The following is a 72,089-nucleotide window of genomic DNA, read 5'->3' as shown; positions in this document are numbered from 1 at the left end:
TTTTTTTTTTTTCAGGGAGACTTTAGGAAAAAAAAATAATAGAATAAAATGATTTTTACAGGAAGAATTTAGAAACCAAATAAAAAAAAATGATTTTTTCAGGGAGAATTTAGAAAACAAATAAAACAAAAAAAGGCTTTCTATGGCCCACTGAGTGAGAGATGACGCACACAGGAGTCAGGAGTGGCACACAAGCCCAGAGGCCAATATTTATCTCCCACTGATTGATGTAGTGATTTTTTCAGGTAGATTTTGGAACCCAAATCAAGCTAAAAAAAATAATAGGCTTTCTATGGCCCACAATTGGAGAGAGAGAGAGAGATGGCACACCCAGGAGTCAAGACTGGCACACAAGCAGAAAGGGCAATATTAATCTCCCACTGATTTGTTTTTTTTTTTTTTCCAGGGAGACTTTAGGAAAAAAAAATATAGAATAAAATGATTTTTTCAGGAAGAATTTAGAAACTAAATAAAATAAAATGATTTTTTCAGGGAGAATTTAGAAAACAAATAAAACAAAAAAAGGCTTTCTATGGCCCACTGAGTGAGAGATGACGCACACAGGAGTCAGGAGTGGCACACAAGCCCAGAGGCCAATATTTATCTCCCACTGATTGATGTAGTGATTTTTTCAGGTAGATTTTGGAACCCAAATCAAGCTAAAAAAATAATAGGCTTTCTATGGCCCACAATTGGAGAGAGAGAGAGAGATGGCACACCCAGGAGTCAAGACTGGCACACAAGCAGAAAGGGCAATATTAATCTCCCACTGATTTGTTTTTTGTTTGTTTTTTCAGGGAAACTTTAGGAAAAAAAAATAATAGAATAAAATGATTTTTTCAGGAAGAATTTAGAAACCAAATAAAATAAAATGATTTTTTCAGGGAGAATTTAGAAAACAAATAAAACAAAAAAAGGCTTTCTATGGCCCACTGAGTGAGAGATGACGCACACAGGAGTCAGGAGTGGCACACAAGCCCAGAGGCCAATATTTATCTCCCACTGTTTTCTTTTTGTTCCAGGGAAAATTTATAAACCCAATAAAAAAAATAATAAATAGGCTTTCTATGGCCCACTATCTGAGAGAGAGAGAGAGATGGCACGCTTAGGACTGGCACACAAGCCCAAAGGCCAATATTAATCTCCCACTGATTGATTTATTGATTTTTTCAGGTAGAATTTAGAACCCAAATAAAGCAAAAAAAAAAAAAAATGGGCTTTCTATGGCCCACTGAGTGAGTGATGATGCACACAGGAGTCAGGAGTGGCACACAAGCCCTGAGGCCAATATTTTTCTCCCACTGATTGATGTAGTGATTTTTTCAGGTAGATTTTAGAACCCAAATCAAGCAAAAAAATAAATAGGCTTTCTATGGCCCACTGACTGAGAGATGGCACACACAGGAGTCAGGAGTGGCACACAAGCCCTGAGGCCAATATTTTTCTCCCACTGATTGATGTAGTGATTTTTTCAGGTAGATTTTAGAACCCAAATCAAGCAAAAAAATAAATAGGCTTTCTATGGCCCACTGACTGAGAGATGGCACACACAGGAGTCAAGAGTGGCACACAAGCCCTGAGGCCAATATTTTTCTCCCACTGATTGATGTAGTGATTTTTTCAGGTAGATTTTATAACCCAAATCAAGCAAAAAAATAAATAGGCTTTCTATGGCCCACTGAGTGAGAGATGGCACACACAGGGATGGCACTCTAGCAGAAATGTCAATCTTAATCTCCCACAAAAAAAAAAAAAAAAAAAAAAACAGGGAGTGTCCTTCAATTACTATCTCCCTGCAGTAATCTCAGCCAGGTATGGCAGACAGCAATAAGGAGTGGACTGATGCACAAATTAAATAAAAAGTGTGTACAAACAAAAAAGATAGCTGTGCAGAAAGGAAGGAACAAGAGGATTTGTGCTTTGAAAAAAGCAGTTGGTTTGCACAGCGGCGTACACACAGCAATGCAGCTATCAGGGAGCCTTCTAGGGCAGCCCAATGAGCTACAGCGCTGAGGGAAAAAAAAAAAAATGTAGCTTCCACTGTCCCTGCACACCGAAGGTGGTGTTGGGCAGTGGAAATCGCTACAGCACAAGCGGTTTGGTGGTAATGGACCCTGCCTAACGCTATCCCTGCTTCTGACGAAGCGGCAGCAACCTCTCCCTAAGCTCAGATCAGCAGCAGTAACATGGCGGTCGGCGGGAACGCCCCTTTATAGCCCCTGTGACGCCGCGGACAGCAAGCCAATCACTGCAATGCCCTTCTCTAAGATGGTGGGGACCAGGACCTATGTCATCACGCTGCCCACACTCTGCGTTTACCTTCATTGGCTGAGAAATGGCGCTTTTCGCGTCATTGAAACGCGACTTTGGCGCGAAAGTCGCGTACCGCATGGCCGAACCCGCACAGGGGTCGGATCGGGTTTTATGAAACCCGACTTCGCCAAAAGTCGGCGACTTTTGAAAATGAACGACCCGTTTCGCTCAACCCTACTTACAGGGTTACAGTCTGTTTAGAAAGGATCGTAAAAATCGGAGAGGAGGAGGGGTTTGTCTCTATGTAAAGTCTTGTCTAAAGTCCACTTTAAGGGAGGATATTAGCGAAGGAAATGAGGATGTCGAGTCCATATGGGTCGAAATTCATGGAGGGAAAAATGGTAACAAAATTCTCATTGGGGTCTGTTACAAACCCCCAAATATAACAGAAACCATGGAAAGTCTACTTCTAAAGCAGATAGATGAAGCTGCTACCCATAATGAGGTCCTGGTTATGGGGGACTTTAACTACCCGGATATTAACTGGGAAACAGAAACCTGTGAAACCCATAAAGGCAACAGGTTTCTGCTAATAACCAAGAAAAATTATCTTTCACAATTGGTGCAGAATCCAACCAGAGGAGGAGCACTTTTAGACCTAATACTATCTAATAGACCTGACAGAATAACAAATCTGCAGGTGGTTGGGCATCTAGGAAATAGCGACCACAATATTGTACAGTTTCACCTGTCTTTCACTAGGGGCACTTGTCAGGGAGTCACAAAAACACTGAACATTAGGAAGGCAAAGTTTGACCAGCTTAGAGATGCCCTTAATCTGGTAGACTGGGACAATATCCTCAGAAATAAGAATACAGATAATAAATGGGAAATGTTTAAGAACATCCTAAATAGGCAGTGTAAGCGGTTTATACCTTGTGGGAATAAAAGGACTAGAAATAGGAAAAACCCAATGTGGCTAAACAAAGAAGTAAGACAGGCAATTAACAGTAAAAAGAAAGCATTTGCACTACTAAAGCAGGATGGCACCATTGAAGCTCTAAAAAACTATAGGGAGAAAAATACTTTATCTAAAAAACTAATTAAAGCTGCCAAAAAGGAAACAGAGAAGCACATTGCTAAGGAGAGTAAAACTAATCCCAAACTGTTCTTCAACTATATCAATAGTAAAAGAATAAAAACTGAAAATGTAGGCCCCTTAAAAAATAGTGAGGAAAGAATGGTTGTAGATGACGAGGAAAAAGCTAACATATTAAACACCTTCTTCTCCACGGTATTCACGGTGGAAAATGAAATGCTAGGTGAAATCCCAAGAAACAATGAAAACCCTATATTAAGGGTCAAGAATCTTACCCAAGAAGAGGTGCGAAACCGGCTAAATAAGATTAAAATAGATAAATCTCTGGGTCCGGATGGCATACACCCACGAGTACTAAGAGAACTAAGTAATGTAATAGATAAACCATTATTTCTTATTTTTAGGGACTCTATAGCGACAGGGTCTGTTCCGCAGGACTGGCGCATAGCAAATGTGGTGCCAATATTCAAAAAGGGCTCTAAAAGTGAACATGGAAATTATAGGCCAGTAAGTCTAACCTCTATTGTTGGTAAAATATTTGAAGGGTTTCTGAGGGATGTTATTCTGGATTATCTCAATGAGAATAACTGTTTAACTCCATATCAGCATGGGTTTATGAGAAATCGCTCCTGTCAAACCAATCTAATCAGTTTTTATGAAGAGGTAAGCTATAGGCTGGACCACGGTGAGTCATTGGACGTGGTATATCTCGATTTTTCCAAAGCGTTTGATACCGTGCCGCACAAGAGGTTGGTACACAAAATGAGAATGCTTGGTCTGGGGGAAAATGTGTGTAAATGGGTTAGTAACTGGCTAAGTGATAGAAAGCAGAGGGTGGTTATAAATGGTATAGTCTCTAACTGGGTCGCTGTGACCAGTGGGGTACCGCAGGGGTCAGTATTGGGACCTGTTCTCTTCAACATATTCATTAATGATCTGGTAGAAGGTTTACACAGTAAAATATCGATATTTGCAGATGATACAAAACTATGTAAAGCAGTTAATACAAGAGAAGATAGTATTCTGCTACAAATGGATCTGGAAAAGTTGGAAACTTGGGCTGAAAGGTGGCAGATGAGGTTTAACAATGATAAATGTAAGGTTATACACATGGGAAGAAGGAATCAATATCACCATTACACACTGAATGGGAAACCACTGGGTAAATCTGACAGGGAGAAGGACTTGGGGATCCTAGTTAATGATAAACTTACCTGGAGCAGCCAGTGCCAGGCAGCAGCTGCCAAGGCAAACAGGATCATGGGGTGCATTAAAAGAGGTCTGGATACACATGATGAGAGCATTATACTGCCTCTGTACAAATCCCTAGTTAGACCGCACATGGAGTACTGTGTCCAGTTTTGGGCACCGGTGCTCAGGAAGGATATAATGGAACTAGAGAGAGTACAAAGGAGGGCAACAAAATTAATAAAGGGGATGGGAGAACTACAATACCCAGATAGATTAGCGAAATTAGGATTATTTAGTCTAGAAAAAAGACGACTGAGGGGCGATCTAATAATCATGTATAAGTATATAAGGGGACAATACAAATATCTCGCTGAGGATCTGTTTATACCAAGGAAGGTGACGGGCACAAGGGGGCATTCTTTGCGTCTGGAGGAGAGAAGGTTTTTCCACCAACATAGAAGAGGATTCTTTACTGTTAGGGCAGTGAGAATCTGGAATTGCTTGCCTGAGGAGGTGGTGATGGCGAACTCAGTAGAGGGGTTCAAGAGAGGCCTGGATGTCTTCCTGGAGCAGAACAATATTGTATCATACAATTATTAGGTTCTGTAGAAGGACGTAGATCTGGGGATTTATTATGATGGAATATAGGCTGAACTGGATGGACAAATGTCTTTTTTCGGCCTTACTAACTATGTTACTATGTTACTATGTTACATACATACAAAATGCATACTACATACATTCTACATACATACAACATACATACAACATACTACATACATACAACATACTACATACATACTACATACATACTACATGCGTACCACATACATGCAACATACTACATACATACAACGTACTAAATACATGCTACATACATGCTACATACATGCTACATACATACATACTACATACATACAACATACATACTATACTACATACATACTACATACATACTACATACAATACATTCATACATTACATGCAATACATACATACAGACGTATGTATAACATAGATTACATACTCACCATCACTTGTCATTTCGATCCCCGAAGCCAGTGTCATCTGTAAAAAAGATTAAAATAACAAACAACCAATATACTCCCTGATCTGCAGAAATCCACGAGTGTCCCACGACGTTCTCCTTTGGAGAACGGCAGCATCAGCTGATGCGACCGCTCTTTAGGGGCACCAGGAACACAATGACGGGAGGAAGGTATCCTTCCACACTGTATTCCTCAGCCGCTGTAAAAAAAATAGTCCCTAGTCTCACTTTTGGCATAAAGTGAGACTTTGAACTCTAGTAACCTCTCAGTGATGCACTGCAGGAGCCATTATCTCCTGTCAGTGTGTCACTGAAGGTCCTATAGAGCAGTGACATCACCTGATGTCACTGTTCTATAGGGGAGATCATGGTGGGACACTCGTTATTAATTGGACTACGGCGAACGGGTAGTATACGGTTTATTATTTTATGTTTTTTGCAGGCACTGAAGTATGGTAAGTATGGTTAAATGAAGAATATTAAAATACTTTTTTCCTAGTGTGTGTGTGTTTTATTAAACCTTTACTAGTATTGTATTAATAATGGATAGGTGTCTTATTGATGCCTCTCCATTATTAACCCGCCTTAATGTCACCTTACAATAGCAAGGTGGCATTAACCCCTTATTACCCCATAGCCCACCGCTACATGGGAGTGGGAAGAGAGGAACTAAGTTCCGGGATTGGCGCATCTTACAGATGCGCCATTTCTGGGGTGGCTGCAGACTGGTATTTGTAGCCGGGGGGGGGCAATATCCATGGTCCCTCTCTAGGTTATGAATATCAGCCCGCAGCTGTCTGCGTAGCCTTCCTGGCTATAAAATATAGGGGGACCCCATGTCATTTTTTTGGTGGGTCCCCCTATTTTAATAGCCAATAAAGGCTACGCAGACAGCTGCGGGCTGATATTCATAGCCCCCGGCCATCGGCTTTCCCCCTCTGGTGCGGAAAATGCATGGGAGCCCACACCATTTTTTTCCGTGTTTTTTTTCTTTTTTTAAATTAAACGCTCTTATTGACGCCTCTCCATTATTAACCCGGCTTAATGTCACCTTACAATAGCAAGGTGGCATTAACCCCTTACTACCACATATCCCACCGCTACCTAGGAGTGGGAAGAGAGGGGCTAAGTGCCGGAATTGGCGCATCTTATAGATGCGCCATTTCTGGGGCGGCTGCGGACTGGTATTTGTAGCCGGGGGGGGGGGCAATATCCATGGCTGGCTATTTATATAGGGGGACCCCCACATCATTTTTTGGGGTTCCCCCTATTTTAATAGCCAATAAAGGCTACGCAGACAGCTGTGGGCTGATATTCATAGCAGGCTACAAATATTGGCCCCCGGCCGTCGGCTTTCCCCCTCTGGCACAGAAAATTGCAGCAGAGCCCACGCCGTTTTTTTCCATTTTTTTTAAATTAAACGCTCATTAAGGCCTCTTTCACACTTGTGTCGGTACGGGTCCGTCGCTATGCGTCAGGCCGACGTACCGGCGCACGTTGTGAAATTTGTTCTCAATGTGGGCTGCGGATGCAGTTATTCAATGCATCCGCTGCCCATTCTGAAGTCCGGGGAGGAGGGGGGGGGAGTTTCGGCCACACATGCGCGGTAGAAAATGGCGGACGCGACAGACAAAAAAGTTCACTTGAATGTTTTTTCATGCCGATGGTCGGCCAAAACATGACGGATCCGTTGCATGATGGACGCGACGTGTGGCCATCCGTCGCGATCCGTCGTTAATACAAGTCTATGGGTAAAAAATGCATCCTGCGAGCACATTTGCAGGATCGTTTTTTTTTCCGCCAGATCCGTTTTTTTCTCATAGAGTTGTATTAGCCCCGGATTGCGCCTGATGGCCACATGTTTCATCCATTTTTTTGCCGGATGCGTCTCTGTGCGTTTTTTCGCCGGAGAGAAAAAACGTTCCTCTGTATGTGTTTTCCGTCTGGTGGAAACAGCTTTTTTGACGGTACTGGCAAAAACGGATGAAACGTGTGGCCATCAGGCGCAATCTGGCGCTAATACAACTCTATGAGAAAAAAACGGATCCAGCGGAAAAAACGGATCCTGCAAATGTGCTTGCAGGGTGTGTTTTTTACCCATAGACTTGTATTAGTGACGGGTCGCGACGGATGGCCACACATTTCATCTGTTTTTTGCCGGATCCATCAAAAAAGCTGTTTCCACCGGACGGAAAACACATACAGAGGAACGGTTTTCCTGTCCAGTGAAAAAACGCACAGCAACGGATCCGGCAAAAATGGATGAAACGTGTGGCCATCAGACGCAATCCGACGCTAGTACAACTCTATGAAAAGAACGGATCCAGGAGAAAAAAACGGATCCAGCGGAAAAAAACGGATCCGTTTTTTTCAAAACTCGCTGGATTGTGCCTGACGGCAAAAACCTGATGTGTGAAAGCAGCCAGATATATGGATAGATGCATCTATGTATCTATAGATATATCTATCTATAAATATATCTATAGATAGATATATCCATAGATATATAATAGAAAGGCCGATGTTTCTAAGGCTACTTTCACACTTGCGTTTTTAGCAATCCGTCGCAATCCATCATTTTGGGAACAAAAGGATCCTGCAAATGTACTCGCGGGATGCGTTTTTTACCCATAGACTTGTATTAGCGATGGATCGCGACGGATGGCCACACGTCGCGTCTGTCGTGCAACGGATCCATCGTGTTTTGGCGCACCGTCGGCACGAAAAAACGTTCAAGTGAACTTTTTTTTGTCCGTCGCGTCCGCCATTTTCTACCATGCATGCGTGGCCGAAACTCCACCCCCTCCTCCCCGGACTTCAGAATGGGCAGAGGATGCATTGAAAAACTGCATCCGCTGCCCACATTGTGCACAAATTTCACAAGGTGCGTTGGCACGACGCAAGTGTGAAAGAGGCCTTAAAGAGCGTTTAATTTAAAAAAAGAAAAAAAACATGGAAAAAAATGGTGTGGGCTCCCATGCAATTTTCCGCACCAGAGGGGGAAAGCCGATGGCCGGGGGCTATGAATATCAGCCCGCAGCTGTCTGCGTAGCCTTTATTGGCTATTAAAATAGGGGGACCCCCCAAAAAAATGACATGGGGTCCCCCTATATTTTATAGCCAGAAAGGCTACGCAGACAGCTGCAGGCTGATATTCATAACCTAGAGAGGGACCATGGATATTGCCCCCCCGGCTACAAATACCAGTCTGCAGCCACCCCAGAAATGGCGCATCTGTAAGATGTGCCAATCCCGGCACTTAGCCCCTCTCTTCCCACTCCCATGTAGCGGTGGGCTATGGGGTAATAAGGGGTTAATGCCACCTTGCTATTGTAAGGTGACATTAAGGCGGGTTAATAATGGAGAGGCATCAATAAGACACCTATCCATTATTAATACAATACTAGTAAAGGGTTAATAAAACGCACACACATTAGGAAAAAAGTATTTTAATAATCTTCATTTAACCATACTTAAGTGCCTGCAAAAAACGTAAAATAATAAACCGTATACTACCTGTCTGCCGTAGTCCAATTAATAACGAGTGTCCCACAACGATCTCCCCTATAGAACAGTGACATCGGATGATGTCACTGCTCTATAGGACCTTTAGTGACACACTGACAGGAGACAATGGCTCCTGCAGTGCATCACTGAGAGGTTACTAGAGTTCAAAATCTCACTTTATGGCAATTGCTGCGTGGGAAATTTTCTCACAGAGCAATGCCAAAAGTGAGACTAAGGACTATTTTTTTTTACAGCGGCCGAGGAATACCTTCCTCCCATCATTGTGTTCCTGGTGCCCCTAGAGAGCGGTCGCATCAGCTGATGCTGCCGTTCTCCACGGGAGATTGTCGTGGGACACTCGTGGATTTCTGCAGATCAGGGAGTATATTGGTTGTTTGTTATTTTAATCTTTTTTACAGATGACACTGGCTTCGGGAATCAAAATGACAAGTGATGGTGAGTATGTAATCTATGTTATATGTATTGTATGTCTGTATTGTATGTAATGTATGAATGTATTGTATGTAGTATGTATGTAGTATGTATGTAGTATGTATGTAGTATGTATTTATGTAGTATGTATGTAGTATGTATTTAGTATGTATGTATGTTGTATGTATGTTGGATGTATGTATGTTGGATGCATGTATGTTGGATGTATGTTATATGTATGTATGTAATATGTTGTATGTATGTATGTTGCATGTATGTAGTATGTACGTATGTTGTATGTATGTAGCATGTTGTATGTATGTAATATGTATGCTGTATGTATGTAGTATGTATGTTGTATGAATGTAGCATGTATATTGTATGTATGTAGTGTGTTGTATGTATGTTGTATGTAGTATGTAGTTTTTTTTTTACATTCAGCACATTAGCCGGATGATGGGACTACTACTGTCCCATCATTGGCTAATGTGTAAATCACTGCCATTGTAGCAGGCATAGCCCGATGGGACTTGTAGTCCCATTGGACGATGCCTGCACACTAACACAAAGACCCCCCGGCAGGCTGTACAGACCCCCGAGAGGCCCATAAACCCCCGGTAGGCCACACAGACCCCCGAGAGGCCCGTACAGACCCCTGGCAGGCCGCACAGAACCCCGGCAGCCCGCACAGACCCCCGAGAGGCCCGTACAGACCCCCAGCAGGCCGCACAGAACCCTGGTAGGTCGCACAGACCCCCGAGAGGCCCAAACAGACCTCCGGCAGGTCCGCACAGACCCCCCACGGTCCCACACAGACAGGCAGTCTCCGCCCACGCACCGCCCACACTCTTCCCCCCTCCAGAACAGGATGTACAAGGAAAGAAAGGGCTTATTTTCATTCCGATATTTGTGTCCCATTGACTTGCATTGGTATCGGGTATATCCAATATTTTTTGGATATCGGTCGATACAATCCGATCCCGATATTTCCGAATATCGGAAGGTATCGCTCAACACTGGTGATGAGCGAGGGTGCTTGTCACTTCTCGTTACTCGAGCATCAGTGTGCTCGGGATGTTCATTACTTGGCGAGTATTTTTTTTAAAAGTGGGAACTCGAGTACCCGCCCAGCATGTTTGACGCTCTTTAGACAGCCAATGAAAATGTGGGGATTGTCTGACAGTCACAGTAATGCCTTAGCCATTTTGGTTGTAGCATTAATGTGATTGCCTGTCCACATAGCATCAACTGGTCTATATAAGACTCGTGACTCCATGCTCGGCACACTGTATCCCAGACACATGCAGCATAGGCAGAGATGCTGGTGAAAGAGGAACAGAATTGTAGCTGTGTATTAGCAAGGGATTCAGCCACATTTATATTTCTGTGAATTACAGTGTATAGTCCTTCTTAGAGCTAATTATAATACATATTAATACTGCTGTCAGCAGCACTTAGGGAGAGATTGTGCTGAAGGGATCGTGTAAGACAGGATAGGGGGAATTGCAAGTCCTTTATGCTGCAGCCTGGAACTGATACCAAAACCTCTAATTAGGGCTAATAATATTCTTTTGGTTCAGTTGTGCATTCAAAGCATACAGCCAGACTCGGCTGGATCTCAACAGCATTGATATATTGATACTGCAGTATCATACATCCATCTCAATTGGGCTAATTTGCATGGCATTTTGGAGCAGTGAAATTTTATACGGCATTTAGCGTGCTACAGTTGTGTCTCAAAACACCCCCCCAAAAAAAAATTGTTAGTTACAAAAAATGAGTTGCTATATTTATACTGCAATCTCGTACGTATGTCTGAGATGTGCAAATTTGCCTGCCACTGTAATGCAGCCATTTTTTCGAGCTGTGAAATTGTACACGCCATTTAGCATGCTACAGTTGGGCCTCAAACCCCCCAAAAATTGATAAAAAAAAATTGTATTGCTATATTTATACTGCAGTCGCATATGTCTCTCTGATATGTGTAAGCCTGTTGTCGTCATGATTTATATAGGCAGCTAAGAGGTTAAACTGCTGCAATCACGGCAGCTGGATACCACAGCCGACACCCGAGCTGTAACTATAAGATTACACCTTTACAATAAAATGTGATTTATTTAGCGAATCATTTTACATATGCCATAGTCATTATTATAGTATTATGTGCTTATTGATTGAAATGTTGTTTTACTTTTGTAAATGTCATTGGGATTTTCTGCTTGATATTTAAGGTAATTGCACCTGACCTGTTTTGTTCTCAGTTAACCTGTAATCATTTTACATGTCCACTATTTTCAAGTCATCAAATGTCAGGTAGGATTATCGGAGGACTTTGGGTCACCAAGAACATGTTGACCTAGTTAATGCTTGCAACTATGAAGAGTGGTCTTAAGATATTGTGCTTCTCTAAGATCAATGTTGGCTTGAGGTTTGCAAGATTCATGTTTTATCAATGATAGATGTGCTGTGGAGAAGGACAGGGGGAATACAAGGAAAGCTATCATCAGAAAATGACTTATTGTTTAAATGAGGTTTTTGTGTTAAATGTATTTATATAAAATTGTTCCCATTATTTTCTTTTTCCATATCACAATCTTTATTAAAAATCAAAAATAGAAATCTTGCAATTTTCACACTGGCCACTGGGGTTATTTTACACTCAAAGGGAACCTGTCAGCAGGATTTTGCTGAGTAACCAACGGACAGTGTCAAGTCAGGGCTATTATACTGAGTAAAATGATATCTTTGTTGATGAAATCTGTCTTGTGGTTGTTGTGTAAACATAATTTTCAGCTTTCAGTTAATGATATGTTCATGCCCCGGGGCGGCCTGTGGGGGGGGGGGGTCTTCATGTGGTGCTCTGATTAAATATTCATTTGTATGGCTTCTGACAGGTCACTGATCCCTCAATGACCTGCCGCCTAGTTAATCTAATAAATATTATATATATATAGAAAAAAAATCCCCTTCTGCAGGCAGGTGCCAACAGCGGTGACTGTGCTGCAGCATGATTGCATAAATTATTATTATTATTTATTTATATATAGCACCATTGATTCCATGGTGCTGTACACGAGAAAGGGTTACATACAATTACAGATATCACTTACAGTAAGCAAACTAACAATTACAGACTGATACAGAGGGGCGAGGACACTGCCCTTGCGGGCTTACATTCTGTATAATGTGCATGCAATCCTTTTCTTTCATGGTATCCATAAATTCCTAAAAAAAAAAAAATAATCAGATTGCCGATAGCTGCTACTGTGCAAGCGTGGCCAGCGCCATTTTCATTTTATTTTACCATGAAAAAAAGGATTACATACACATTATATTTGCAATCATGTTGCAGTGCAGGTGCTACCGCTGGCCCCTACCTGCAGAAGGGTATTTTTTTTCAAGATATATGTATGTAATATTGATTATGTAAACTAGGGGTCAGGTCATTAAGGGATCAGTGACCTGTCAGAAGCCATACTGGTGAATGCCTAATCAGAGCACCACATGAAATCCCCCCACAGCCCCACCCCTGAGCACAAGCATATCATTAACTTAAAACTCTAAATAAAGATTAAACAAAAACCACAACATGGATTTCATCAACCAAGGTTTTATTTTAATCAGTATGACGGTGCTGACCTGACACTGTCTGTAGGTTCCTGTGCACAATCCTGCTGTCAGGTTCATTTTAAACTTCCTGTTGTTTCAGGAAACAATATATGAACATAGCCCCAAGGAAAAGAATCCAACCCTATATTTTGTATTGAAGCATCTAATAAGTGTGTGCAAAGAATATCGTGAAGGGAGGATCCTGTGCTATCAGTTGTGTATAGACGTGTTACCTATCATTGTAATCTTGCCTGTGATGAAAACTGGCAACTTCCCCAGTTGCCATTGTGAAAGTGCAAGACTGCTTTTTTTTATAATAAAGATCAATTATAAAAAAACATTTCCACCATTTACCCATATCCATCATTGGTAATCAACGGCCTGTTTAACAACATTTTAATAACACCATTGGCAGACTGTTCTTCCTCTAAAAAATGTAAAAATGGTGCAAAATCGAATTATCCCTATTTAGGGGCAGATTTCTGCCATGCCGGTGTTCATACACAAGAGGTGTATACTGAAGAAACCCTGACTTTTTGACAGGTGGTGGTCCAATAATTATCCCCTTTTATGGTTTGGCAAGAGGTTTGTTGTTTGGAGAAGGAAAAGCAATAGATCATTAACAAGCCTTTTAAAATTATTAGTGATGAGCGAGTATACTCATTGCTCGGGTTTTCCCCAGCATGCTTGGGTGGTCTCCAAGTATTTGTGACTGCTCGGGAGATTTAGTTTTTGTCAACACAGTTGCCTGGTTGCTAGGGAATCCCCACATGTATTCAGCCTGGCTAGCAGCCGTAAATCATGCAGCTGCATCGACAAAAACTAAATCTCCAAGCACTCACAAATACTCGGAGACCACCCAAGCATGCTGGGGAAACCCCTAGCAACAAGTATACTCGCTCATCACTAAAAATTATCCATGCTTAAGTAGCGCAACAGATTTACTGCTTAGAACGTGAAGAAGCAATGGCTTTTTAACAAACCATGCAAAAATTATTCGTTATTAAGGATCAGCAACAGGTTTGCTTTTTGGTTGAGAAAGAATGAATTTTTAACAAGCAATGCGGTCTAAGGCCGGCCTCACACTCAGCGTATAAAAATACGGTCCGTTATTTACAGCCATAATACGTAGAAAAGTCCCCAAAATAGTGATCCGTATGTCATCCGTAGGCAGGGTTTGTCAGCGTATTTTGCGCATGGCATCCTCCGTATGGCATCCGTACTGCGAGATTTTCTCTCAGGCTTGCAATACGGACATACAATGGATCCATGGGCTCAAATAATCGTAAAAACATATATACTGTCTATATATATATATATATGTCAGTGAGACATATATATATATATATATTAATATATCATACAGCGCTAGATAGCTTAAAAGCCGGCAATTCAATTGCCAGCTTTTCCTATCTCCTTCTCAAACCCGACATGATATGAGACATGGTTTACATACAGTAAACCATCTCATATCCCTTTTTTTTGCATATTCCACACTACTAATGTTAGTAGTGTGTATGTGCAAAATTTGGTTCACCCTGACTATAGCAGGTAAACAAGTGGAAGTTCTGCTGCCAGAGACCTGTGTGAGAACACTTGCCACAGTGACGGAGGAGAAAGAAGTAGCAGATGCAGTTGATGGGGTGACTGGTGGTTGGTGAGGCCTACCAGTCTGCATTTTAGAGCAGTGAGATTCCCAGACTAAGGCATGTTGATTGCACATATGCCGGTTCATTCATGTAGTACAAAAATTATTAAAATTTTTGCCTCTAGTCATTTTTTACAAAGTAGGCAGATAACAAACTGCAGATCCGCAACCGTTGCTGGTCCCAGCCAGAGTCGTGGCCGAGGATGCAGTGCTTGTCGTAACCTCCTCATCTTCCTGTTCCTCCTCTGCTGAGCTACTCAGCTGCATGCCTCTTTGTTCACACCAACTGGGATCTACAACCTCATCATCTTCCTCTTTTTTCTCCCACACTTCACCCTGAAAGTCACCCTCCTTCTCTTCCTGCCCTGACAGTACAGTACAGTCAGTAGGGCAGTGGGAGAGTTGTGATACGGGGGAAAACAAGGGTGACTGGGGTGCCACCTTTGTGAATTGTACTGTGTGTGATGTTAAGGTGGAGGAGGAGGAGCAGAGGCCTCTTGATGCAGCGCTTGCTATCCACTGGAACACATGCTATTTCTGGCCCTCATCTACAAGGCATATCGCTATGTGGATGCCAAAGAAAGGATATCAAGTACTCCATCCAGTATCAGAAGTTGTCAGTCGTCTTTGGATAGGATGCGCCAGTGTTTGTTCAGTAGAGCTTTTTGTAACATTACCAGCTACCCCGCCTACACCTCTAACACCAATGGAAACAGGAACACATGGGCTACTTGCACAGTGAACAAGTCTGTAAGAACATGTTCACACACCACCAAGAAACCTGAAGACACAAAAGAGAATGGTAAAACCAAAAACACTCAGTTTGAAAAAATGTTTGCAGTAATCCGCAAGTGCTAGTAAAAGATGTAAATAACAGGGTATTTGGTTGATACGTTTTTTGCAAAAAATGTATACTAAGCTGCTCTACCAATCTTCACGGTATACCCATATCAGAGCAGTCCTAACTAATGTATGCAATCCCTATCTGATGTATTTAAAAACCTGATCATCTGTATATTACCTGTGTGAACAGGGTTCAGAGAGGAAAAATCCATGTGTGCATACAGGGCAGAACAGCTTTTGTGCAGCTAGCCCAAGAGGAGTGGTGGAACTCCCCAGTCTTGTAGACACAAGAGAACAATCATGGAAACAGGAACACATGGGCTACTTGCACAGTGAACAAGTCTGTAAGAACATGTTCACACACCACCAAGAAACCTGAAGACACAAAAGAGAATGGTAAAACCAAAAACACTCAGTTTGAAAAAATGTTTGCAGTAATCCGCAAGTGCTAGTAAAAGATGTAAATAACAGGGTATTTGGTTGATACGTTTTTTGCAAAAAATGTATACTAAGCTGCTCTACCAATCTTCACGGTATACCCATATCAGAGCAGTCCTAACTAATGTATGCAATCCCTATCTGATGTATTTAAAAACCTGATCATCTGTATATTACCTGTGTGAACAGGGTTCAGAGAGGAAAAATCCATGTGTGCATACAGGGCAGAACAGCTTTTGTGCAGCTAGCCCAAGAGGAGTGGTGGAACTCCCCAGTCTTGTAGACACAAGAGAACAATCATGGAAACAGGAACACATGGGCTACTTGCACAGTGAACAAGTCTGTAAGAACATGTTCACACACCACCAAGAAACCTGAAGACACAAAAGAGAATGGTAAAACCAAAAACACTCAGTTTGAAAAAATGTTTGCAGTAATCCGCAAGTGCTAGTAAAAGATGTAAATAACAGGGTATTTGGTTGATACGTTTTTTGCAAAAAATGTATACTAAGCTGCTCTACCAATCTTCACGGTATACCCATATCAGAGCAGTCCTAACTAATGTATGCAATCCCTATCTGATGTATTTAAAAACCTGATCATCTGTATATTACCTGTGTGAACAGGGTTCAGAGAGGAAAAATCCATGTGTGCATACAGGGCAGAACAGCTTTTGTGCAGCTAGCCCAAGAAGAGTGGTGGAACTCCCCAGTCTTGTAGACACAAGAGAACAATCATGGAAACAGGAACACATGGGCTACTTGCACAGTGAACAAGTCTGTAAGAACATGTTCACACACCACCAAGAAACCTGAAGACACAAAAGAGAATGGTAAAACCAAAAACACTCAGTTTGAAAAAATGTTTGCAGTAATCCGCAAGTGCTAGTAAAAGATGTAAATAACAGGGTATTTGGTTGATACGTTTTTTGCAAAAAATGTATACTAAGCTGCTCTACCAATCTTCACGGTATACCCATATCAGAGCAGTCCTAACTAATGTATGCAATCCCTATCTGATGTATTTAAAAACCTGATCATCTGTATATTACCTGTGTGAACAGGGTTCAGAGAGGAAAAATCCATGTGTGCATACAGGGCAGAACAGCTTTTGTGCAGCTAGCCCAAGAGGAGTGGTGGAACTCCCCAGTCTTGTAGACACAAGAGAACAATCATGGAGACAGGAACACATGGGCTACTTGCACAGTGAACAAGTCTGTAAGAACATGTTCACACACCACCAAGAAACCTGAAGACACAAAAGAGAATGGTAAAACCAAAAACACTCAGTTTGAAAAAATGTTTGCAGTAATCCGCAAGTGCTAGTAAAAGATGTAAATAACAGGGTATTTGGTTGATACGTTTTTTGCAAAAAAATGTATGCAATCCCTATCTGATGTATTTAAAAACCTGATCATCTTTTACTAGCACTTGCGGATTACTGCAAACATTTTTTCAAACTGAGTGTTTTTGGTTTTACCATTCTCTTTTGTGTCTTCAGGTTTCTTGGTGGTGTGTGAACATGTTCTTACAGACTTGTTCACTGTGCAAGTAGCCCATGTGTTCCTGTTTCCATGATTGTTCTCTTGTGTCTACAAGACTGGGGAGTTCCACCACTCCTCTTGGGCTAGCTGCACAAAAGCTGTTCTGCCCTGTATGCACACATGGATTTTTCCTCTCTGAACCCTGTTCACACAGGTAATATACAGATGATCAGGTTTTTAAATACATCAGATAGGGATTGCATACATTAGTTAGGACTGCTCTGATATGGGTATACCGTGAAGATTGGTAGAGCAGCTTAGTATACATTTTTTGCAAAAAACGTATCAACCAAATACCCTGTTATTTACATCTTTTACTAGCACTTGCGGATTACTGCAAACATTTTTTCAAACTGAGTGTTTTTGGTTTTACCATTCTCTTTTGTGTCTTCAGGTTTCTTGGTGGTGTGTGAACATGTTCTTACAGACTTGTTCACTGTGCAAGTAGCCCATGTGTTCCTGTTTCCATGATTGTTCTCTTGTGTCTACAAGACTGGGGAGTTCCACCACTCCTCTTGGGCTAGCTGCACAAAAGCTGTTCTGCCCTGTATGCACACATGGATTTTTCCTCTCTGAACCCTGTTCACACAGGTAATATACAGATGATCAGGTTTTTAAATACATCAGATAGGGATTGCATACATTAGTTAGGACTGCTCTGATATGGGTATACCGTGAAGATTGGTAGAGCAGCTTAGTATACATTTTTTGCAAAAAACGTATCAACCAAATACCCTGTTATTTACATCTTTTACTAGCACTTGCGGATTACTGCAAACATTTTTTCAAACTGAGTGTTTTTGGTTTTACCATTCTCTTTTGTGTCTTCAGGTTTCTTGGTGGTGTGTGAACATGTTCTTACAGACTTGTTCACTGTGCAAGTAGCCCATGTGTTCCTGTTTCCATGATTGTTCTCTTGTGTCTACAAGACTGGGGAGTTCCACCACTCCTCTTGGGCTAGCTGCACAAAAGCTGTTCTGCCCTGTATGCACACATGGATTTTTCCTCTCTGAACCCTGTTCACACAGGTAATATACAGATGATCAGGTTTTTAAATACATCAGATAGGGATTGCATACATTAGTTAGGACTGCTCTGATATGGGTATACCGTGAAGATTGGTAGAGCAGCTTAGTATACATTTTTTGCAAAAAACGTATCAACCAAATACCCTGTTATTTACATCTTTTACTAGCACTTGCGGATTACTGCAAACATTTTTTCAAACTGAGTGTTTTTGGTTTTACCATTCTCTTTTGTGTCTTCAGGTTTCTTGGTGGTGTGTGAACATGTTCTTACAGACTTGTTCACTGTGCAAGTAGCCCATGTGTTCCTGTTTCCATGATTGTTCTCTTGTGTCTACAAGACTGGGGAGTTCCACCACTCCTCTTGGGCTAGCTGCACAAAAGCTGTTCTGCCCTGTATGCACACATGCATTTTTCCTCTCTGAACCCTGTTCACACAGGTAATATACAGATGATCAGGTTTTTAAATACATCAGATAGGGATTGCATACATTAGTTAGGACTGCTCTGATATGGGTATACCGTGAAGATTGGTAGAGCAGCTTAGTATACATTTTTTGCAAAAAACGTATCAACCAAATACCCTGTTATTTACATCTTTTACTAGCACTTGCGGATTACTGCAAACATTTTTTCAAACTGAGTGTTTTTGGTTTTACCATTCTCTTTTGTGTCTTCAGGTTTCTTGGTGGTGTGTGAACATGTTCTTACAGACTTGTTCACTGTGCAAGTAGCCCATGTGTTCCTGTTTCCATGATTGTTCTCTTGTGTCTACAAGACTGGGGAGTTCCACCACTCCTCTTGGGCTAGCTGCACAAAAGCTGTTCTGCCCTGTATGCACACATGGATTTTTCCTCTCTGAACCCTGTTCACACAGGTAATATACAGATGATCAGGTTTTTAAATACATCAGATAGGGATTGCATACATTAGTTAGGACTGCTCTGATATGGGTATACCGTGAAGATTGGTAGAGCAGCTTAGTATACATTTTTTGCAAAAAACGTATCAACCAAATACCCTGTTATTTACATCTTTTACTAGCACTTGCGGATTACTGCAAACATTTTTTCAAACTGAGTGTTTTTGGTTTTACCATTCTCTTTTGTGTCTTCAGGTTTCTTGGTGGTGTGTGAACATGTTCTTACAGACTTGTTCACTGTGCAAGTAGCCCATGTGTTCCTGTTTCCATGATTGTTCTCTTGTGTCTACAAGACTGGGGAGTTCCACCACTCCTCTTGGGCTAGCTGCACAAAAGCTGTTCTGCCCTGTATGCACACATGGATTTTTCCTCTCTGAACCCTGTTCACACAGGTAATATACAGATGATCAGGTTTTTAAATACATCAGATAGGGATTGCATACATTAGTTAGGACTGCTCTGATATGGGTATACCGTGAAGATTGGTAGAGCAGCTTAGTATACATTTTTTGCAAAAAACGTATCAACCAAATACCCTGTTATTTACATCTTTTACTAGCACTTGCGGATTACTGCAAACATTTTTTCAAACTGAGTGTTTTTGGTTTTACCATTCTCTTTTGTGTCTTCAGGTTTCTTGGTGGTGTGTGAACATGTTCTTACAGACTTGTTCACTGTGCAAGTAGCCCATGTGTTCCTGTTTCCATGATTGTTCTCTTGTGTCTACAAGACTGGGGAGTTCCACCACTCCTCTTGGGCTAGCTGCACAAAAGCTGTTCTGCCCTGTATGCACACATGGATTTTTCCTCTCTGAACCCTGTTCACACAGGTAATATACAGATGATCAGGTTTTTAAATACATCAGATAGGGATTGCATACATTAGTTAGGACTGCTCTGATATGGGTATACCGTGAAGATTGGTAGAGCAGCTTAGTATACATTTTTTGCAAAAAACGTATCAACCAAATACCCTGTTATTTACATCTTTTACTAGCACTTGCGGATTACTGCAAACATTTTTTCAAACTGAGTGTTTTTGGTTTTACCATTCTCTTTTGTGTCTTCAGGTTTCTTGGTGGTGTGTGAACATGTTCTTACAGACTTGTTCACTGTGCAAGTAGCCCATGTGTTCCTGTTTCCATGATTGTTCTCTTGTGTCTACAAGACTGGGGAGTTCCACCACTCCTCTTGGGCTAGCTGCACAAAAGCTGTTCTGCCCTGTATGCACACATGGATTTTTCCTCTCTGAACCCTGTTCACACAGGTAATATACAGATGATCAGGTTTTTAAATACATCAGATAGGGATTGCATACATTAGTTAGGACTGCTCTGATATGGGTATACCGTGAAGATTGGTAGAGCAGCTTAGTATACATTTTTTGCAAAAAACGTATCAACCAAATACCCTGTTATTTACATCTTTTACTAGCACTTGCGGATTACTGCAAACATTTTTTCAAACTGAGTGTTTTTGGTTTTACCATTCTCTTTTGTGTCTTCAGGTTTCTTGGTGGTGTGTGAACATGTTCTTACAGACTTGTTCACTGTGCAAGTAGCCCATGTGTTCCTGTTTCCATGATTGTTCTCTTGTGTCTACAAGACTGGGGAGTTCCACCACTCCTCTTGGGCTAGCTGCACAAAAGCTGTTCTGCCCTGTATGCACACATGGATTTTTCCTCTCTGAACCCTGTTCACACAGGTAATATACAGATGATCAGGTTTTTAAATACATCAGATAGGGATTGCATACATTAGTTAGGACTGCTCTGATATGGGTATACCGTGAAGATTGGTAGAGCAGCTTAGTATACATTTTTTGCAAAAAACGTATCAACCAAATACCCTGTTATTTACATCTTTTACTAGCACTTGCGGATTACTGCAAACATTTTTTCAAACTGAGTGTTTTTGGTTTTACCATTCTCTTTTGTGTCTTCAGGTTTCTTGGTGGTGTGTGAACATGTTCTTACAGACTTGTTCACTGTGCAAGTAGCCCATGTGTTCCTGTTTCCATGATTGTTCTCTTGTGTCTACAAGACTGGGGAGTTCCACCACTCCTCTTGGGCTAGCTGCACAAAAGCTGTTCTGCCCTGTATGCACACATGGATTTTTCCTCTCTGAACCCTGTTCACACAGGTAATATACAGATGATCAGGTTTTTAAATACATCAGATAGGGATTGCATACATTAGTTAGGACTGCTCTGATATGGGTATACCGTGAAGATTGGTAGAGCAGCTTAGTATACATTTTTTGCAAAAAACGTATCAACCAAATACCCTGTTATTTACATCTTTTACTAGCACTTGCGGATTACTGCAAACATTTTTTCACACTGAGTGTTTTTGGTTTTACCATTCTCTTTTGTGTCTTCAGGTTTCTTGGTGGTGTGTGAACATGTTCTTACAGACTTGTTCACTGTGCAAGTAGCCCATGTGTTCCTGTTTCCATGATTGTTCTCTTGTGTCTACAAGACTGGGGAGTTCCACCACTCCTCTTGGGCTAGCTGCACAAAAGCTGTTCTGCCCTGTATGCACACATGGATTTTTCCTCTCTGAACCCTGTTCACACAGGTAATATACAGATGATCAGGTTTTTAAATACATCAGATAGGGATTGCATACATTAGTTAGGACTGCTCTGATATGGGTATACCGTGAAGATTGGTAGAGCAGCTTAGTATACATTTTTTGCAAAAAACGTATCAACCAAATACCCTGTTATTTACATCTTTTACTAGCACTTGCGGATTACTGCAAACATTTTTTCAAACTGAGTGTTTTTGGTTTTACCATTCTCTTTTGTGTCTTCAGGTTTCTTGGTGGTGTGTGAACATGTTCTTACAGACTTGTTCACTGTGCAAGTAGCCCATGTGTTCCTGTTTCCATGATTGTTCTCTTGTGTCTACAAGACTGGGGAGTTCCACCACTCCTCTTGGGCTAGCTGCACAAAAGCTGTTCTGCCCTGTATGCACACATGGATTTTTCCTCTCTGAACCCTGTTCACACAGGTAATATACAGATGATCAGGTTTTTAAATACATCAGATAGGGATTGCATACATTAGTTAGGACTGCTCTGATATGGGTATACCGTGAAGATTGGTAGAGCAGCTTAGTATACATTTTTTGCAAAAAACGTATCAACCAAGTACCCTGTTATTTACATCTTTTACTAGCACTTGCGGATTACTGCAAACATTTTTTCAAACTGAGTGTTTTTGGTTTTACCATTCTCTTTTGTGTCTTCAGGTTTCTTGGTGGTGTGTGAACATGTTCTTACAGACTTGTTCACTGTGCAAGTAGCCCATGTGTTCCTGTTTCCATGATTGTTCTCTTGTGTCTACAAGACTGGGGAGTTCCACCACTCCTCTTGGGCTAGCTGCACAAAAGCTGTTCTGCCCTGTATGCACACATGGATTTTTCCTCTCTGAACCCTGTTCACACAGGTAATATACAGATGATCAGGTTTTTAAATACATCAGATAGGGATTGCATACATTAGTTAGGACTGCTCTGATATGGGTATACCGTGAAGATTGGTAGAGCAGCTTAGTATACATTTTTTGCAAAAAACGTATCAACCAAATACCCTGTTATTTACATCTTTTACTAGCACTTGCGGATTACTGCAAACATTTTTTCAAACTGAGTCTTTTTGGTTTTACCATTCTCTTTTGTGTCTTCAGGTTTCTTGGTGGTGTGTGAACATGTTCTTACAGACTTGTTCACTGTGCAAGTAGCCCATGTGTTCCTGTTTCCATGATTGTTCTCTTGTGTCTACAAGACTGGGGAGTTCCACCACTCCTCTTGGGCTAGCTGCACAAAAGCTGTTCTGCCCTGTATGCACACATGGATTTTTCCTCTCTGAACCCTGTTCACACAGGTAATATACAGATGATCAGGTTTTTAAATACATCAGATAGGGATTGCATACATTAGTTAGGACTGCTCTGATATGGGTATACCGTGAAGATTGGTAGAGCAGCTTAGTATACATTTTTTGCAAAAAACGTATCAACCAAATACCCTGTTATTTACATCTTTTACTAGCACTTGCGGATTACTGCAAACATTTTTTCAAACTGAGTGTTTTTGGTTTTACCATTCTCTTTTGTGTCTTCAGGTTTCTTGGTGGTGTGTGAACATGTTCTTACAGACTTGTTCACTGTGCAAGTAGCCCATGTGTTCCTGTTTCCATGATTGTTCTCTTGTGTCTACAAGACTGGGGAGTTCCACCACTCCTCTTGGGCTAGCTGCACAAAAGCTGTTCTGCCCTGTATGCACACATGGATTTTTCCTCTCTGAACCCTGTTCACACAGGTAATATACAGATGATCAGGTTTTTAAATACATCAGATAGGGATTGCATACATTAGTTAGGACTGCTCTGATATGGGTATACCGTGAAGATTGGTAGAGCAGCTTAGTATACATTTTTTGCAAAAAACGTATCAACCAAATACCCTGTTATTTACATCTTTTACTAGCACTTGCGGATTACTGCAAACATTTTTTCAAACTGAGTGTTTTTGGTTTTACCATTCTCTTTTGTGTCTTCAGGTTTCTTGGTGGTGTGTGAACATGTTCTTACAGACTTGTTCACTGTGCAAGTAGCCCATGTGTTCCTGTTTCCATGATTGTTCTCTTGTGTCTACAAGACTGGGGAGTTCCACCACTCCTCTTGGGCTAGCTGCACAAAAGCTGTTCTGCCCTGTATGCACACATGGATTTTTCCTCTCTGAACCCTGTTCACACAGGTAATATACAGATGATCAGGTTTTTAAATACATCAGATAGGGATTGCATACATTAGTTAGGACTGCTCTGATATGGGTATACCGTGAAGATTGGTAGAGCAGCTTAGTATACATTTTTTGCAAAAAACGTATCAACCAAATACCCTGTTATTTACATCTTTTACTAGCACTTGCGGATTACTGCAAACATTTTTTCAAACTGAGTGTTTTTGGTTTTACCATTCTCTTTTGTGTCTTCAGGTTTCTTGGTGGTGTGTGAACATGTTCTTACAGACTTGTTCACTGTGCAAGTAGCCCATGTGTTCCTGTTTCCATGATTGTTCTCTTGTGTCTACAAGACTGGGGAGTTCCACCACTCCTCTTGGGCTGGCTGCACAAAAGCTGTTCTGCCCTGTATGCACACATGGATTTTTCCTCTCTGAACCCTGTTCACACAGGCAATATACAGATGATCAGGTTTTTAAATACATCAGATAGGGATTGCATACATTAGTTAGGACTGCTCTGATATGGGTATACCGTGAAGATTGGTAGAGCAGCTTAGTATACATTTTTTGCAAAAAACGTATCAACCAAATACCCTGTTATTTACATCTTTTACTAGCACTTGCGGATTACTGCAAACATTTTTTCAAACTGAGTGTTTTTGGTTTTACCATTCTCTTTTGTGTCTTCAGGTTTCTTGGTGGTGTGTGAACATGTTCTTACAGACTTGTTCACTGTGCAAGTAGCCCATGTGTTCCTGTTTCCATGATTGTTCTCTTGTGTCTACAAGACTGGGGAGTTCCACCACTCCTCTTGGGCTAGCTGCACAAAAGCTGTTCTGCCCTGTATGCACACATGGATTTTTCCTCTCTGAACCCTGTTCACACAGGTAATATACAGATGATCAGGTTTTTAAATACATCAGATAGGGATTGCATACATTAGTTAGGACTGCTCTGATATGGGTATACCGTGAAGATTGGTAGAGCAGCTTAGTATACATTTTTTGCAAAAAACGTATCAACCAAATACCCTGTTATTTACATCTTTTACTAGCACTTGCGGATTACTGCAAACATTTTTTCAAACTGAGTGTTTTTGGTTTTACCATTCTCTTTTGTGACCTCTAACACCAAGCCTATTCCCCCTTACACCAGAACCTTGCTTTTTCACACTCATGTTGAATATACCCTTCCCCTCTTTTAACCAGCTGTTTCACAAGGCCCAGACCTATCAGTCACCTGTCACTAAATTAACAAACAGTATTTATTTGCTGAGATAGCGTAGCTGGACCACAGAATTAGCAAAAGATTTATATGCTGAAGTGAAGACTGGGGCTGGACCAATCAATTAGGACAAAGGATTTAGATGCTGAAATGTGAACTGGTGGCTGGACCACACAATTAGCACAAAGCATTTGTATGCTGAAGTGGCGACTGGTTGCTGTACCACATAATCTGCAGCTCTATGGATTTATATGCTGAAATGCCAAATTTGAGATTGTCGAACTCTGTCTGAGCAAGTTCACAATAATCCTTGTCAGATGTGTTTTGACAAATGTACAATTTTCCAAACTTTTAATGGAAAATCAGATCTGCTTGAGTGTGATAAAGTCATCTGCCAAACTGAATACCCTCTTTAACAGTACACTGGAGCCTGAATAAGTATGAACATGGCAAAATGGGCATGTTCTTGCCACTATTCCAATTGTAGTTGACTTGGAAGTAGATAGAGTCAGAGCTCTGGGTACTGCCGGGCAAAGGACACTTTCTGGACCTGGTTGTTTATGTAGTTTGACTCTATTTGCTGGTGTGTGTCAGGTTGGTACAGCGGCAGATAAAACATCTGGTCCATCAAGGCATATGCATAATAGCTGCTGCTACTTGTTGTAGCCATATCCTTGGCACAAGCAAAGGAGGGTTGACTTCCTGGAGAATGAAAAGGGGTCTCCTGATACAGGAAAGATATATATCTTGGTACCGTGTTAGCCAGTAGATAAAAAAATATTTAGAATTGAGAGTCCTCAGTGGTTTACACCTTTTAACCCCTTAGTGACAGAGCCAATTTGCTACTTAATGACCGAGCCAATTTTTGCAATTCTGACCACTGTCACTTTATGAGGTTATAACTCTGGAACGCTTCAACGGATCCCGCTGATTCTGAGATTGTTTTTTCGTGACATATTGTACTTCATGTTAGTGGTAACATTTCTTCGATATTAATTGCGTTTATTTATGAAAAAAACGGAAATATGGCGAAAATTTTTAAAATTTTGCAATTTTTAAAATTTGTATTTTTATGCCCTTAAATCAGAGAGATATATCACGAAAAATAGTTAATAAATAACATTTCCCACATGTCTACTTTACATCAGCACAATTTTGGAAACAAAAATTTTTTTTTAGGGAGTTATAAGGGTTAAAAGTTGACCAGCAATTTCTCATTTTTACAACACCATTTTTTTTTAGGGACCACATCACATTTGAAGTCATTTTGAGGGGTCTATATGATAGAAAATAATGAAGTGTGACACCATTCTAAAAACTACACCCGTCAAGGTTCTCAAAACCACATTCAAGAAGTTTATTAACCCTTTACGTGCTTCACAGGAACTGAAACAATGTGGAAGGAAAAAAAGAACATTTAACTTTTTTTTGCAAACATCTTAATTCAGAACCATTTTTTTTATTTTCACAAGTGTAAAAACAGAAATGTAACCATAAATTTTGTTATGAAATTTCTCCTGAATACGCCGATACCCCATATGTGGGGGTAAACCACTTTTTGGGCGCACCGCAGAACTTAGAAGTGAAGGAGCGCCGTTTGACTTTTTCAATGCAGAATTGGCTGGAATTGAGATCGGACGCCATGTCACGTTTAGAGAGCCCCTGATGTGCCTAAACAGTGGAAACTCCCCACAAGTGACACCATTTTGGAAACTAGACCCCTTAAGGAACTTATCTAGATGTGTGGTGAGCACTTTGAACCCCCAAGTGCTTCACAGAAGTTTATAACGTAGAGCCGTGAAAATAAAAAATCGCTTTTGTTTACACAAAAATGATCTTTTCGCCCACAAATTCTTATTTTCACAAGGGTAACAGGAGAAATTAGACCACAAAAGTTGTTGTGCAATTTCTCCTGAGTACGCTGATACCCAATATGTGGGGGTAAACCACTGTTAGGGCGCACAGCAGAGCTTGGAAGAGAAGGAGTGCCGTTTTACTTTTTCAATGTAGAATTGGCTGGAATTGAGATTGGACGCCATGTCGCGTTTGGCCACATATTTTTATTTTCACAAGAGTAACAGGAGAAATTAGACCACTAAAGTTGTTGTGCAATTTCTCCTGAGTACGTTTATATCCCATATGTGGGGGTAAACCACTGTTTGGGCGCACCGCAGAGCTCGGAAGGAAGGAGCGCCGTTTTGGAATGCAGACTTTGATAGAATGGTCTGCGGGCATTATGTTGCGTTTGCAGAGCCCCTGATGTACCTAACCAGTAGAAACCCTCCACAAGTGACCCCATTTTGGAAACTAGACCCCCCAAGGAACTTATCTAAATGTGTGGTGAGAACTTTGAATGCCCAAGTGCTTCACAGAAGTTTAGAATGCAGAGTCGTGAAAATAAAAAATATTTTTTTTTCCACAAAAAAGATATTGTAGCCCCCAAGTTTTTATTTTCACAAGGGTAACAGGAGAAATTGGACTGCAATAGTTGTTGTCCAATTTATCCCGAGTACGCTGATGCGCCATATGTGGGGGTAAACCACTGTTTAGGCGCACGGCAGAGCTCGGAAGGGAAGGAGCGCCTTTTTGGAATGCAGACTTTGATAGAATGGTCTGTGGGCATTATGTTGCGATTGCAGAGCCCCTGATGTACCTTAACTGTAGTAACCCCCCACAAGTGACCCCATTTTGGAAACTAGACCCCCCAAGGAACTTATCTAGATGTGTGGTGAGAACTTTGAATGCCCAAGTGCTTCACAGAAGTTTAGAATGCAGAGTCATAAAAAAATATATATATATATATATATATTTTTTTTTTCCACAAAAAAGATTTTGTAGCCCCCAAGTTTTTATTTTCACAAGGGTAACAAGAGAAATTGGACCCCAGAAGTTGTTGTCCAATTTATCCCGAGTACGCTGATGCCCCATATGTGGGGGTAACCCACTGTTTGGGCGCACGGCAGAGCTCAGAAGGGAGTGAGCACCATTTGACTTTTTGAGCGCAAAATTGGCTGTCGTGTTTGGAGACCCCATGATGTACCTAAACAGTGGAAACCCCCCAATTCTAGCTCCAACCCTAACCCCAACACACCCCTAACCCTAATCTCAACCTGATCCATAATCCTAATCACTAACCCTAAATCCAACACACCCCTAATCCTAATCTCAACCCTAACCTCAAACCTAACCCTAATCCCAATACACCCCTAATCACAACCCTAACCTTAACCCTAAACCCAAACCTAACCCTAATCCCAAACGTAACCCTAATTCCAACCCTAACCCTAATACCAACCCTAATCCAAACCCTAACCCTAATCCCAACTCTAACCCTAACTTTAGCTCCAACCCTAGCCCTAACTTTAGCCCCAACCCTAACCCTAGCCCTAAGGCTACTTTCACACTTGCATCGTTTGGCATCCGTCGCAATCCGTCGTTTTGGACAAGAAACGGATCCTGCAAATGTGCCCGCAGGATGCGTTCTTTGCCCATAGACTTGTATTGCCGACGGATCGTGACGGATGGCCACACGTCGCGTCCGTCGTGCACTGGATCAGTTGTGTTTTGGCGGACCGTTGGCACAAAAAAAAGTTCAATGAAATGTTTTTTTTGTACGTCGCATCCGCCATTTCTGACCGCGCATGCGTGGCCGTAACTCTGCCCCCTCCTCCCCAGGACATAGATTGGGCAGCGGATGCGTTGAAAATCTACAGCCGCTGCCCACGTTGTGCACAATTTTCACAACATGCGTCGGTATGTCGGGCCGACGCATTGCGACGGCCCCGTACCGATGTAAGTGTGAAAGAAGCCTAACCTTAAATTTAGCCCCAACCCTAACCCTAAATTTAGCCCCAACCCTAACCCTAAATTTAGCCCCAACCCTAGCCCTAACCTTAACCCTAGCCCTAACCCTAACCCTAGCCCTAACCCTAGCCCTAACCCTAACCCTAGCCCTAACCCTAGCCCTAGCCCTAACCCTAGCCCTAACCCTAGCCCTAACCCTAACCCTGGCCCTAACCCTAACCCTAGCCCTAACCCTAGCCCTAACCCTAGACCTAACCCTAGCCCTAACCCTAACCCTAGCCCTAACCCTAATTTTAGCCCCAACTGCTGTTCTCCTGCCGGCCAGCAGATGGAGACAGATGGCGCATGCGTCCACCATTTTCTTTTGCCGGCGGCCAGGAGGAGCAGCAGGAGGATCCAGGGACACAGGTGAGTGTGACAGGGTCCCCGAATCCCCCTATTTCTCTGTCCTCTGATGTGCGATCACATCAGAGGACAGAGAATTACACTTTACTTTTTTTTTTTGCGGTTGCCGGTAAACAGTTAATTACCGGCGATCGCAAAACAGGGGTCGGTAAAACCGACCCCGATCATGCTCTTTGGGGTCTCGGCTACCCCTGGCAGCCGAGACCCCAAAGAGTCTTGCGGGGCCGGCCGGCGGGCACATTGCGCATGCGCCCGCCATTTTGAAGATGGCGGCGCCCACCGGGAGCCACGAGGAGCAGCGGGGGAGATAGGTGAGTATTGGGGGGGCTACCTGGGACACCTTTTCTCTGTCCTCTGATGTGCGATCACATCGGAGGACAGAGAAATTAAAAAGAGATCACGTTTTGTTTTTTTTGCGATCGCCGGTAAACGGTTAATTACCGGCGATTGCAAATGCGGGGTGGGTAAAACCCCCCCCGAATCATGATCTCTGGGGTTTCAGCTACCCCCGGCAGCCGAGACCCCGGAGAAAATCCGACTCTTGGGGGCGCTATTCACTTTTTCCACAGCGCCGTTAATTAACGGCGCTGTGGTTTAAGTACCCTTAGCGGCCGCCGTTAAAAGGCGTATCGGCGGTCGCTAAGGGGTTAATGGCTAACTGAAAAGATGGTAACAAATTGCAAGCTTTCGAGACTACTTATGTCTCTTCATCAGGTGTAGACTAAAAGAAATTCTGAAGAATCACATATTTATGCACAATACAGCCCAGAAAAAAATGCCATAGATAAGACAGGTAATGTGAAGCAGAACTAACATTATGTTAGAGTGCTCAAATGTTTATGTCCATAAATATTGGAACAGTTCATAGCTAAGGAGTGTGTATCTTTTATTGTCCTCTAATTGGGGTCTGGTTCTTTGTAATGATGCCCCACATGGTCTGAGGAGCAAATTCCTTAATTGATGTAAAAAGACATAAATCCATGCAACACATTCATTCCTGCACTGAGTGTGTCAAAGGTCATCATCAGCTTATACTCCCAGACTCTTCTGTCTCTTAGATTTGAAGTTACCTTTTAATGCAAGTAATTTCCTTTCCATGATATTATGATTGGGGAGACAAAAATGTATTGCCACAGGTAGATCCATTCTTTTTTCACTTATTGTGTGGCGATGAGAATTCATTCTTGTTTTAAGCTTTTGCCCTGTCTTCCCTACATACAGATCCCCAGTTGGACATTTGGTAATAATAATTAGGTACACCACATTAGATGTGATGCAGCTGAAAGTAACTGAGATCTTGTAGTCCTGATGTGAGTTGGGGATCTTTATCTTGTCCGCAGTCATTATAATTGGACCGGTTTTACATTTTTTCTGGTTGCAAGGAAAAGTTCTTGCAGCTGTTGGAGAGGACAAGGAGCTTCTGACAATGCTACTTCTTAGATTTGGGGGCTGCCTAAAAAACACAGTACTGGGGGGTCTGGAAAAATGGATTGTAAGCGGGCATCTTTTTGTAGTAAAGGTTGTAATTTCCGTGCAGCTCCCCTTAGCACCTCCAGATTTGGATTGTAGGTGACTACTAGAGGCACCCGGTTGTTTTCTTCAAGAATTGGGTTTGTAATCCAGAGTCCTTTGGGAATTAGATTCTTTATTTTTTGCATGTTGAGGGGTCTCCCTGTAATACATGTGGTCAACAGATGTCTACTCAGCAAAATCTTCACTAAGCATGGAACCTAGCTCTTCTGAGTAATATGCCAATTTAACTTCCTTTTCATAAGCTGGAAATATTTCATCTAAAAGCATGACTATCAAACAGTCATCTCTTAAGCAATTGGCACGTAGTTTGCCATATTCACCAGCACAACTGAAGGCCCTGTTGCTTCATTTTCAGCATTCAACTGTGACAGTTGGTACTCATCATCAATTTCAGAATATTAGGATATCCCTGCCTGTGTCAGGATAGCTCAATGTCTTTCTCCACATCTGTCTACTTCAGTTCCTCCTCTGTGTATGAATGACAAATTTGGCAATTCAAATGGATATGCAAAAAAAAACAGTAGTTTATGATATGCACATGCTGTAAGGTAAATAGCTGCACTTATTTAACGCAATTATTCCCCTCTTCCAAAACGGAATGAACAAATAAAACTCAGTAGAATTGAAAAAAACAAACAGCAGCATCAACAGGTCGCAGTATGTACCGATATGAAATGTAGCTAATAAAACAGGTATGCAAAAAGCAGTAGTTTGCGACACACACACTTTGTGAGGTAGGTGGTTACAGTTCAATATTTGCATTTTGTTAAATTCTCTTTTGTATTGTTTAACACTTTAAGGACAAGGGGTATTCCCATTTCTGCATCTCCGTTTTTTTGCTCCACTTCTTCCCAGAGCCACCACTTTTTAATATAAAAAAAAGTTGCCATTTTCCAAGACCCATAACATCTTTATTTTTCAGGATCTGGGGTAGTTGATGACATGTTTTTTGCTTGCCGAGCTGATGTTTTTAGTTATACAATTTTGGTGTAGATGTGATCTGTTGATCACCCTTTATTGCATTTTAATGAAATGCTGTGGTAATAGAAAAACATAATTCAGCCGTTTCGATTTTTTCGCATTACGCCTATTACCAATTGGATTAATTCTTTTTATATATTGTTAGAACGGGCAAATCTGAATGACGATACCAAATATGTGTATTTTTTTAATTTTATTTTATTTTGAATGGGGCGGTGATTTAAACTTTCATATTTTTAATTTTTTTATAAAGTTTTCAAAAACTTGTTTCCATTTTTACTGGCTTCAATAGTCTCCATGGGAGACTAGAAGCTGCGATCATCTAATCTGCAGTCCTGCTCTGTGTAGCAGAAATGGTCACTTGCTATGAGAACCGACCACAGGGCAGTGCTCATAGCTATCCGGCAATGACAATCACATGGGTCTTCTGCAGACCTTGGTTGTAGAGTTGAGCGACCTTGACCTTTTTAGAGTCGAGCCGGGTTTTGCGAAACCCGACTATGTCCAAAGTCGGGTCGAGTGAAATCGGCCGATTATGACGTAAAGTCGGGATCGACCGAAACACGAAACCCAATGCAAGTCAATGGGGCAGCATAGTCGGCAGTGAGTGGGGGCCAGGAAAACACCTAGAGTACCCATTTTAATGTCAAAACCATCCATTCTTCTTAATGAAGCTTGTCAAGCGTAATTTACCTTATAATAATTGGAAGGCATTTGAAATTGGGGGTCATTTGGCTAAAGTTGTGGGGGGTAGGGCTGGTTCAAGTAATTAGTGGGTCCAGGAAATCTGGACCACGTCACGGCAGTGGAGCAGGGAGAGGTAAGTATTTCAACTTTGCAAGTGCTGTGAACCTGAGCAAGCAGGGGGGGCCCACTCGTTGGCATTGGCACTGGCACAGGGCCCCTCAAAGTACAGCGGTGTGTTTGCACGGCGGGGGCGCCTCCCACCGGCAGCAACACTTTTGCGTACTATGAGAGGCCCTGTGCCAGTGACGTCGCCAACTAGTATTCCTCCCCCCACCTGATGAAGGAACCTGCACTTTCATCTGCACCTTCCTCTTTGTCCCCGTGTAAGGTGGTATGGTATGCGGGAAGAGCAACCTGACTTTCAGCAGGGTCACAATGTTGTTGTGTAGCGTGCACGGGGAATGTTGCGTTATGGGTCAATGTACCAGCAGACTCATCTATCACTGGCTGGGCAATGGGCACGATGAAGTGGAAACACAGATATAGGCCCAAAGAAGAAAGTGGGCTAAATGCAGTTCAAAATTGGTAACACAGGAATAACCAGGGGGCATTGCAGTGGAGGACAACTGGAATGAGAGGCTGACACAGAGAGTAGGGCCAAATCAGTAAGTAGTCGAAATGCAGTTCAAAATTGGCAACCGTAGTAAACAGGCGGCTCAGCTTTGTTCAGTGGAGGAGAACAGCAAGGAGTGGCAGACACCGATAGTAGGCCCCAACCCAACTAGTAGGCCAAATGCAGTCTAACATTAACAACTACTTAACGAGAGGCTGAAAATGGAATTTCAGGACAGGAAACCAGGAGAACAGCAAGGAGTGGCAGACACCGATAGTAGGCCCAAAACCAACTAGTACGCCAAATGCAGTTGTTCCATTTAACCACAATTTAATGAGAGCCTGAAGATAGAAGCTCAGGAAAGGCAACCTGGGGAACACCTTGGAGTGTAACACACCATCTCTCTCCACCCCATACCCATTTTGTAGGCCTAATGCTGTGTACTTTTCTACAACTACTAAACGAGAGTCGGAAGACCGAAGCAATGGCAAGGAAACCTGGGGAACACCTTGGAGTGTAACACACCATCTCTCTCCACCCCATACCCAATTTGTAGGCCTAATGCAGCCTACTTTCCGACACCTACTAAACGAGAGCATGAAGATCGAAGTTCAGGAAAGGCAACCTGGGGAACACCTTGGAGTGTAACACACCATCTCTCTCCACTCCATACCCATTTTTTAGGCCTAATGCAGTGTACTTTTCTACAACTACTAAACGAGAGTCGGAAGACCGAAGCAATGGCAAGGAAACCTGGGGAACACCTTGGAGTGTAACACACCATCTCTCTCCACCCCATTCCCCATTTTTTAGGCCTAATGCAGCCTACTTTCCGACACCTACTAAACGAGAGCATGAAGATCGAAGCTCAGGAAAGGCAACCTGGGGAACACCTTGGAGTGTAACACACCATCTCTCTCCACCCCATACCCAATTTGTAGGCCTAATGCAGCCTACTTTCCGACACCTACTAAACGAGAGCATGAAGATCGAAGCTCAGGAAAGGCAACCTGGGGAACACCTTGGAGTGTAACACACCATCTCTCTCCACCCCATACCCATTTTTTAGGCCTAATGCAGTGTACTTTTCTACAACTACTAAACGAGAGTCGGAAGACCGAAGCAATGGCAAGGAAACCTGGGGAACACCTTGGAGTGTAACACACCATCTCTCTCCACCCCATTCCCCATTTTTTAGGCCTAATGCAGCCTACTTTCCGACACCTACTAAACGAGAGCATGAAGATCGAAGCTCAGGAAAGGCAACCTGGGGAACACCTTGGAGTGTAACACACCATCTCTCTCCACCCCATACCCATTTTGTAGGCCTAATGCAGCGTACTTTTCTACAACTACTAAACGAGAGCATGAAGATCGAAGCTCAGGAAAGGCAACCTGGTGAAAACCTTGGAGTGTAACACAACCTGTCTCTACACCCCATACCAAATTTGTAGGCCTAATGCAGCGTAGTTTCCACCAACTACTAAACGAGAGCCGGAAGATCGAAGCTCATGAAAGGCAACCCGGGGAACACCTTGGAGTGTAACACAACCTCTCTCTACACCACGAAAGGGCTGATTCTTAGGAAGGAAGGCTGTTGTAAATAAGCATTGCGCGTCCGAGGGTGATTATATTCTTATTCGGTATCTACTCACCCTCGGACGCGCCATGCTTCTTGATTTGTAATTAATGTTTATTTGCAATGTGCTTTTGACTTACTCAATTATTTTTTTAATTATTGATTTTATTAAATTAATAGTTTAACATCTTATTGGAAATAATTTAAAGGAGACGCGACAGGACAACACTCGGTGGATGCCATATCTGTGTTAACAACTCCAAAAAACTTTCAGTTAACTTCTTGCAGGAGAAAGAAATTGTAGCTGTTGGACCTTTGTAGTACAGTTCCAGATATTTGTTGTGTGTTTGTTTTGATTGTTAAAATGTCTGCATTTGAGATCTCAACACAATCTTATTTTTTATAATCAAATTAATTTTTTAAATATTTTATTAGGTTGGTTCAAGGGGTACACGGGCCGCAGTAGACAGGTCAGTGGAGGCCTAGTGGAAGGAGGGACCGCAGATGCGCCACTGTTTCACCCATACACAATTAGTAGGCCTAATGCAGCGTAGTTTCCAACAGCTACTAAACGAGAGCCGGAAGATCGAAGCTCAGGAAAGGCAACCTGGGGAACACCTTGGAGTGTAACACAACCTCTCTCTACACCACGGAAGGGCTGATTCTTAGGAAGGAAGGCTGTTTTAAATAAGCATTGCGCGTCCGAGGGTGATTATATTCTTATTCGGTATCTACTCACCCTCGGACGCGCCATGCTTCTTGATTTGTAATTAATGTTTATTTGCAATGTGCTTTTGACTTACTCAATTATTTTTTTAATTATTGATTTTATTAAATTAATAGTTTAACATCTTATTGGAAATAATTTAAAGGAGACGCGACAGGACAACACTCGGTGGATGCCATATCTGTGTTAACAACTCCAAAAAACTTTCAGTTAACTTTTTGCAGGAGAAAGAAATTGTAGCTGTTGGACCTTTGTAGTACAGTTCCAGATATTTGTTGTGTGTTTGTTTTGATTGTTAAAATGTCTGCATTTGAGATCTCAACACGATCTTATTTTTTATAATCAAATTAATTTTTTAAATATTTTATTAGGTTGGTTCAAGGGGTACACGGGCCGCAGTAGACAGGTCAGTGGAGGCCTAGTGGAAGGAGGGACCGCAGATGCGCCACTGTTTCACCCATACACAATTAGTAGGCCTAATGCAGCGTAGTTTCCAACAGCTACTAAACGAGAGCCGGAAGATCGAAGCTCAGGAAAGGCAACCTGGGGAACACCTTGGAGTGTAACACAACCTCTCTCTACACCACGGAAGGGCTGATTCTTAGGAAGGAAGGCTGTTTTAAATAAGCATTGCGCGTCCGAGGGTGATTATATTCTTATTCGGTATCTACTCACCCTCGGACGCGCCATGCTTCTTGATTTGTAATTAATGTTTATTTGCAATGTGCTTTTGACTTACTCAATTATTTTTTTAATTATTGATTTTATTAAATTAATAGTTTAACATCTTATTGGAAATAATTTAAAGGAGACGCGACAGGACAACACTCGGTGGATGCCATATCTGTGTTAACAACTCCAAAAAACTTTCAGTTAACTTCTTGCAGGAGAAAGAAATTGTAGCTGTTGGACCTTTGTAGTACAGTTCCAGATATTTGTTGTGTGTTTGTTTTGATTGTTAAAATGTCTGCATTTGAGATCTCAACACGATCTTATTTTTTATAATCAAATTAATTTTTTTTATATTTAATGATGTTGGTTCAAGGGGTACACGGGCAGCAATAGACAGGTCAGTGGAGGCCTAGTGGAAGGAGTGACGGCAGACAGGCATCAAAGGCCTAACATTGGGCTGGCTGTAGGCAAGTTAAAATTGGTTCCAGGGGAACACGGCCATCAGTGGCCTGGTCAGTGTAGTTGTAGTTGAAAGAACGGGACGCAGACAGGCTTCGAAGGCCTAACATAACAAACTTGGGCTGGCTGTAGGCACTTTTAAATTTGTTCCAGGGGTACATGGGCAGCAGTGTATGGTCAGTGGAAGTCTAGTGGAAGGAGTGACCGCAGACAGGCTTCCAAGGCCTAACATAACAAACTTGGGCTGGCTGTAGGCACTTTTAAATTGGTTCCAGGGTAACACGGCCAGCAGTGGCCTGGTCAGTGTAGTAGTTGTAGAAAGAAGGGACCGCAGACAGGCTTCGAAGGCCTAACATAACAAAAATGTCAAAACAATGGTATTGTCAGTGCCAGGCATTGAAGGATGTCAGCGCCTAGACTACACATTGGTGAAGCTGTGAGAGATAATTTTGCTAGTGGTAGAGCACTGTTTGAGCTGGGGGGGGAACTGTCTTGTGGCCGGCGGTACAGCACAGGGCCCCTCATATTACAACGGTGTGTCTGACGTTGGGTGCGCACCACCACCGCCAGAGACACTTTATTGTACTATGAGGGACCCAGTGGCAGTGCCGTCGACCAAAAGCGGCCACACCCACCTCTTCAGACAAACAGCACTCTCAAGGGTCCAAGCGCAAAGTGGCGATAGCACGGCCCCGTGTGGGGAGTTTGGCCATTTCGTGAGGTGGAAACATGTCGTATGCTGGACAATCAGGTGAAGAAAATTACGAGATTGGAAAAGTCATTCAGAATAGTCCACAGGCAAGACCTTTTCATAGGAAAGCTAGGTGTCAGCCGGGCAGGGTGGGGCAAAAGATTTTGAAATCCAGTTGTGGTTCATTTTAATGAAGGTTAGATCATCTACATTTTGGGTAGCCAGACGAGTCCTTTTTTCTGTTAGTATTGAACCTGCAGCACTGAATACTCTTTCTGATAGGACACTAGCTGCCGGGCAAGCAAGCTCCTGCAATGCATATTCTGCCAATTCTGGCCAGGTGTCTAATTTGGATGCCCAGTAATCAAATGGGAATGACGGTTGAGGGAGAATGTCGATAAGGGATGAAAAATAGTTTGTAACCATACTGGACAAATGTTGTCTCCTGTCACTTTGAATTGATGCTGCAGTACCTGTCCTGTCTGCGGTCATAGAAAAATCACTCCACAACCTGGTCAGAAAACCCCTCTGGCCAACGCCACTTCTGATTTCTGCCCCTCTAACACCTCTGGTCTGCTGGCCCCTGGAGCTCGTGTGAGAACGATCACGGGCGCTGTGTGCAGGGAATGCCAGAAGCAAACGGTCAACAAGAGTTGATTGTTTTGTTGCTAATATTAGTTCCAAGTTCTCATGTGGCATAATATTTTGCAATTTGCCTTTATAGCGAGGATCAAGGAGGCAGGCCAACCAGTAATCGTCATCGTTCATCATTTTTGTAATGCGTGTGTCCCTTTTGAGGATACGCAAGGCATAATCCGCCATGTGGGCCAAAGTTCCCGTTGTCAAATCTGCGGTTGTGCTTGGTTGAGGGGCAGTTGCAGGCAAATCTACGTCACTTGTGTCCCTCAAAAAACCAGAACCCGGCCTTGCCACGCCACCAATTTCCCGTGCCCCCGGGAAAGCTTCCTCATTAAAAATATACTCATCCCCATCATCCTCCTCATCCTCCACCTCCTCTTCGCCCGGTACCTCGTCATGTACACTGCCCTGACCAGACAATCGCTGACTGTCATCAAGGCTTTCCTCTTCCTCTGGTGCAGACGCCTGATCCTTTATGTGCGTCAAACTTTGCATCAGCAGACGCATTAGGGGGATGCTCATGCTTATTATGGCGTTGTCTGCACTAACCAGCCGTGTGCATTCCTCAAAACACTGAAGGACTTGACACATGTCTTGTATCTTCGACCACTGCACACCTGACAACTCCATGTCTGCCATCCTACTGCCTGCCCGTGTATGTGTATCCTCCCACAAAAACATAACAGCTCGCCTCTGTTCGCACAGTCTCTGAAGCATGTGCAGTGTTGAGTTCCACCTTGTTGCAACGTCTATGATTAGGCGATGCTGGGGAAGGTTCAAAGAACGCTGATAGGTCTGCATACGGCTGGAGTGTACAGGCGAACGGCGGATATGTGCGCAAAGTCCACGCACTTTGAGGAGCAGGTCGGATAACCCCGGATAACTTTTCAGGAAGCACTGCACCACCAGGTTTAAGGTGTGAGCCAGGCAAGGAATGTGTTTCAGTTGGGAAAGGGAGATGGCAGCCATGAAATTCCTTCCGTTATCACTCACTACCTTGCCTGCCTCAAGATCTACAGTGCCCAGCCACGACTGCGTTTCTTGCTGCAAGAACTCGGACAGAACTTCCGCGGTGTGTCTATTGTCGCCCAAACACTTCATAGCCAATACAGCCTGCTGACGTTTGCCAGTAGCTGCCCCATAATGGGAGACCTGGTGTGCAACAGTGGCAGGTGCGGATGGAGTGTTTGTGCGACTGCGGTCTGTGGACGAGCTCTTGCTTCTGCAGGAGGACGAGGAGGAGGAGGAGGAGGAGGGGGTGCGAACGGCTACAGACAACTGTTTACTAGACCGTGGGCTAGGCAGAACTGTCCCAAACTTGCTGTCCCCTGTGGACCCTGAATCCACCACATTTACCCAGTGTGCCGTGATGGACACGTAACGTCCCTGGCCATGCCTACTGGTCCATGCATCTGTTGTCAGGTGCACCTTTGTGCTCACAGATTGCCTGAGTGCATGGACGATGCGCTCTTTAACATGCTGGTGGAGGGCTGGGATGGCTTTTCTGGAAAAAAAGTGTCGACTGGGTAGCTCGTAGCGTGGTACAGCGTAGTCCATCAGGTCTTTGAAAGCTTCGCTTTCAACTAACCGGTAGGGCATCATCTCTAACGAGATTAGTCTAGCTATGTGGGCGTTCAAACCCTGTGTACGCGGATGCGAGGCTAAGTATTTCCTTTTTCTAACCATAGTCTCATGTAGGGTGAGCTGGACTGGAGAGCTGGAGATCGTGGAACTAGCGGGGGTGCCGGTGGACATGGCAGACTGAGAGACGGTGGGAGATGGTATTGTTGCCGCCGGTGCCCTAGATGCAGTGTTTCCTACTACGAAACTGGTGATTCCCTGACCCTGACTGCTTTGGCCTGGCAAAGATACCTGCACAGATACAGCAGGTGGTGCGCTAAATGGTGGTCCTACACTGCCGGAAGGGATGTTGCGTTGATGACTAGCTTCATTGGCCGAGGGTGCAACAACCTTAAGGGACGTTTGGTAGTTAGTCCAAGCTTTCAAATGCATGGTGGTTAAATGTCTATGCATGCAACTAGTATTGAGACTTTTCAGATTCTGACCTCTGCTTAAGGAAGTAGAACATTTTTGACAGATGACTTTGCGCTGATCAATTGGATGTTGTTTAAAAAAATGCCAGACTGCACTCTTTCTAGCATCGGATACCTTTTCAGGCATTGCAGACTGAGCTTTAACCGGATGGCCACGCTGTCCTCCACCAGGTTTTGGCTTTGCCACACGTTTTGGGCAAGATACGGGCCCGGCAGATGGAACCTGTGGCGATGTTGATGCCTGCTGCGGCCCCTCCTCCTCCTCTGCTTCAGAACTGCTGCCGCTCTTCTTGTACCTCCTGCGCAACTTCGTCTGTGTCACCGTGTCGTTCGGTGGTATAGCGTTCGTGATGGGGCAACATAGTCTCATCAGGGTCTGATTCTTGATCAGCACCCTGCGAGGGCAATGTTGTGGTCTGAGTCAAAGGACCAGCATAGTAGTCTGGCTGTGGCTGTGCGTCAGTGCACTCCATGTCAGATTCAACTTGTAATGGGCATGGACTGTTAACTGCTTCACTTTCTAAGCCAGGGACGGTATGTGTAAAGAGCTCCATGGAGTAACCCGTTGTGTCGCCTGCTGCATTCTTCTCTGTTGTTGTTTTTGCTGAAGAGGACAAGGAAGTGACTTGTCCCTGACCGTGAACATCCACTAACGACGCGCTGCTTTTACTTTTACCAGTTTCACGAGAGGAGGCAAAAGAGCTAGAGGCTGAGTCAGCAAGATAAGCCAAAACTTGCTCTTGCTGCTCCGGCTTTAAAAGCGGTTTTCCTAATCCCAGAAAAGGGAGCATTCGAGGCCTTGTGTAGCCGGACGACGAACCTGGCTCCACAGCTCCAGACTTAGGTGCAATATTTTTTTCCCCACGACCACCTGATGCTCCACCACTACCACTACCCTCATTACCAGCTGACAATGAACGCCCCCGGCCACGACCTCTTCCACTAGACTTCCTCATTGTTTTAAAAACGTAACCAAACTAACGTTATTTGTTGCAGTCACACAACTTACACGGTGAGCTATAACTTCAGTATGATTTAGCTACCCCTTTACAGGTTGGTGAGACCACAGCGAAAATCAGGCCCAATGTTACACACTCTTTTTTTGGTGGCTGCAAATTAGAGAGATGCCCCACACGCAGGACTGTCACTGAAGCACAAATGTTAATATTAATGTCACACTATTATTTTTTTTTTATTTTTATTTTTTTCAGGAACACTTTAGAAACCCCAAAAAAAAAAAAAAATAGATTTTTGCAGGGAGAATTTAGAAAACAAATGTAACAAACTATATGCTTTCTATGGGCCACTGAGTGAGAGATGACGCACACAGGAATCAGGAGTGGCACACAAGCCCAGAGGCCAATATTTTTCTACCAATGATTGATGGAGTTATTTTCTCTGGTAGATTTTGGAACCCAAATCAAGGAAAAAAAATATAGGCTTTCTATGGACCACAATTGGAGAGAGAGAGAGAGAGAGAGAGATGGCACACCCAGGAGTCAAGACTGGCACACAAGCAGAAAGGCCAATATTAATCTCCCACTGTTTTTTTTGGTTGTTTTTTTTTTTTTTTTTCAGGGAGACTTTAGAAAAAAAAATAATAAAAAAAATATGATTTTATCAGGAAGAATTTAGAAACCAAATAAAATAAAATGATTTTTTCAGGGAGAATTTATAAAACAAATAAAAACAAAAATAGGCGTTCTATGGCCCACTGACTGAGAGATGACGCACCCAGGAGTCAAGACTGGCACACAAGCAGAAAGGCCAATATTAATCTCCCACTGTTTTTTTTTTTGTTTTTTTTTTTCAGGGAGACTTTAGAAAAAAAAATAATAAAAAAAATATGATTTTATCAGGAAGAATTTAGAAACCAAATAAAATAAAATGATTTTTTCAGGGAGAATTTAGAAAACAAATAAAACCAAAAATAGGCGTTCTATGGCCCACTGACTGAGAGAGAGAGAGAGATGGCACGCTTAGTACTGGCACACAAGCCCAAAGGGCAATATTAATCTCCCTTTTTTTTTCAGGGAGAATTTCTAAAACCCAAAAAAAAAAAAAAATAGGCTTTCTATGGCCCACTATTTGTGAGAGAGATGGGACGCTCAGGACTGGCACAGAAGCCCAGAGGCCAATATTAATCTCCTTTTTTTTCTGGGAGAATTTATAAAACCAAAAAAATATTTAAATAGGCTTTCTATGGCCCACTATTTGTGAGAGAGATGGCACGCTCAGGACTGGCACAGATGGCACGCTCACAACTGGCACACAAGCCCAGAGGCCAATATTAATCTCCCTTTTTTCAGGGAAAAGTTATAAAACCAAAAAAAAAATTAAATAGGCTTTCTATGGCCCACTATTTGTGAGAGAGATGGCACGCTCAGGACTGGCACAGATGGCACGCTCACAACTGGCACACAAGCCCAGAGGCCAATATTAATCTCCCTTTTTTCAGGGAAAATTTATAAAACCAAAAAAAAAATTAAATAGGCTTTCTATGGCCCACTATTTGTGAGAGAGATGGCACGCTCAGGACTGGCACAGATGGCACGCTCACAACTGGCACACAACCCCAGAGGCCAATATTAATCTCCCTTTTTTTCAGGGAGAATTTATAAAACCAAAAAAAAAAATTAAATAGGCTTTCTATGGCCCACTATTTGTGAGAGAGATGGCACGCTCAGGGCTGGCACAGATGGCACGCTCACAACTGGCACACAAGCCCAGAGGCCAATATTAATCTCCCTTTTTTCAGGGAAAATTTATAAAACCAAAAAAAAAATTAAATAGGCTTTCTATGGCCCACTATTTGTGAGAGAGATGGCACGCTCAGGACTGGCACAGATGGCACGCTCACAACTGGCACACAAGCCCAGAGGCCAATATTAATCTCCCTTTTTTTCAGGGAGAATTTATAAAACCAAAAAAAAAATTAAATAGGCTTTCTATGGCCCACTATTTGTGAGAGAGATGGCACGCTCAGGGCTGGCACAGATGGCACGCTCAGGACTGGCACACAAGCCCAGAGGCCAATATTAATCTCCCTTTTTTTCAGGGAGAATTTATAAAACCCAAAAAAAAATAAAATAGGCTTTCTATGGCCCACTATTTGTGAGAGAGATGGCACACTCAGGACTGGCACACAAGCCCAAAGGCCAATATTAATCTCCCACTGTATTTTTATCAGGGAGAATTTATACACCCCACAAAAAAAAATACAGAAAAATGAAAAGGCTTTCTATGGCCCACTATGTGAGAGAGATGGCACACACAGGGATGGCACTCTAGCAGAAATGCCAAATTGCCAATCTTAATCTCCCACCAAAAAAAAAAAAAAAAAAAAAACAGGGAATGTCCTACAATTACTATCTCCCTGCCTGCAGTAATCTCAGCCAGTATATCCTACAGAAAACACTCCGGAGTATCAGAAAACCCGACAAGATATAAAAAATGTAACAAATTTTTATTAAATAATATACTCACAATATAGTAATACATATTACAGACAAGGAACACGTGTAATACATGTACGGCAGATCACTACCACTGCAAATAGCACCATGGGTATACGAGAAGAGCAATAGCTCAATACTGGCTAAAAAAGCACATAGGTCTGTCACTACCTAATTAGTAAAGTGCATAGTGCCTCTGGGGTGCATACCAAGACCTCATGTCGCCATATATCTCTCATAATCAAACCTACAATAGGTGAATATAACAATAGCCAGGGCTTTGCCCATCTTACCCAAAATCTGATGGTGCCAGTGTGTGTCTGAAGGCCCCGACGCGCGTTTCGCGTAAGCTTCCTCGGGGGGTCATGTTTGTGTGCTTGCATGGGGTGGTATATAAGGGCATGAACACAGCTGTAGCGACTTATACCGCATAATCATCGGCGCATGCGCACCGCCATAGTATGAGACGCCGCGAGCATCCTCCCCGGCATTTCCGGCGTGCGGAGCAGGAGGAGGAAACATCCTCCAGACGTCATATCCTGCTCCGCCGCAAAAGAACACCGGGGACGATGGTCAGTGAATCCCATCGTGGCGCGCATGCGCGCTCGGTAACGGCCATTTTTCTTAAGGGAAGCGCCCATAGGAGCACAGGAACTTACAATTATCTAAAGAATATGCCAACATGGGATACGTGAGGACAGCTAACAGAAAAGGGAAGTAAAGAAAGTGTAAGGAGACAATAAAAAAGGGGGAATAAATTGGTGAAACAAATTGCACAATATAGATATATATATATAACCCCAATATATGAGATAATATGAGATAATACTACCTGGAGGCACCCTGCCGCGTGTCTTCAGGAGACTATGTGTGTGAAAACCCCGGTATATATCAATGTATGATACTGACTAACCAAATAGTGTGCCTACCTTACAATAAAGACTAAACCCACAGTGTGTTAATACTGCATCAGTCCTTATATCGAAGAACGAGCAACACCTCACAATAAGTGAAAAAATAGTGAGCAGGGATATAGTGTACTCAATCTAAATATATCACCTTAGGTGTAAAAATACGAACACATAATACAACATAATAAAAATCCCTATCCTCCAGCACCCATATAGCAACGGACAGAATATGTAGATGAATGATGACTAATTAGGTCCTTTTCCGATCTTTCCAGCCATCCCAATATTTTGCTGTGGAGATGTCCAGATGTCACATACCACGTCCAAAAGAATGTCCATGATGCAGATGGATACATGTAATATAGGTACTCTGAATAAACAAAAAGAACATAAAAATGAATAAAAACACACAAAAATATTAAAATCCAGACCCGGAAATCGGTCCTAACCCAGCATATATTTTATATACTATAGAAATGACGCAAAGCTCAGCTGCTCATTAAGGCCGTATGGGGCCATAGTGCCCAACACAGAAATCCAACGGCATTCCAGCTGAGCCAGCTTTTTCTTCAAATCCCCACCTCTTATACCACCCCTTACATGATCTATCCCAAATACTTTGAGGTCCTTGGGGTTACACTTATGGGCCTTCCTGAAATGTCTCGGTATAGATTTCAAAGGTACATCATCATTCACCTCTTTTGCCGCCATAATGTCTCTAATGTGTTCTCGGGTCCTGACCCTCAATTCACGTGATGTCAGTCCAATATAAGAGAGACCACATGTACAGACAGCTATATAGATCACAAATGTGGTGCTACAGGAAATGTAATCTGTAATTTTGAATTCTTTTTTACCGTCAGCAGAGGTGAATGATGACGTCCTAATGTGATTCCGACATGCCAGACAATCCCCACATGGGAAGAACCCCCATTTTCTTTTCCCAGTACCAAAAATGGATGGGGTTTTAGAAACATAGTGACTGTTGACCAAAATGTCTCTCAGATTTTTCGATCTCCTAGCCGTCATCAAAGGTTCATCCGAGAGACACTTGGCCAACGTCGGTTCTGTCTTTAGGATAGACCAATGTCTCTTCAGAATGCTTCTCATTTTCCTCCATTGATGGTTAAATGTGGAAATATATCTAATTTTCCCATCCTCCTTTTTCTTCATTTTCGGCTGTTGGGAAAGAAGATCACATCTTTTCTGATGTTTGGCCCTAGTGAAGCCACGTTTTATGCTCCTATTACTATACCCACGCAATCTAAATCTCTCCCCAAGGTCCGCCGATTGTCTCGTGAATGCCTCCTCTGTAGAGCATATCCTCCTCATCCTCAAAAACTGTCCTATAGGAATGGCTCCAATTGTGGAGCCATTATGGGACGAGGAGGCATGCAGGAGTGCATTCACCGAGGTTTCTTTCCTGAATACATCCGTGCCAATTGACCCATCAGGTTGAATCTGCAACATGATATCTAGGAAGGGGATGCACACCCTACTCCAATTATATGTGAGCCTGATGTTGAGGCTGTTACGGTTCAAATCCTGTATAAACAAATGAAGCTGCTCAACCGGCCCTTGCCAAATAAACAAAATGTCATCAATATACCGATACCACCCCAGTACTTGGGGGGCGGAGTGTGCGTCTCCAAATAGGGTTCTCTCCCAATATCCCAGAAATAAATTCACATACGAAGGCGCACACGCCGCCCCCATCGCGGTCCCGCGACTCTGGAGGTAGTATCGGTCCTTGAAAATAAAACAATTATGAGTCAGGATGAACCGTAAGAGCCTCAACACCAGGCCCACCACATCTGGATCAATACTACTTGATTCCAGGTAGAAGGTAGCAGCCTCCAGCCCATCCTCATGATGAATTGAAGTATATAATGTTTCAATATCGGCTGTAACCAATATCATGTCTGGCTCCAACGACAGACCATCCAGTCTCCTCAGGACGTCCGTAGTGTCCCTGACATAGGAGGGCAAAGTCTCCACTTGTGACCTTAAATAATAATCAATGTATTTGCATACCGGGTCACATAGCCCCCCTATGCCAGAGACAATCGGACGTCCCGGGGGATTCACCGAGTCCTTGTGGACCTTGGGGAGAAGATAAAACGTAGGCATAATCGGGCATTCCACCATTAGACCATCAAATGTTTTTTTGCTAATAGTGCCCTGATATAGAGACTCCTCCAAGATTTCTGTTAACTCTCTCATAAATTTGGGTAGAGGATTCTGGGGGAGCAGTGTGTATGTGTCCCTGTTGCGTAGCTGTTTAAATGCCTCTTTTTCATATTTATCGCTAGGCCAAATCACCACGTTCCCCCCCTTATCAGATGGTTTAATAACCACATCCCTCATGTCCCTGATCTCTCGTAGCGCCTTTCTTTGACACTGTGTAAGGTTGTCTTTCTTATACCTATTATTAATGGTTTTCAAATCGGCAGCCACAAGATTGGTGAAGATTTCTACCTGAGGGCACAATGACAAAGGGGGGAACGTGGTTGATCTAGCATAGATAGATGGTGGAGGCATACCTGTAGGAGGGTAGGTAGATTCATTTTCCAGCTCTTCCAGAATATCAATAGTCTCTTGTTCAGAAACCAGAGTTCCATCAGATGAAGAACGAGAGTGAAGTTTTTTCAGGACGAGTTTTCGTGCAAATAAATTCAAATCTTTTAATGCTGTAAAGTAATCAAAGTTATTGCATGGGGAGAATGAAAGACCGAGACCCAGAACTTCACACTGAGTCTCTGTGAGAGTATGTTGTGACAGATTTATTACCTCCAGTGTGGCGTTCTTGGGTCTCTTGTCTTTCTGAGGGGATGTGGGAACCTTCCTTTTGTTACCATATCTTGTGACCTTCTGCCACCGATCTCTATTTATATCATTCCTCTCTGGTCCTATGGTTCCCTTTTCTTCTCTTTTCTCGTCAATTGAGGACACCGACGAGAAGGAGACAGATCGCCCTCTAGATACAGGTCTCCTCATAGTCGAATTCCCTCTCCACCTATATACTCTGTTATTTTTAGCATCTGAGACATCACGCTGGTATTTCTTAGTTTTCAGGGACACAATCTCTTTCTCCCATTTCTGAATGTCTATATCCAGCTCATTCTTAAAAGAGATATTAGTTTCTGGGGTGAGGATCTTATTAATTTCTTCCTGGATACCTTCTAGTTCTTTATCCAGGTCATTAATCGTCATTTCATTATGTTTAATCAAGAGAGTCATAAACCCTTTGGAACATGTTGCTGCGACCTCCTCCCACTCGTTCTTAAAGGATTCATTTTCTATATTAAAAGAAGGGAACACTTGAATGCGTAGCCCTCTTGGGATCAGTCCGCAGGATATATATCGTTCCAAGAATGATTTGTTCCACCATAACCGGGTTTTTTTCTGTAATAACTCCTTGAACTTATTTGCTAGGTCAGTCAGATCCCCAGATTTGGAGTCTAAAACCGTACACGTATTATCGTTGAACACCTTGTCTAATTGCAAAAGCCACGTCTTTTCCCGTGCTTTGAAGTCCATCGCACCGGTGCAGACAACTGTGAATACACAGAACACTACTAGATACAAATGCCACTGATGCATATCAGTACAACCTATTTACTGGGAAACACCCTATAATGGACCTGAACAGTAACAGGGCACTACTCCAATATACAATATATCCTACAGAAAACACTCCGGAGTATCAGAAAACCCGACAAGATATAAAAAATGTAACAAATTTTTATTAAATAATATACTCACAATATAGTAATACATATTACAGACAAGGAACACGTGTAATACATGTACGGCAGATCACTACCACTGCAAATAGCACCATGGGTATACGAGAAGAGAAATAGCTCAATACTGGCTAAAAAAGCACATAGGTCTGTCACTACCTAATTAGTAAAGTGCATAGTGCCTCTGGGGTGCATACCAAGACCTCATGTCGCCATATATCTCTCATAATCAAACCTACAATAGGTGAATATAACAATAGCCAGGGCTTTGCCCATCTTACCCAAAATCTGATGGTGCCAGTGTGTGTCTGAAGGCCCCGACGCGCGTTTCGCGTAAGCTTCCTCGGGGGGTCATGTTTGTGTGCTTGCATGGGGTGGTATATAAGGGCATGAACACAGCTGTAGCGACTTATACCGCATAATCATCGGCGCATGCGCACCGCCATAGTATGAGACGCCGCGAGCATCCTCCCCGGCATTTCCGGCGTGCGGAGCAGGAGGAGGAAACATCCTCCAGACGTCATATCCTGCTCCGCCGCAAAAGAACGCCGGGGACGATGGTCAGTGAATCCCATCGTGGCGCGCATGCGCGCGCGGTAACGGCCATTTTTCTTAAGGGAAGCGCCCATAGGAGCACAGGAACTTACAATTATCTAAAGAATATGCCAACATGGGATACGTGAGGACAGCTAACAGAAAAGGGAAGTAAAGAAAGTGTAAGGAGACAATAAAAAAGGGGGAATAAATTGGTGAAACAAATTGCACAATATAGATATATATATATAACCCCAATATATGAGATAATATGAGATAATACTACCTGGAGGCACCCTGCCGCGTGTCTTCAGGAGACTATGTGTGTGAAAACCCCGGTATATATCAATGTATGATACTGACTAACCAAATAGTGTGCCTACCTTACAATAAAGACTAAACCCACAGTGTGTTAATACTGCATCAGTCCTTATATCGAAGAACGAGCAACACCTCACAATAAGTGAAAAAATAGTGAGCAGGGATATAGTGTACTCAATCTAAATATATCACCTTAGGTGTAAAAATACGAACACATAATACAACATAATAAAAATCCCTATCCTCCAGCACCCATATAGCAACGGACAGAATATGTAGATGAATGATGACTAATTAGGTCCTTTTCCGATCTTTCCAGCCATCCCAATATTTTGCTGTGGAGATGTCCAGATGTCACATACCACGTCCAAAAGAATGTCCATGATGCAGATGGATACATGTAATATAGGTACTCTGAATAAACAAAAAGAACATAAAAATGAATAAAAACACACAAAAATATTAAAATCCAGACCCGGAAATCGGTCCTAACCCAGCATATATTTTATATACTATAGAAATGACGCAAAGCTCAGCTGCTCATTAAGGCCGTATGGGGCCATAGTGCCCAACACAGAAATCCAACGGCATTCCAGCTGAGCCAGCTTTTTCTTCAAATCCCCACCTCTTATACCACCCCTTACATGATCTATCCCAAATACTTTGAGGTCCTTGGGGTTACACTTATGGGCCTTCCTGAAATGTCTCGGTATAGATTTCAAAGGTACATCATCATTCACCTCTTTTGCCGCCATAATGTCTCTAATGTGTTCTCGGGTCCTGACCCTCAATTCACGTGATGTCAGTCCAATATAAGAGAGACCACATGTACAGACAGCCATATAGATCACAAATGTGGTGCTACAGGAAATGTAATCTGTAATTTTGAATTCTTTTTTACCGTCAGCAGAGGTGAATGATGACGTCCTAATGTGATTCCGACATGCCAGACAATCCCCACATGGGAAGAACCCCCCCACATCCCCTCAGAAAGACAAGAGACCCAAGAACGCCACACTGGAGGTAATAAATCTGTCACAACATACTCTCACAGAGACTCAGTGTGAAGTTCTGGGTCTCGGTCTTTCATTCTCCCCATGCAATAACTTTGATTACTTTACAGCATTAAAAGATTTGAATTTATTTGCACGAAAACTCGTCCTGAAAAAACTTCACTCTCGTTCTTCATCTGATGGAACTCTGGTTTCTGAACAAGAGACTATTGATATTCTGGAAGAGCTGGAAAATGAATCTACCTACCCTCCTACAGGTATGCCTCCACCATCTATCTATGCTAGATCAACCACGTTCCCCCCTTTGTCATTGTGCCCTCAGGTAGAAATCTTCACCAATCTTGTGGCTGCCGATTTGAAAACCATTAATAATAGGTATAAGAAAGACAACCTTACACAGTGTCAAAGAAAGGCGCTACGAGAGATCAGGGACATGAGGGATGTGGTTATTAAACCATCTGATAAGGGGGGGAACGTGGTGATTTGGCCTAGCGATAAATATGAAAAAGAGGCATTTAAACAGCTACGCAACAGGGACACATACACACTGCTCCCCCAGAATCCTCTACCCAAATTTATGAGAGAGTTAACAGAAATCTTGGAGGAGTCTCTATATCAGGGCACTATTAGCAAAAAAACATTTGATGGTCTAATGGTGGAATGCCCGATTATGCCTACATTTTATCTTCTCCCCAAGGTCCACAAGGACTCGGTGAATCCCCCGGGACGTCCGATTGTCTCTGGCATAGGGGGGCTATGTGACCCGGTATGCAAATACATTGATTATTATTTGAGGTCACAAGTGGAGACTTTGCCCTCCTATGTCAGGGACACTACGGACGTCCTGAGGAGACTGGATGGTCTGTCGTTGGAGCCAGACATGATATTGGTTACAGCCGATATTGAAACATTATATACTTCAATTCATCATGAGGATGGGCTGGAGGCTGCTACCTTCTACCTGGAATCAAGTAGTATTGATCCAGATGTGGTGGGCCTGGTGTTGAGGCTCTTACGGTTCATCCTGACTCATAATTGTTTTATTTTCAAGGACCGATACTACCTCCAGAGTCGCGGGACCGCGATGGGGGCGGCGTGTGCGCCTTCGTATGCGAATTTATTTCTGGGATATTGGGAGAGAACCCTATTTGGAGACGCACACTCCGCCCCCCAAGTACTGGGGTGGTATCGGTATATTGATGACATTTTGTTTATTTGGCAAGGGCCGGTTGAGCAGCTTCATTTGTTTATACAGGATTTGAACCGTAACAGCCTCAACATCAGGCTCACATATAATTGGAGTAGGGTGTGCATCCCCTTCCTAGATATCATGTTGCAGATTCAACCTGATGGGTCAATTGGCACGGATGTATTCAGGAAAGAAACCTCGGTGAATGCACTCCTGCATGCCTCCTCGTCCCATAATGGCTCCACAATTGGAGCCATTCCTATAGGACAGTTTTTGAGGATGAGGAGGATATGCTCTACAGAGGAGGCATTCACGAGACAATCGGCGGACCTTGGGGAGAGATTTAGATTGCGTGGGTATAGTAATAGGAGCATAAAACGTGGCTTCACTAGGGCCAAACATCAGAAAAGATGTGATCTTCTTTCCCAACAGCCGAAAATGAAGAAAAAGGAGGATGGGAAAATTAGATATATTTCCACATTTAACCATCAATGGAGGAAAATGAGAAGCATTCTGAAGAGACATTGGTCTATCCTAAAGACAGAACCGACGTTGGCCAAGTGTCTCTCGGATGAACCTTTGATGACGGCTAGGAGATCGAAAAATCTGAGAGACATTTTGGTCAACAGTCACTATGTTTCTAAAACCCCATCCATTTTTGGTACTGGGAAAAGAAAATGGGGGTTCTTCCCATGTGGGGATTGTCTGGCATGTCGGAATCACATTAGGACGTCATCATTCACCTCTGCTGACGGTAAAAAAGAATTCAAAATTACAGATTACATTTCCTGTAGCACCACATTTGTGATCTATATGGCTGTCTGTACATGTGGTCTCTCTTATATTGGACTGACATCACGTGAATTGAGGGTCAGGACCCGAGAACACATTAGAGACATTATGGCGGCAAAAGAGGTGAATGATGATGTACCTTTGAAATCTATACCGAGACATTTCAGGAAGGCCCATAAGTGTAACCCCAAGGACCTCAAAGTATTTGGGATAGATCATGTAAGGGGTGGTATAAGAGGTGGGGATTTGAAGAAAAAGCTGGCTCAGCTGGAATGCCGTTGGATTTCTGTGTTGGGCACTATGGCCCCATACGGCCTTAATGAGCAGCTGAGCTTTGCGTCATTTCTATAGTATATAAAATATATGCTGGGTTAGGACCGATTTCCGGGTCTGGATTTTAATATTTTTGTGTGTTTTTATTCATTTTTATGTTCTTTTTGTTTATTCAGAGTACCTATATTACATGTATCCATCTGCATCATGGACATTCTTTTGGACGTGGTATGTGACATCTGGACATCTCCACAGCAAAATATTGGGATGGCTGGAAAGATCGGAAAAGGACCTAATTAGTCATCATTCATCTACATATTCTGTCCGTTGCTATATGGGTGCTGGAGGATAGGGATTTTTATTATGTTGTATTATGTGTTCGTATTTTTACACCTAAGGTGATATATTTAGATTGAGTACACTATATCCCTGCTCACTATTTTTTCACTTATTGTGAGGTGTTGCTCGTTCTTCGATATAAGGACTGATGCAGTATTAACACACTGTGGGTTTAGTCTTTATTGTAAGGTAGGCACACTATTTGGTTAGTCAGTATCATACATTGATATATACCGGGGTTTTCACACACATAGTCTCCTGAAGACACGCGGCAGGGTGCCTCCAGGTAGTATTATCTCATATTATCTCATATATTGGGGTTATATATATATATCTATATTGTGCAATTTGTTTCACCAATTTATTCCCCCTTTTTTATTGTCTCCTTACACTTTCTTTACTTCCCTTTTCTGTTAGCTGTCCTCACGTATCCCATGTTGGCATATTCTTTAGATAATTGTAAGTTCCTGTGCTCCTATGGGCGCTTCCCTTAAGAAAAATGGCCGTTACCGCGCGCGCATGCGCGCCACGATGGGATTCACTGACCATCGTCCCCGGCGTTCTTTTGCGGCGGAGCAGGATATGACGTCTGGAGGATGTTTCCTCCTCCTGCTCCGCACGCCGGAAATGCCGGGGAGGATGCTCGCGGCGTCTCATACTATGGCGGTGCGCATGCGCCGATGATTATGCGGTATAAGTCGCTACAGCTGTGTTCATGCCCTTATATACCACCCCATGCAAGCACACAAACATGACCCCCCGAGGAAGCTTACGCGAAACGCGCGTCGGGGCCTTCAGACACACACTGGCACCATCAGATTTTGGGTAAGATGGGCAAAGCCCTGGCTATTGTTATATTCACCTATTGTAGGTTTGATTATGAGAGATATATGGCGACATGAGGTCTTGGTATGCACCCCAGAGGCACTATGCACTTTACTAATTAGGTAGTGACAGACCTATGTGCTTTTTTAGCCAGTATTGAGCTATTGCTCTTCTCGTATACCCATGGTGCTATTTGCAGTGGTAGTGATCTGCCGTACATGTATTACACGTGTTCCTTGTCTGTAATATGTATTACTATATTGTGAGTATATTATTTAATAAAAATTTGTTACATTTTTTATATCTTGTCGGGTTTTCTGATACTCCGGAGTGTTTTCTGTAGGATATATTGTATATTGGAGTAGTGCCCTGTTACTGTTCAGGTCCATTATAGGGTGTTTCCCAGTAAATAGGTTGTACTGATATGCATCAGTGGCATTTGTATCTAGTAATCTCAGCCAGGTATGGCAGGCAGCTACTATCTCCCTGCCTGCAGTAATCTCAGCCAGGTATGGCAGGCAGCAATAAGGAGTGGACTGATGCACAAATGAAATAAAAAGTGTGGACAAACAAAAAAGATAGCTGTGCAGAAAGGAAGGAACAAGAGGATTTGTGCTTTGAAAAAAGCAGTTGGTTTGCACAGCGGCGTACACACAGCAATGCAGCTATCAGGGAGCCTTCTAGGGCAGCCCAATGAGCTACAGCGCTGAGGGGAAAAAAAAAAAAAAAAACTTCCACTGTCCCTGCACACCGAGGGTGGTGTTGGACAGTGCAAATCGCTGCAGCACAAGCGGTTTTGTGGTTAATGGACCCTGCCTAACGCTATCCCTGCTTCTGACAAAGCGGCAGCAACCTCTCCCTAAGCTCAGATCAGCAGCAGTAAGATGGCGGTCGGCGGGAACGCCTCTTTATAGCCCCTGTGACGTCGCAGACAGCAAGCCAATCACTGCAATGCCCTTCTCTAAGATGGTGGGGACCAGGACCTATGTCATCACGCTGCCCACACTCTGCGTTTACCTTCATTGGCTGAGAAATGGCGCTTTTCGCGTCATTGAAACGCGACTTTGGCGCGAAAGTCGCGTACCGCATGGCCGACCCCGCACAGGGGTCGGATCGGGTTTCATGAAACCCCGACTTAGCCAAAAGTCGGCGACTTTTGAAAATGTTCGACCCGTTTCGCTCAACCCTACTTGGTTGTCATGTGAACCCATTGGCAACCCACGTTCATGTGACACGGGCGCCAATGGGCATGGTTTGCAATGCGCTTTCAGCACGTGCATGTTAAATGCCGCTGTCAGAGACTGACAGCGGCAGGCTCGGACTGGCCCACAAGGTAACAGGGGAATCCCCCGGTGGGCCCTTGTGTAGATCTGGGCCCCCAACCCCACAGTATGGGCAGTACTTGGCATAATTCACTTGATTCACTCTGTACAGAAAAAACAGCATCTCATCATTCATTAACCATGCTACCCAGTTTATTATTATATAGACATGTAAGTAAATTTGTGAACGAAGGTAGTATAATATTTGCATGCAGGTGACAAGTGGGCGACCCAAAGTCAATGTTATTGGTGGGCCCTTGTCACCCCAGTCCAACACTTGACAGCACATTTAATATGTTAACAGCCATGGGTGGATCGCGATTCCACCCGCAACTGTTAGGGGCACATAACAGCTGATCAGATCAGCTGTCATGTACCAGAAAAGGTGCAGTTTCTGATTATTACATTACATCACTATTTGTAGAGGTCCATAAGGCGGCCCTTACTATTCTTAGAGGGCGAGCAGGTGGCCCTCTCTATTGTCAGAGGGCCATCAGGCAGCCCTATCTCTAATTTTAGAGTACCAGCAGCCAGCCCTCACTAATCATTTTTGGAGGGCCTGCAGATGGCAAGGCTTTGCATAGCCATATATTGCTGCTGCAATACAATTTGTCCATCTGATGTGGGTATATTTTATTTTTCATATTAAAACTGTAAAGTTTGAAACTTGGAGGGCCAGCAGGCAGCCTTTACAATTTATAGAGGGACAGTGGGCTGCCCCCATTATTGTTTGAGGGCCAGCATACGTCTTGTGGACAAATGAGACCAAGATAGAGTTTTTGGGTAAAACACATCTGTGACAACTCAGCATTTTATCTTCATTATCCAGACGTCTATTTTCAGTAAGCCAGGAGGCATAGACTTTTAGCTTTATATTGAATTCTCTTGCAGGTTGAATTTATATTTGTAATTTTTTTAAATTGATGAATGGTTGTTATTTACCTCTTACATCAGCTCCTACAGTTTATTGTACTGTTATCTTTGTAATACAGTGATGCAGGGTCATTGGACAATGATATTTACTGATATGTTAATTACACATTGTACCAGGTCATGCAGTCTGCTGATATGTTGATCACACATTATACCAGGCCATGCAGTTTGTTGACTTGCAAACATTGAACGATAAACTAAATAAACATATTGAGTAAATCTCACCACCACCAGTAAAAGGGGATATGCCTCTGTAACAATTCACGTAAATGCAGTGAAGATTTAATGAGGTAAAGTACATACAGTAGACGTTTCGGTCTGTTTAGACCTTCATCAATGTACCTCACTTAAATACTTATGAGTATAGGGGTCATATTATAAGAAATGCAATTCCCCATGGTAAACGAGGAAAAGGTCTCCGGCTATGCCGGGTATGATGCAACGTAGTAGGAGTTTGTGGGTGACAGATGCAGTATCCACTGCTAGTCCAGTGTTCAGGGTGAGAGTGTCAGCTTCCTAAGTTTGATGTAACCTCCTCTCTCTGCGTGCCACAGGTGGGGATAGTCGGCCCTGTTAGCTATGAAGTTACAGCTGCTCTTATCCTCGCGTGTCAACAGAATTGTGAGACTATAATTTACACCATCTTGGGTATTGACTGGGACTGTTCTATAAGCTATTGTTTGTCAATGATTCAATAAATTATTGCCACACTGTTTTACCCCCACCTTGCATTGTCTGAGTAGTAGTATGCCCATGTAAAAACAGAACGGGCGTTTGGTGGGATTAGCCCTGCTCAATGCGGTTTCGGCTAGCAGACTAGAGCATCCACTGACCCCACAACACTATTCTACTGTTTACTGTAAATGGAATGAGGCCTGTTATGGACCTGGTGGTTAGGAGCACCCGGGACGACCTGATAGTTAAACTCACACAGGACAAGCTCTGGGATGTGGGAGCTCTGCTGACCGCAGCCCCTAATCCTATCACAACAACTAGAAATAGCCGTGGAGCGTTCCTGACACTCCCTAGATGCCTCTTCACAGCCTAAGAGCTAGCTAGCCCTAGAGATAGAAAATAAAGCCTACCTTGCCTCAGAGAAATTCCCCAAAGGAAAAGGCAGCCCCCCACATATATTGACTGTGAGTAAAGATGAAAGTCACAAACGCAGAAATGAAACAGGTTTCAGCAAAGGGAGGCCAGACTTACTAAACAGACAGAGGATAGGAAAGGTATCTTTGCCGTCAGCACAAAAACTACAAAAGACCACGCAGAGTGTGCAAAAATACCTCCGCACCGACTAACGGTGCGCAGATGCCACTCTGCATCCCAGAGCTTCCAGCTAGCAAGGCAAAATCATGATAACCAGCTGGACAAGGAAACAATGAACAAATAATAACTAGCAGGAACTTAGCTTCTGCTGGAGAAGACAGGTCACCAGAAAGATCCAAGAGCGAACTGAACCAATGCAGGAACATTGACAGCTGGAATGGAGTAACGATCTGAGTGGAGTTAAATAGAGCATCCAACCAAAGGATAAACCACGTCACCTGTGTAAGGAACCTCAGAAGCAGCAGCTCCACTCACAGCCACCAGAGGGAGTCCATGGACAGAACTCGCCGAAGTACCATTCACGACCACAGGAGGGAGTTCGATAACAGAATTCACAACAGTACCCCCCCCTTGAGGAGGGGTCACCGAACCCTCACCAGAGCCCCCAGGCCGATCAGGATGAGCCAAATGAAAGGCACGAACTAGATCGGCAGCATGAACATCAGAGGCAAAAGCCCAGGAATTATCTTCCTGACCATAACCCTTCCACTTGACCAGGTACTGGAGTTTCCGTCTCGAAACACGAGAATCCAAAATCTTCTCCACCACATACTCCAACTCCCCCTCGACCAACAACAGGGCAGGAGGATCAACGGAGGGAACCATAGGCGCCACGTATCTCCGCAACAACGACCTATGGAACACATTATGGATGGCAAAAGAAGCTGGAAGGTCCAAACGAAATGACACAGGTTTAAGAACTTCAGAAATCTTATATGGCCCAATGAAACGAGGCTTAAACTTAGGAGAGGAAACCTTCATAGGAACATGACGAGATGACAACCAAACCAAATCCCCAACACGAAGTCGGGGACCAACACAGCGCCGGCAGTTAGCGAAACGTTGAGCCTTCTCCTGGTACAATGTCAAATTGTCCACCACATGAGTCCAAATCTGCTGCAACCTGTCCACCACCGTATCCACACCAGGACTGTTGTGGATTCTGTTTTTGGGCTCCCTCTGGTGGTTACAGATGGTACTGGGTGACTTGTGTTCTCTGCGGTCTCTGGTGTCCACCTGTTCTATCAGGATATGGGAGTTTCCTATTTAACCTGGCTTTCTTGTCATTTCCTCGCCGGCGATCAATGTAATCAGTGTGTCTTGTTACCTCTGCTTTCCGCTTCTGTAATCATCAGGACAAGCTAAGTTTTTGATTTTCCTGTTCCACGTTTTGCTTTATTTTTGTTTTAGTCCAGCTTGCAGTTATGTGATTCATTGTTGCTGGTTGCTATAGTGGGCTGATATTACTCCTCATGTTCCATGAGTTGGCACATGAGTTCAGGTAATTTCAGGATGGTTTTTTGTAGGGTTTTTCGCTGACCGCGCAGTTCACTTTTGTATCCTCTGCTATCTAGTTTTAGCGGGCCTCATTTTGCTGAATCTGTTTTCATTACTACGTATGTGCTTTCCTCTCATTTCACCGTCATTACATGTGGGGGGCTGCTATTTCTGTGGGGTGTTTCTCTGGAGGCAAGAGAGGTCTTTGTTTCTTCGAATAGGGGAAGCTAGTCCTTCGGCTGGCGCGAGACGTCTAGAATCATCGTAGGCACGTTCCCCGGCTACTGCTAGTGTTGTGAATTAGGTTCAGGATCGCGGTCAGCTCAGTTTCCATCACCCTAGAGCTTGTTCTGTTTTTTGTGTGCTTGTCCTTTTGTGATCCCCTGCCACTGGGATCATGACAGTATCGCCGGCCCAAAAGTGGTAATCGTATTGGCTGAAGTAGGAGGAAAAGTAGTCTGAGGAAGTTTTTTTTTTTTTTCCTTCCCTCAGAGTTTGCTGTCTAGCCTTAATTGCAGCCTGGCTGCGTCTTACCTCCTCTTAATCCTTGAATGGCTCTGACCTCAGCTGTTTATCATGGACGTCCAGAGTTTGGCTTCCAGCCTGAATAATCTTGCTGCTAAGGTTCAAAATATACAAGATTTTGTTGTACATGCTCCTATGTCTGAACCTAGAATTCCTATCCCAGAGTTTTTTTCTGGAGATAGATCTAGTTTTCTGAATTTTAGGAACAATTGCAAGTTGTTTCTTTCTTTGAAATCTCGCTCCTCTGGAGACCCTGCTCAGCAAGTCAAAATTGTAATATCTTTCCTGCGGGGTGACCCTCAGAATTGGGCATTTGCATTGGCACCAGGGGATCCTGCGTTGCTCAATGTGGATGCGTTTTTTCTGGCATTGGGTTTGCTCTATGAGGAACCTAACCTAGAGATTCAGGCTGAAAAAGCTTTATTGGCTCTCTCTCAGGGGCAAGATGAAGCAGAAATATATTGTCAGAAATTTCGGAAATGGTCGGTGCTTACTCAGTGGAATGAGTGCGCTCTGGCTGCAAAATTCAGAGATGGCCTTTCTGAGGCCATTAAAGATGTTATGGTGGGGTTCCCGGCGCCTACAGGTCTGAATGAGTCTATGACTATGGCTATTCAGATTGATCGGCGTTTACGGGAGCGCAAACATGTGCACCATTTGGCGGTGTCTTCTGAACAGGCACCTGAGACAATGCAATGTGATAGAATTCAGTCCAGAAGTGAACGGCAAAACTATAGGCGGAAAAATGGGTTGTGTTTTTATTGTGGTGATTCAGCTCATGTTATATCAGCATGCTCTAAACGCACAAAAAAGGTTGATAAGTCTGTTGCCATTAGTACTTTACAGTCTAAGTTCATTCTGTCTGTGACTCTTATTTGTTCATTATCAGCCATGTCCGTCGATGCCTATGTGGATTCAGGCGCTGCCCTGAGTCTTATGGATTGGTCATTTGCCAACCGCTGTGGGTTTAGTCTGGAGCCTCTGGAAGTCCCTATTCCTTTGAAAGGAATTGACTTTACACCTTTGGCTATGAATAAACCTCAGTACTGGACACACGTGACCATGCGTATGACTCCCGTTCATCAGGAGGTGATTCGCTTCCTGGTACTGTATAATTTACATGATGTCTTAGTGCTTGGTCTGCCATGGTTACAAACTCATAACCCAGTCTTGGACTGGAAGGCGATGTCTGTGTTAAGCTGGGGATGTCAGGGGGTTCATGATGATGCACCTCCGATTTCTATCGCTTCATCTACTCCTTCTGAGGTTCCTGTATTTTTGTCTGATTATCGGGAGGTTTTTGAGGAGCCTAAGCTCAATTCGCTTCCTCCTCACAGGGATTGCGATTGTGCTATAGATTTGATTCCTGGCAGTAAATTTCCTAAAGGTCGTTTGTTCAATCTGTCAGTGCCAGAGCATACTGCTATGCGGGATTATGTTAAGGAGTCCTTGGAAAAGGGACATATCCGTCCATCTTCATCTCCTTTGGGAGCAGGTTTTTTTTTCGTGGCCAAAAAAGATGGTTCCTTGAGGCCTTGTATAGATTACCGTCTTTTGAATAAGATTACAGTCAAATATCAGTATCCTTTGCCATTGTTGACTGATTTGTTCGCTCGCATTAAGGGGGCTAAATGGTTCACTAAGATTGATCTTCGGGGTGCGTATAATCTTGTGCGGATTAAGCAGGGTGATGAGTGGAAAACCGCATTTAATACGCCTGAGGGCCATTTTGAGTATTTGGTGATGCCTTTTGGACTTTCTAATGCTCCTTCTGTCTTCCAGTCCTTTATGCACGATATTTTCCGTGAATATCTGGATAAATTTATGATTGTGTATTTGGATGATGTTTTGGTTTTTTCTGATGACTGGGAGTCCCATGTTCAGCAGGTCAGGAAGGTGTTTCAGGTCCTGCGGGCCAATTCTTTGTTTGTAAAAGGTTCAAAGTGTCTCTTTGGAGTCCAGAAGATTTCTTTTTTGGGGTATATTTTTTCCCCTTCTACTATTGAGATGGATCCCGTCAAGGTTCAAGCTATTTGTGACTGGACGCAGCCTACATCTCTTAAGAGTCTACAGAAGTTCTTGGGCTTTGCTAATTTTTATCGTCGTTTCATAACTAATTTTTCTAGTGTTGTTAAGCCTTTGACGGATCTGACTAAGAAGGGTGCTGATGTTGCTGATTGGTCTCCTGCGGCTGTGGAGGCCTTTCAGGAACTTAAGCGCCGGTTTTCTTCTGCTCCTGTGTTGCGTCAGCCAGATGTTTCGCTTCCTTTTCAGGTTGAGGTTGATGCTTCTGAGATTGGAGCGGGGGCGGTTTTGTCACAGAGAAGCTCCGATTGCTCGGTGATGAAGCCATGTGCGTTCTTTTCTAGAAAGTTTTCGCCCACTGAGCGGAATTATGATGATTAGCTTTTGGCCATGAAGTGGGCATTTGAGGAGTGGCGTCATTGGCTTGAGGGTGCTAGACATCGTGTGGTGGTCTTGACTGATCACAAAAATCTGATTTACCTTGAGTCTGCCAAGCGTCTGAATGCTAGACAGGCTCGTTGGTCACTGTTTTTCTCCCGTTTCGATTTTGTGGTTTCATACCTGCCAGGTTCAAAGAATGTGAAGGCGGATGCTCTTTCTAGGAGTTTTGTGCCTGATTCCCCTGGTAATTCTGAGCCCACTGGTATCCTTAGGGATGGGGTGATTTTGTCGGCTGTCTTCCCAGACTTGCGACGTGCTTTGCAGGAGTTTCAGGCGGATAAACCTGATCGTTGTCCGCCTGAAAGACTGTTTGTTCCGGATAATTGGACCAGTAGAGTCATCTCCGAGGTCCATTCTTCTGCGTTGGCAGGTCATCCTGGAATATTTGGTACTAGAGACTTGGTGGCCAGGTCTTTTTGGTGGCCTTCCTTGTCGAGGGATGTGCGTTCTTTTGTGCAGTCTTGTGAAGTTTGCGCTCGGGCTAAGCCTTGCTGTTCTCGGGCCAGTGGATTGTTGTCACCTTTGCCTATCCCGAAGAGGCCTTGGACGCACATTTCCATGGACTTTATTTCGGATCTCCCTGTCTCTCAAAAAATGTCCGTCATCTGGGTTGTGTGTGACCGCTTTTCTAAGATGGTTCATCTGGTCCCCTTGCCTAAGTTACCTTCCTCCTCTGAGTTGGTCCCTCTGTTTTTTCAGAACGTGGTTCGTTTGCATGGGATTCCGGAGAACATTGTTTCTGACAGGGGATCCCAGTTTGTGTCTAGATTTTGGCGGACGTTCTGTGCTAAGATGGGCATTGATTTGTCCTTTTCGTCTGCATTCCATCCTCAGACGAATGGCCAGACGGAACGAACTAATCAGACCTTGGAAACTTATTTAAGGTGTTTTGTTTCTGCTGATCAAGATGACTGGGTTACCTTTTTGCCGCTTGCCGAATTTGCCCTTAATAATCGGGCTAGTTCTGCTACCTTGGTTTCTCCTTTCTTTTGTAATTCGGGGTTTCATTCTCGTTTTTCCTCTGGTCAGGTGGAGCCTTCTGATTGTCCTGGAGTGGACATGGTGGTGGATAGGTTGCATCAGATTTGGAGTCATGTGGTGGACAATTTGAAGTTGTCCCAGGAGAGGGCTCAGCAGTTTGCTAATCGCCGTCGCCGCGTGGGTCCTCGACTTCGTGTTGGGGACTTGGTGTGGTTGTCTTCTCGTTTTGTTCCTATGAAGGTCTCTTCTCCTAAGTTCAAGCCTCGGTTTATCGGTCCCTATAGGATCTTGGAAATTCTTAACCCTGTGTCGTTTCGTTTGGATCTCCCGGCATCGTTTGCTATTCATAATGTGTTCCATCGGTCGTTGTTGCGGAAGTATGAGGTACCTGTTGTTCCTTCGCTTGAGCCTCCTGCTCCGGTGCTGGTGGAGGGAGAATTGGAGTATGTTGTGGAGAAGATCTTGGATTCTCGTGTTTCCAGACGGAAACTTCAGTATTTGGTCAAGTGGAAGGGTTATGGTCAGGAGGATAATTCTTGGGTGGTTGCCTCTGATGTTCATGCTGCTGATATGGTCCGTGCATTTCATAGGGCTCATCCTGGTCGCCCTGGTGGTTCTCGTGAGGGTTCGGTGACCCCTCCTCAAGGGGGGGATACTGTTGTGGATTCTGTTTTTGGGCTCCCTCTGGTGGTTACAGATGGTACTGGGTGACTTGTGTTCTCTGCGGTCTCTGGTGTCCACCTGTTCTATCAGGATATGGGAGTTTCCTATTTAACCTGGCTTTCTTGTCATTTCCTCGCCGGCGATCAATGTAATCAGTGTGTCTTGTTACCTCTGCTTTCTGCTTCTGTAATCATCAGGACAAGCTAAGTTTTTGATTTTCCTGTTCCACGTTTTGCTTTATTTTTGTTTTAGTCCAGCTTGCAGTTATGTGATTCCTTGTTGCTGGTTGCTCTAGTGGGCTGATATTACTCCTCATGTTCCATGAGTTGGCACATGAGTTCAGGTAATTTCAGGATGGTTTTTTGTAGGGTTTTTCGCTGACCGCACAGTTCACTTTTGTATCCTCTGCTATCTAGTTTTAGCGGGCCTCATTTTGCTGAATCTGTTTTCATTACTACGTATGTGCTTTCCTCTCATTTCACCGTCATTACATGTGGGGGGCTGCTATTTCTGTGGGGTGTTTCTCTGGAGGCAAGAGAGGTCTTTGTTTCTTCGAATAGGGGAAGCTAGTCCTTCGGCTGGCGCGAGACGTCTAGAATCATCGTAGGCACGTTCCCCGGCTACTGCTAGTGTTGTGAATTAGGTTCAGGATCGCGGTCAGCTCAGTTTCCATCACTCTAGAGCTTGTTCTGTTTTTTGTGTGCTTGTCCTTTTGTGATCCCCTGCCATTGGGATCATGACACAGGACAGTCCGAAGGCTCAACCTGCCCTGAAGAGAAACGAGGATGGAAACCAGAATTACAGAAAAAAGGAGAAACCAAAGTAGCCGAGCTGGCCCGATTATTAAGGGCGAACTCAGGCAAAGGCAAGAAGGACACCCAATCATCCTGATCAGCAGAAACAAAGCATCTCAGATATGTTTCCAAAGTCTCATTAGTTCGTTCGGTTTGGCCATTAGTCTGAGGATGGAAAGCCGAAGAAAAAGACAAATCAATGCCCATCTTAGCACAAAAGGACCGCTAAAACCTCGAAACAAACTGGGAACCTCTGTCCGAGACAATGTTCTCCGGCATGCCATGCAAACGAAAAACATGCTGGAAAAACAATGGCACCAAATCAGAGGAGGAAGGCAATTTAGACAAGGGTACCAAATGGACCATCTTAGAGAAGCGATCACAAACCACCCAAATGACCGACATCCTTTGAGAAACCGGGAGATCAGAAATAAAATCCATGGAAATATGCGTCCAGGGCCTCTTCGGGACCGGCAAGGGCAAAAGCAACCCACTGGCACGAGAACAGCAGGGCTTAGCCCGAGCACAAGTCCCACAGGACTGCACAAAAGAACGCACATCCCGTGACAAAGAAGGCCACCAAAAGGATCTAGCCACCAAATCTCTGGTACCAAAGATTCCAGGATGACCAGCCAACACCGAACAATGAACCTCAGAGATAACTCTACTAGTCCATCTATCAGGGACAAACAGTTTCTCCGTAGGACATTGGTCAGGTCTATCAGCCTGAAACTTCTGCAGCACGCGCCGCAAATCAGGGGAGATGGCAGACAAAATTACCCCCTCTTTAAGAATACCCGCCGGCTCCGGAACACCCGGAGAGTCAGGCACAAAACTCCTTGACAGGGCATCAGCCTTCACATCCTTAGATCCCGGAAGGTATGAAACCACAAAATCAAAACGGGAGAAAAAGAGCGACCATCGAGCATGTCTAGGATTCAACCGTTTGGCAGACTCGAGATAAGTCAAATTCTTGTGATCCGTCAAGACCACCACGCGATGTTTAGCTCCTTCAAGCCAATGTCGCCACTCCTCGAATGCCCACTTCATGGCCAACAACTCTCGATTGCCAACATCATAATTGCGCTCAGCAGGCGAGAATTTTCTAGAAAAGAAGGCACATGGTTTCATCACTGAGCCATCAGAACTTCTTTGCGACAAAACAGCCCCTGCTCCAATCTCAGAAGCATCAACCTCGACCTGAAACGGGAGCGAAACATCTGGCTGGCACAACACAGGGGCAGAAGAAAAACGACGCTTCAACTCCTGAAAAGCCTCTACAGCCGCAGAGGACCAATTGACCACATCAGCACCTTTCTTGGTCAAATCAGTCAATGGTTTAGCAATACTAGAAAAATTAGCGATGAAGCGACGGTCAAAATTAGCAAAGCCCAGGAACTTCTGCAGGCTCTTCACAGATGTCAGCTGAGTCCAATCATAAATGGCCTGAACTTTAACAGGGTCCATCTTGATAGTAGAAGGGGAAAAAATGAAACCCAAAAATGAAACCTTCTGAACTCCAAAGAGACACTTTGACCCCTTCACAAACAAGGAATTCGCACGAAGGACCTGGAACACCATTCTGACCTGCTTCACATAAGAATCCCAATCATCCGAAAAAACCAAAATGTCATCCAAATATACAATCATGAATCTATCCAGGTACTCTCGTAAGATCTCATGCATAAAGGACTAAAACACAGATGGAGCATTAGAAAGCCCGAATGGCATAACCAGGTACTCAAAATGGCCCTCGGGTGTATTAAATGCTGTTTTCCATTCATCGCCCTGTTTAATTCGCACAAGATTATACGCCCCTCGAAGATCTATCTTGGTGAACCAACTAGCCCCCTTAATCCGAGCAAACAAATCAGACAGCAGTGGCAAAGGATACTGAAATTTGACTGTGATTTTATTAAGAAGGCGGTAATCAATACAAGGTCTCAAAGAGCCATCCTTCTTGGCCACAAAAAAGAACCCTGCTCCCAATGGTGACGACGACGGGTGAATATGACCCTTCTCCAAGGATTCCTTTATATAACTCCGCATAGCGGCGTGCTCTGGCACAGATAAATTAAACAGTCGGCCCTTAGGAAACTTACTACCAGGAATCAAATTAATAGCACAATCGCAATCCCTATGAGGAGGTAGGGCACCGGATTTGGGCTCTTCAAATACATCCCGGTAATCTGATAAAAACTCAGGGACTTCAGAAGGAGTGGAAGGCGAAATTGACAACAATGGAACATCACCATGTACCCCCTGACAACCCCAGCCGGACACAGACATAGATTTCCAATCCAACACTGGATTATGGACCTGTAGCCATGGCAACCCCAAAACGACCACATCATGCAGATTATGCAACACCAAAAAGCGAATATCCTCCTGATGTGCAGGAGCCATGCACATGGTAAATTGAGTCCAGTACTGAGGCCTATTCTTGGCCAAAGGCGTAGCATCAATTCCTCTCAATGGAATAGGATACTGCAAGGGCTCCAAAAAAAAACCACAGCACCTGGCAAACTCCAAGTCCATCAAATTCAGGGCAGCGCCTGAATCTACAAATGCCATAACAGAATAGGATGACAGAGAGCAAATCAGAGTAACGGACAAAAGAAATTTAGACTGTACCGTACCAATGGTGGCAGACCTAGCGAACCGCTTAGTGCGCTTAGGACAATCGGAGATAGCATGAGTGGATTCACCACAGTAAAAACACAGTCCATTCCGACGTCTGTGTTCTTGCCGTTCAGCTCTGGTCAAAGTCCTATCACACTGCATAGGCTCAGGCCTATGCTCAGAGAATACCGCCAGATGGTGCACAGCTTTGCGCTCACGCAAGCGCCGATCGATCTGAATGGCCAAGGACATAGACTCATTCAGACCAGCAGGCGTGGGAAATCCCACCATGACATCCTTAAGGGCTTCAGAAAGACCCTTTCTGAAAATTGCCACCAGGGCACACTCATTCCACTGAGTAAGCACAGACCACTTTCTAAACTTCTGACAGTACACCTCCGCTTCATCCTGACCCTGACACAAAGCCAGCAAGATTTTCTCTGCCTGATCCACTGAATTTGGTTCATCATAAAGCAATCCAAGCGCCAGAAAAAACGCATCAACATCACGGAATGCAGGATCTCCTGGCGCAAGGGAAAATGCCCAGTCTTGAGGGTCACCACGCAACAAAGAAATAACGATTTTTACTTGTTGAACGGGGTCACCAGAGGAGCGGGGTTTCAAAGCTAGAAACAGTTTACAATTATTTTTGAAATTCAGGAACTTAGATCTATCCCCAGAAAATAAATCAGGAATAGGAATTCTAGGCTCTAACATCGGATTCTGAACCACAAAATCTTGAATGTTTTGTACCCTTGCAGTGAGATGATCCACACAAGAGGACAGACCTTGAATGTCCATATCTACACCTATGTCCTGAACCACCCAAAGGTTTAGGGGAAAAGAAAGACAAAACACAGTGCAAAGAAAAAAAAATGGTCTCAGAACTTCTCTTATCCCTCTATTGAGATGCATTAATACTTTGGGCCAGCTGTACTGTTATGGACCTGGTGGTTAGGAGCACCCGGCACGACCTGATAGTTAAACTCACACAGGACAAGCTCTGGGATGTGGGAGCTCTGCTGACCGCAACCCCTAATCCTATCACATCAACTAGAAATAGCCATGGCGCGTTCCTGACTCTCCCTAGACCTCTCTTCACAGCCTAAGAGCTAGCTAGCCCTAGAGCTAGAAAATAAAGCCTACCTTGCCTCAGAGAAATTCCCCAAAGGAAAAGGCAGCCCCCCACATATATTGACTGTGAGTAAAGATGAAAGTCACAAACGCAGAAATGAAACAGGTTTCAGCAAAGGGAGGTCAGACTTACTAAACAGACAGAGGATAGGAAAGGTATCTTTGCCGTCAGCACAAAAACTACAAAAGACCACGCAGAGTGTGCAAAAATACCTCCGCACCGACTAACAGTGCGGAGATGCCACTCTGCATCCCAGAGCTTCTAGCTAGCAAGGCAAAATCATGATAACCATCTGGACAAGGAAACAATGAACAAATAATAACTAGCAGGAACTTAGCTTCTGCTGGAGAAGACAGGTCACCAGAAAGATCCAAGAGCGAACTGAACCAATGCAGGAACATTGACAGCTGGCATGGAGTAACGATCTGAGTGGAGTTAAATAGAGCATCCAACCAAAGGATAAACCACGTCACCTGTGTAAGGAACCTCAGAAGCAGCAGCTCCACTCACAGCCACCAGAGGGAGTCCATGGACAGAAATCGCCGAAGTACCATTCACGACCACAGGAGGGAGTTCGACAACAGAATTCACAACAGAGACCTACAAATAAAAAAACACAGTAGTTACAGTGAAATATAATAAAGGTTCAAAACTTGATGGGGGCAGCCTGAGAAGCTGGTGTAATCCAATCTCCATTCGTCCTACCCTCAGGGAGCAGAAGCAACTACCAGTTAGATGATTTCTGTAAGTTTTCTGTTATTTTATACTGTTTTGCATAAGTTGTATGTCTTTTTATTATCATATTTTTATACCTTTTTCTTATTGTAAGCACTGAACCTTTTGTTATTGAAGTATAAAACTTTAACAAGTTGAACCTTGAAGGTTCTAAAAGAATCCATAGCCTAAGGTGTGTGAGCCTTATGAGTGGTAGACATTATTAGTATTAAAGGGAACCTGTCACCCCGTTTTTTCAAGAAGAGCTAAAAATAGCTTTAAATGGGGGCAGAGCTGGGCTTTACATTAGTGTATTTTGGAGCCTTTATTCCCCACCTATGCTGCCGAAATACCTTTGTAAAGTCGCCGTTTTGGGCTGTCACTCACGCTGGTCAGGTCATATGGGCGTGGTGACAGCGCTGTTTCTCCCCCAGATCTCCGTTGGTGGCGTAGTGGTGTGCGCATGTCCAAGTGGCGAATCCACTGCGCAGCTTCAAGGAAAATAGCGCGATCTGCGCTATTCAGCCGTTTATCGGTGGGCGCGGCCATCTTTGTGAGGCCGCGCGTGCGCAGATGGTTCTTCTCGGCTTCCCGGGGCTTCAGGAAAATGGCCGCAGAATGCCGCGCGTGCGCAGATGGAGATCGCGGCGGCCATTTTCCTGCAGCCGACATGCGAACTCGGCTTCAGGAAAATTGCCGTCGAGATCGCCATCTGCGCACGCGCGGCATCCCGCGTTCACCGAGGTCAATCATCCATGCCTTTATAGACTTTCTACTAGGCACTGCTCCTGATAGCCAGTTTCCTACTCCACACTGATGAGGGGCAAAAACCCCGAAATACCATGCTTGGCATAGGTGGTTTACCTTTATTGGATGTTTTCCTTTATTGGATGCTGCCCTTCCCTTGGTTGTTCCTTCCCGGGGAAAGGCCTGGCTATTCACTGCCTGCGTTGAGAAACACGTGATGGTGTCTCCGCAGCTCCTCTACATGCATTTGCATATTTGGGGGCAGTGTTCTTGATCACTGCGTTGAGAAACACGTGATGGTGTCTCCGCGGTGTTGGATGTTTTGGTCTTCACGAGGTCAATCATCCATGCCTTTATATATTTTCACCTTTCTGACCCAGCCAATTTTTCCACTTCTTGCCAATGTCACTTTATGAAGTAATAACTCTGGAACACTTTAACGGATCCTGATGATTCTGACAATGTTTTCTCATGACATATTGTACTTCATGTTAGTGGTAAAAACTTTTAGTTTTTATGCCCTTAAATCAGAGAGTTGTCTCACACAAAATAGTTAATAAATAATATGTCCCACATGTCTGCTTTACATCAGCACAATTTTGGAACCAACAAAATTTTTTTCATTAGAAAGTTATAAGGGTTAAAAGTTGACCAGCGGTTTCTAATTTTTTCAACAAATTTTACAAAACCATTTTTTTAGGGACCACATCACATTTGAAGTCACTTTGAGAGGTCAATATGAAAGAAAATACTCAAAAGTGACACAATTCTAAAAACTGCACCCCTCAAGCTGATCAAAACCACATTCAAGAAGTTTATTAACCCTTCAGGTGCTTCCCAGCAGCTAAAGGAACGTGGAAGGAAAAAATAAACATTTAACTTTTTAGTCACAAAAATTATCTTTCAGCAACAATTTTTTTATTTTCACAATAAAAGGAGAAAATGGACCACAAACGTTGTGCAATTTCTCCTGAGTATGCCAATACCCCAAAAGGAAAACCACTGTTTGGGCGCATGGCAGGGCACGGAAGGGAAGGAGCACCTTTTGACTTTTTGAACGCAAAATTGGTTGGAATTGATAGCGGACACCATATCGCATTTGAAGAGCCCCTGATATGCCTAAACATTGGAAAAACCCACAAGTGACCCAATTTTGAAAACTAGACCCTTAAAGGAACATAGCTAGCTGTGTGGTATGCAATTTGAACCCCAGGTGCTTCACTGAAGTTTAGAACATAGAGCGTGAAAATAAAAAATCACATTTTTTCCACAAAAATGATTTTTCAGCAATGATTTTTTATTTTCACAAGTGTAAAAGGAGAAAATAGACCACAAAAATTGTTGTTCAATTTCTTCTGAGTACACCGATACTCCATATGTGGGGGAAAACCACTGTTTGGGCGCACGGCAGGGCTCAGAATGGAAGGAGTGACGTTTTGGATTGCAGATTTTGATGGAATGGTCTGCAGTCGTCATGTTGCGTTTGCAGAGCCCCTGATGTGCCTAAACAGTGGAAACCCCACACAAGTGACCCCATTTCGGAAACTAGACCCTTCAAGGAATTTATCTAGCTGTGTGGTGAGCACTTTGAACTGCCAGGTGCTTCACAGAAGTTTAGAACGTAGAGCAGTGAAAATAAAAAAATCACATTATTTCCACAAAAATGATTTTTCAGCAATGATTTTTTTATTTTCACAAGTGTAAAAGGAGAAAATAGACCACAAAAATTGTTGTGCAATTTCTTCTGAGTACACCGATACCCTATATGTGGGGGAAAACTACTGTTTGGGCGCACGGCAGGGCTCGGAATGGAAGGAGTGACGTTTTGGATTGCAGATTTTGATGGAATGGACTGCAGTCGTCATGTTGCGTTTGCAGAGCCCCTGATGTGCCTAAACAGTGGAAACCCTTCACAAGTTACCCCATTTTGGAATCTACACCCCTGAATGAATTTATCTAGAGGCATAGTTTTATAGTATTGATTATAATGCTTTTTGTTTTACTGGTGTATGAATTTATAATGTGGTGTTATATGTAAGATGTGCTGGGTACATCAGATTTATAAAAGTGTGTTGTGTCAACAGGGTATAAACAAATTTTATTAATTTGTGGACGTGTGGTATGCTTTGAAGCAATCCATAATGCAAAGGCCAGGTTTCTCAGGGCAGGTTTCACAATGGTAAATTGTGTCCTTTCGGATTCCCCTCTTGGAGCATACTCTGCATTGTTTCGTGATCGTCCTGTCCTCGCTGTTTGGGGAACCTGTCCTGGAAAATGTTGACCTGGGACAATACGAGCAATATCAGATTCAGAAGTACTGCGACCCTCACCTCCCTGAGTGCCACACATTAGAGCCTTGATGACTACCTCCTGAAACTGAAGGAAGGTCCCCGTATTGCCTGCAGATCGGAACAGCACAAAAGCATTGTACATTGCCATCTTTACAATGTGCACGGCCAATTTTTTGTACCATACTTTGGCTTTTCGCATGGCACTGTATGGTTGGAGGACCTGATCTGAAAGATCCACACCCCCTATGTACCGATTGCAATCCAAGATGTTTTCCCCTCAAGCTTTAAGCATGCCTCCATCAGACCTATCCTCAAAAAGCCCTCTCTTTACCTATCCTCTGTATCTAGCTATCGCCCTATATCACTTCTCCCTTTTGCCTCCAAACTACTGGAACAACACGTTTACCTTGAACTGTCCTCCCATCTCTCTTCTTGCTCCCTTTTTGACCGCTTACAATCTGGCTTCCGGTCACACCATTCCACTGAAACTGCCCTAACTAAGGTCACCAATGACCT

Source organism: Ranitomeya imitator, chromosome 3 (genome assembly GCF_032444005.1).
Source record: "Ranitomeya imitator isolate aRanImi1 chromosome 3, aRanImi1.pri, whole genome shotgun sequence".
NCBI classification, from domain to species: domain Eukaryota; kingdom Metazoa; phylum Chordata; class Amphibia; order Anura; family Dendrobatidae; genus Ranitomeya; species Ranitomeya imitator.
This window is presented reverse-complemented; position numbering follows the sequence as displayed.